General features: G+C 40.5%; 3 protein-coding genes across 13 annotated transcripts in view; 1 reads left to right on the forward strand and 2 right to left on the reverse strand.

The window, feature by feature from the left end:
• Positions 1 to 19,296: 19,296 nt before the first annotated feature.
• LOC132884208 (zinc finger BED domain-containing protein 5-like) lies at positions 19,297 to 20,697 on the forward strand. The gene has a single exon (XM_060918030.1). The coding sequence runs from the start codon at positions 19,297 to 19,299 to the stop codon at positions 20,695 to 20,697; it is 1,401 nt and encodes a 466-aa protein (XP_060774013.1).
• A 2,707-nt stretch (positions 20,698 to 23,404) lies between these two features.
• pecam1b (platelet and endothelial cell adhesion molecule 1b) lies at positions 23,405 to 58,341 on the reverse strand. Of its 9 annotated transcripts, none has more exons than XM_060918598.1 (13): positions 58,223 to 58,341; positions 58,104 to 58,121; positions 50,175 to 50,495; positions 48,080 to 48,361; positions 47,317 to 47,580; positions 46,929 to 47,201; positions 38,994 to 39,275; positions 38,607 to 38,891; positions 38,372 to 38,473; positions 32,246 to 32,302; positions 32,032 to 32,124; positions 29,817 to 29,872; positions 23,405 to 23,782 (listed from the first exon to the last, which is right to left on the reverse strand). In XM_060918598.1, the coding sequence occupies exons 1-12, from the start codon at positions 58,284 to 58,286 to the stop codon at positions 29,817 to 29,819; spliced, it is 2,097 nt and encodes a 698-aa protein (XP_060774581.1). In that variant the 5' UTR covers positions 58,287 to 58,341; the 3' UTR covers positions 23,405 to 23,782. The 9 variants fall into 9 exon arrangements, 8 of the variants coding, with proteins under 8 accessions (XP_060774581.1, XP_060774582.1, XP_060774584.1 ...); XM_060918599.1 differs by having other exon boundaries at positions 50,175 to 50,480; positions 58,223 to 58,340; XM_060918601.1 differs by lacking the exon at positions 32,032 to 32,124.
• A 2,164-nt stretch (positions 58,342 to 60,505) lies between these two features.
• Positions 60,506 to 72,089, reverse strand: part of rptor (regulatory associated protein of MTOR, complex 1) — a 138,825-nt gene continuing 127,241 nt past the window's right edge. For all 3 annotated transcript variants that reach the window (XM_060918608.1, XM_060918607.1, XM_060918606.1), the window contains 6 exons: positions 71,006 to 71,112; positions 70,729 to 70,856; positions 65,990 to 66,076; positions 65,760 to 65,876; positions 64,980 to 65,109; positions 60,506 to 64,375 (listed from right to left, as the gene is read on the reverse strand). In XM_060918608.1, the coding sequence (XP_060774591.1) occupies positions 64,307 to 64,375; positions 64,980 to 65,109; positions 65,760 to 65,876; positions 65,990 to 66,076; positions 70,729 to 70,856; positions 71,006 to 71,112 (638 nt within the window). In that variant the 3' untranslated portion in view covers positions 60,506 to 64,306. The remainder of the gene's footprint in view (positions 64,376 to 64,979; positions 65,110 to 65,759; positions 65,877 to 65,989; positions 66,077 to 70,728; positions 70,857 to 71,005; positions 71,113 to 72,089) is intronic.

Here is a 72,089-nt window from a genome sequence, read left to right on the forward strand (position 1 = left end):
CGGTGAATTTGATCAGTAAAAACATGTCCATGATCTTTCCACCATGTTTACCTGTGATGATAACATCCGGGTTTTCCGAAAAATTGCTGATTGTGCTGAAAAAAATTCCATCTCAGGTAACGAGCTGTGTCATCAGACGACAAGGTGTGTGTGGGGGGGTCTTCCGGTTGATTAATTAACCAATAATAACTGTTGGAACTGAAACTCATCTTTGTAAAATTGTTTTTTATTGGTAAATCTGAAAAGGTGTCGATAATTATGGACTATCGATAATTGTAGCCGCCACTCTATAACAGCTTGATATAATGTGCCAAAAAATAAATGTATTGTGCCAGATGTATTGGAGTCATGTATTGGATCAGTGAAGTAAGATACAGTGCATCTACATACTGTATGTAAATGTGATGTTATTTATATCCACTCCTTCTCTCATAATTTATTATAATCCTGTTCTTTTCAGACTACAATACTGCAACACACACAGTGGACACGGAAATCAACTGGACCTGAATCTCATGATGATAACAATTTCAAATAGATAGATAGATAGATAGATAGATAGATAGATAGATAGATAGATAGATAGATAGATAGATAGATAGATAGATAGATAGATAGATAGATAGAACCAGCGGCCACTTTAAAAGGACCTTCTTGTTGATTGTAAGATCCCTGTTCTTGGCTGCAGGAGTGGAACCCAGTGTGTTCTTCTGTTCTGCTGTTGCATGCTGAGATGCTTTTCTGCTCACCACGGTTGTAAAGAGTGATTATATGAGTTACTATATCCTTCCTGGCAAAAAAGCTTGAACTGCCCAATCTGTCCATTTTCCTCTGACCCTCTCTTATCAAGGCGGATGTACCGGTAGGGGTGTTCCTAATAAAGTGGCTGGCGAGTGTAGATAGATGTTCTTGACTGACATCTTCACGGTTAAAACAGACGAGTTATGAAAAACACTAGAAACTAAACATACGAGCATTTGCGTTGTGTATGAAGTGTGTGCAATTTGTGTTTTCACACATCAGTTGGTTGGAAATTCAGTGAAATACAATCTGGTATTTGGGCGTGGCACGGTCATGCAGTGGTTACCACTGTTGCCTCACAATCAGGGTTTTTCTGTGTGGAGTTCTCATGTTCTCCTTGTGCCTGCGTGGGTTCCTCTGGGTTCTCTGGTTTCCTCCCAGAGTGTGAATTGTTTGCCCTGCTAAGGACCCACCCAGGGTGAACCCTGCCTCTCACCTGAAGTCAGCTGGGATTGGCTCCAGCTCACCTGCGACCTGTGATGGATAAGTGTTATACCGTAGATCATGGATGGATGGATGGATGGATGGATGGATGTGTCAAACCTGAGTGTAAATGTCAGTGTTACTGAGCTGGAGGTGGATCATGAGGCTTTGAGCAAAAAGAGATCACGCTGAACGTTGCATCACACTCTGATCACCACTTGCAGAAATGTACAAAGAAACAAGCCAAGAGCAAACAGTCAGAGAAAAAAGAGTTACAGAAGTGGAACATCATTACAAAACATTGTGCTTTGACATTTTTCTGTTTTTCAGTACGAGTGTATTCCGTTCAGTCACACTGTGTGGAGACACTCTGGGCATTTTATCGTTACTGACTGGAGACCAGACACTCAGCATTTATTTATTTATTTATTAAAATTAAGTTTAAATTGTTTTGGCAGAAAAGAAAAGGAACTGCTCCAACAGCAAAGTTAAAGTATTTACCCTTGCAACACACACACACACACACACACACACACACACACACACACACACACACACACACACACAGTTCACACATTTACAGCTTCAGCAAACATGCAAACACAGACGTTGTGAAAGTGTGTGTGTGTGTGTGTGTGTGTGTGTGTGTGTTGAACAGTTGTTAAATTTGTTACGCCTCTCTTCCTGCTTTTATACGACAATCTGGTGCTTCAGGTTCAGTAAGTGATGATCTGTCAGTGTTTCTTCTCTCACATCATCATCATCATCATCATGACACACTAATACAGCAGGGTCCTCTGTCTGTCTGTCTGTCTGTCTGTCTGTCTGTCTGTCTGTCTAAAAACCAATAAGCCGTTTTCTTGCATAGCTGATGTAGGACTTTTGTCCAAAACATTCTGTTTCTCTGGAAACTGTAATGTTTGCTACAGCCACTAGATAAACAGACAGACAGATGAAAGACAAAGAGACATACTGACAGACAGGCAGAAAGACAGACTGACAGATACACAGGCAGTGAGACAAAAAGATATGAAGACAGACAGACAGATTACTGCTGTACAGGTAGACAGACAGACAATCAGACAGACAGACAGACAGACAGACAGACAGATTACTGCTGTACAGACAGACAGACAGACAGACAGATAGATAGATAGATAGATAGATAGATAGATAGATAGATAGATAGATAGATAGATAACTGCTGTACAGGTAGACAGACAGACAGAGAGACAGACAGACAGACAACTGCTGTACAGACAGACAGACAGACAGACAGATTACTGCTAGACAGACAGACAGACAGACAGACAGACAGACAGATAGATAGATAGATAGATAGATAGATAGATAGATAGATAGATAGATAGATAGATAGATAACTGCTGTACAGACAGACAGACAGACAGACAGACAACTGCTGTACAGACAGACAGACAGACAGACAGACAGACAGATTACTGCTGTACAGGTAGACAGACAGACAGACAGACAGACAGACAGACAGATTACTGCTGTACAGGTAGACAGACAGACAGACAGACAGACAGACAGACAGATTACTGCTGTACAGGTAGACAGTCAGACAGACAGACAGACAGATTACTGCTGTACAGGTAGAGAGACAGACAGACAGACAGACAGACAGACAGATTACTGCTGTACAGGTAGACAGACAGACAATCAGACAGACAGATTACTGCTGTACAGGTAGACAGACAGACAGACAGACAGACAGATTACTGCTGTACAGGTAGACAGACAGACAATCAGACAGACAGACAGATAGACTCCTGCTGTACAGGTAGGCAGACAGACAGATAGATTACTGCGGTACAGGTTGACAGACAGACAGACAGACAGGTTTCACTGTTCTTCAGTAATAAATGTAGTAAATATGATTTCCAGAGAAACAGAACATCCATCCATCCATTATTTGTAAGCACTTACCCTGTGCAGGGCAGCGGGCGGGCTGGATCCTATCCCAGCTGACTACGGGCGAAAGGCGGGGTTCACCCTGGACAAGTCGCCAGGTCATCACAGGGCTGACACATAGACACAGACAACCATTCACACTCACATTCACACCTACGCTCAATTTAGAGTCACCAGTTAACCTAACCTGCATGTCTTTGGACTGTGGGGGAAACCGGAGCACCCGGAGGAAACCCACGCGGACACGGGGAGAACATGCAAACTCCACACAGAAAGGCCCTCGCCGGCCCCGGGGCTCGAACCCGGACCTTCTTGCTGTGAGGCGACAGTGCTAACCACTACACCACCGTGCCGCCCTGAAACAGAACATTTTGGAGAAAACTTTTCTTTCAGTGGAAACTAAACTGCAGTTTTTACTCCACACCGATTTCTTTCTTTCTCCATCACTGTATTTTATGAGGGTTGATGATGAAGGCTGTCTGTGAGGTTTACTGTACAGCAGCGGTGGCTGGTGAAAAAGATTCCTGGTGGTGCTGGGGTGCCAATAGATTTCCCTGCAGAGTCCAGTATAAGCATTCAAATGAACAGTCAGAAAATGACAACAATTCCACAATAATAATTAAATTTCCTTCTCAGAATCAGCAGTTTCACAGATAAAGTAAATTAACAATGCGCAGCTCTATTAGGCTCCATTTATGCTTTGGAAAGGAACCAAATACAATACAATACAATACTCAGGGGTATGATTTCAGCTGGATCTATACAAATCAACAGTGTGTGTGTGTGTGTGTTCTGAGCTCGGTGTATTTCTGTGTAACGAGAGAGCGAGGGAGAGAGGGAGTGAAACAGTGTTGACACTCTTGTGAATACAAACTATGACAAGAAAGATGTGATTATTGTCCAGTATGAACCAAAAGTCTAGTTTTGAACATCACCTCTAATCACAGAGAGAGAGAGAGACAGAGCGAGAGTGTGTGTGTGTGTGTGAAAACAGCCTTAAGCTTTCAGCTCGCAACTTTCAGGCACCTCACCCGAGCAGCAAGGCCGTGTGATATAAACCTCGAACCCTCCGTCTGTCGGCACCTCGCTGTCAGATCACACGCCTCATTTACATCACCAACACTCGCATTTTATTTTAAACATGGTGTTGAAAAACCTCTGGAGAAAAACGACTGAAAATGACACAATCCCCTGATCGCAGAAATACGTAGAGGATGTCATCCTGTTTAGGGGCCCAAGCACCAAAGACCCTGGAACACTATTATTTTTTTTTTCTTAACTTTATTTTATCCTCTTGTTTTATGTTTTTCCCCCTCATGAACTGTACAAACTGTCCGACAAACAGAATTATTTTTACACTGATTTTCAAGTTTTAGAACTATTTATCTCAGCACACTTACAGCACAGCGTAAGCAAGTTTGCGTAACTTTTCCCAATTAATTTATTCAACATTTATTCTTGTATGGAGCGTCATATATTTGTAGATTTCTAGTATATTATTAAATTAATGCACAGATTTACATCATATCCATGTCAAGGACATGACCACATGAACGGTCGACCTCCTAAATGATCTGTTCTTCTCTCTATATAGGATTCCTGTATAGTGTTGTGAGTAAAATAATAATAATAATAATAATAATAATAATTGGACAAATAAATAAATACATAAAAATTGAACTCAAAACTCCAAATGCATTTATAATGAAAGTCGAAGGGCAGATGTAGAATTCTGGGGGACACTAAAATAAAAGTGCAGTCGTTACACTGGAATCGTTTTGTTGTGGTGTCGTGGTCTATGATCAGATGATTACCTCACTGCTCACTTTGACTTTCTCAAAACGCAAATTAAAATTCACTTCTATCTTCTTCTTTTCTTCACAGCTGCTCTCGATTTCCTTGTTTAATAACACTGTGAGAAACACTGACAGCGGGCCTCGTTCATCAGGCTGGATACGGACGGATTTATTCGTGAATCGTTCGTACGAGTGTTTGTAAGAAAAACTAATGAATCTAAACCTCGACTCGATTGACTTCAGATCATATAACGTGCCTGGATTACTGCACTTTTCTATCTGGAATATACTGTGGAGGTTCAATTGCTTATTTTATTAAGTATACAGCATTTATCAGACGTCCTTATCCAGAGCAACTTATAGAAGAGTTTTATAGTCTCGATCAGACGCACATCCTCGTGCGAGTTCACTCAGTCAGGGACTCAGAGCACCACTGAGAACGTTGCGTGAAAACCAGTCGGTTTATATCATTGGCATGAATTAAAAAATATTTTAAAAAATAAATACAGTGAGCTGAGACGTGCATAAATCAGAACAAATAAAAAAAAACAAATAAAATTAATTTTTCAGTTATAACAAAGTTATATAAATGGTGGCGTATAAACGGAAGACGGGCCGGTCTGTCTGCACCATAAAGGAAGCTTTAGCACTGAATTATTATTAATAATCAAATCTATTATATATAAAATATATTTATTGGCAGAGAAGTGAGCCAAAATAACTTCCATTTCTGTTTTTCAGCCTTTACCCTGATCACTCATTTCATGCTCCGAGCTGTCTGTGCACTTTACCTTTTATGGAGTTTTGTAGGCGTCGCTATATGCAAATGAGCTGTGTCAGGAATCAGCTTTTACAAAACGTTTGTAACTCTGACAGAAAGTTTGGTTTATGCAAAAGCTGACACACAATTTTACTGACAAATGTGGCCCGGTTGAAGAAATTTTATTATAACGTCACGTTCAAAAACAAATTTTGGAAAATACTGTTGTGGGAAAAAGAGTTTTTGTACATTTTCTTATAAAGGCTCAAAACACTTCAAGAAGCGCTTGCTCTTTTTTTTTCATGTCGCCCACTAAAACATTAATGAAATCCAGTTTAACCTTGCTCTGGTGTTAGCTTTCTGTTACTATCTCTTGTGTTAACGGGTCGGTTTTGACCCATGTCTTAAATCAGCCATATAATACCCTAAAACAATTATTTATCATCCAATTTGTTTCTTACCTCTTGGTTACCTTGTTAGGCTCCCTTATCCACGAAAAGATTGGTTTTAATATTTTTGTTGTGGCCCCCTGGGCCTTTCTTTTAACAGCATACCCCTCATTTTCAATATAAAAAAGTGGTCAAATGAACCTCAAGAGAATAATGTAAAAAAATAAAAGGTTGTTCTGTTACCTGACTATTACTGAGGGGTATTAGATACAAAAATTAACCATGGTTTTACTATGAAAACTAACCATGGTTTTACTATGAAAACTAACCATGGTTTTACTATGAAAACTAACCATGGTTTTACTATGAAAACTAACCATGGTTTTACCATGGTTTATAGTTATTCATGGTTTTCATGGTTTTTTGGGTAACCATGAAAACCATGGTGCATTTTACCTCAATGTTCACTTAAATTTTTAGGTTCTAAGTAAATGTTAATGTATCTGGGCTGTTAATCGAGATCCTTCTCTACAGCATTGACTGTTGGACAAAAGCATGGTAATACTACAGTTAGTGCATCCTTTTAAAAACCATACTATCCCTTTTTAAACTAATTTCGTAGTTACTATGACCTATTACACATACAACTACAGTATGATGCTACTACAGCTACTGCAGCACTATGGATAAACCACAGTAATGCTATGGTTGGTTCATAGTACTTCGAATCACCATGAAATACCATAGTAGAACCATGGTTACTACCATGGATGAACCATAGTAATACTATGGTTGGTTCATAGTACTTAGAATAACCATGAGATACCATGGTATAATCATGGTTACTACATAAAAACCATGGTAAAACCATAGTAAACCATGGTAGATTTTCGTAAGGGTTAAATGTTCAAAAAAAAAGATTTTAATTTTAATATTATCAACTATAGTAACATCTATGGTGTTTCGGATCAATTTCGACCCATATATATTTACTTCAAGAAAAGGGCAAAAAACAAGTCTTTTTTTTTTCAAAAAATATTCCTGCCTGTCGATGCGTCCCAGAGACTATCAGTGGCTGGATCTGTACACTCCAGCAAGGAGAAGAACACCAATGTAGGCATCCAGGCATTCCTCATCAATGTCATTCCACATGTTGCCATGGACTTTTTTTCCTTCAAGGTTTGTCATAGCAATTATGACTTTTTTTAGTGACAATGGCATAAACAGATCAAAACATGACTTGATGTCACTTACTCTTGTCACAGCGAACCTTGTGATCCCAGGGGTCATTTTGATGACATTTGCAGCAGCTGTCCTGCCATGTACGTCAGGAGGTACTGAGCTCCAACAGATGTTGCCACTTTTGGATCTGAATGTTTCAGCAGGAGCAGCTTCAGCACCGGTGACCTCCTCATCAGACTGATCAGATGCGTCTGTGTCTTCCGGTTGATATGCCACATCATCTTCCTCCTCGGAGACCTGCTCATCTCCATCGCTATACTGCTCTGTGTCCTCTGCCTCATTATCAGCAAAGATATGATCCAGAGCTTGGCTTACATTCAGTCCTCTTCTCATTGTTGCATGCTGTAAATTGGAGATGTGTACTTTGCAAGTCACCAACTCTAAACTCAATTGGCCTTACATGCCTGGACATGTCTGTCTTTGTTCTGTGAAACAGGCAAAGAGAAAAGCCCCTGACTGAACCTCAAGTGGTTGGAGGAAGAGCTGGCTGTTGGCTGATTGTGTGTTTATGATTTCAGTTTTGGCATTTATTATTGTTTTATAATCTTATATTTTAACTGGGTCGAAATTGACCCTAACAACACAAAGGTCACAATTTTCACCAGAGCATTTTATAATTTAGTAAAATTATTTTTTTGGATTTTATTTTGTTTAAATAGAAGTTCCTGACAAAGTCAAAAAGTCTTGATGCAATAAACAAATTTATGTAGTACTTTTATGCATGCTAAACCTAAAAACGGGTCGGTGCCGACGCAAACACTAGAGGAAGGTTAAAATGCGCAATGATTCACACACACACACACACACACACACACACACACACACGGTGGAGAGAGATTACACTGTTTTCCTTTGACTCGCAGTCAGAGACACGAAGCTGTACCTCGTCAGTGTCGGAGCATGTCACAGCCTTGAGAACGTCTCCAATAAGGCAAAGGGAAACATCGGGGTCGAACGAATCGTAAAGCACAAAGACGTCGTTCTTCAGAACAAAAACCTGCCGTCCTTGTGACACTGAACTTCTATGAAGAAAATTGTAAGATTTCTAAACGCTATTTGTACATTTCTAGAAACAAAGTGTGACTTCAGACTTTCAGGATCTCAGATAACCAGGTTCCGTGAGGTTAAAGGTCACCTAGGGCGTCTCTACATGTAGTGGAGAAACACACTCATTTGTGTTACGTCTGAAGTACGGCGTAAACACTCCATATTTCACTGTTATAACCAAATAACAAAATAAACCCCAGATGTGATGAAGCCGAGCTAAGGTTAGCACTGTGTAGCTGATTAATTTCCCATAACAACACTTCCTGAAGTGTTTCATTCAGCAATTTTGCAATCATTTTCAAACAAAATTTAATTAATTAATAAACATGTCTGTCTATTTATAGTTGCATTTAATGTACATTTAATATTTACACCATTACATGTGACTGAGAAACTGTGAAGTGCCCTGAAGATTTTTGGCACTGGAGACTCCTTGTGTAAAAAAAAAAAACAGTACACTTGTCGTTACTATAGAAACGATAACGTATTCGATCAGAGCGAGCGCATTAGTATAAACGTGCACCACTGACAGAGCTGCAGTTCTAGAAAATTAATCAACACCTTCTGACCAATCAGAGTCCAGAATCCATCAGTGCTGTTCGTATCAACCTTAAAACTTGCATGTCCAAAATGAATACCTGTCGTCCATCCGTTTCCCCTTGCACAAAGTATTGGCACCCCATGCCCCGGTGCACCAATGAGCAACTATTATCTGAGTGTTGCTTTATTTTTCAGGGAGCGTCCTTTCTGCTCTCGTACAAATAATTCAGGATGATAAATATTCTCGCCAAATCACAAAAGCCATGTTTCTGCTCGGCTCCTCGCCTTGTCGCTTTCTTCTGATCATTCGATTAGTGTGTAATTGGCCTTTTCCGCGAACATCACTAACTAACAGGTTCGGAGTAATGCAAGATGACACATCTTCTACGACCCCAGGGCTGAGGGCAGTTACCATGACAACCTATTATCAGAATCTCCTATGAAAGGCTGATTAGGAGAAAAGAGAACCGTAGACGAGAGCACTTCTGAGAATGATACAGAAAAACCTACCTCATATTTATCATACTCTTGTTTAAAGAAAAGGTTTGGGAGGGAAATTAGACGTCACAGAATTGTAATTTTGCTAAATATAATCCATCAGCCTGCTTGGATAAAAAAAAAAAAGCCTTTTATTTCAGGAAGGAAACATCAGACGCTGAACAATGTCTTATGGGATTCAATTTATTTGAGGTGTACATTTAATTTTGCACAAATTTACTAAGGAAGCATATCTTAAAGCATATACGCAGAGCCATGGCCTCACTTTTAGTTTATAAATGCCTTGAGACCTCAAGAATGGCACAGGAATAGTTTTAAGCGTTAACAATAAATCTAATATAGTAATTTTTACGATTAAAGTGATTTATATAGGTAGCGGTCTGAGTGAATGACCTTGACGTCCGTAAAGTCAGAGCAGGAAGTCTATTGGTCTCATCGCCATTTCCACTATACTAAAACACAGAGCTGACTGCAACTCCGATCCTCCATTTTGAGCTAATTTATCGCCATGCCACGTAGATGTGTTGCTGGCCGGTGCAGCAACACGACAGAAGGTGGATTTACGTTGCATTCACGGCCCAAGAATGTTCAAACTGCAAAGATTTGGACGCGTTTTGCGAGTAGTTCACGGGCACATTGGGCGCCTACGAAGTGGTCTCTCCTCTGCTCTGCACATTTTACTGAAGACTCATATGAGACCTCTGATCTGTTGAGGAGCGTTGGCTATAAGCCCGTATTGAAAGAGGGTGCAGTACATAAAACTACAAGAGAAGGAAAGTAAGTTCAGTTGCACCAGTTCTCCCGGAGTGTGAGCCGAGGGTTGTTGCTAAAACCTGGGATGGAACTGGATGTGACATATTATCGCTTGGGCAGTGACCTCCCCACGTTGTTGCTAAAACCGGTGACGTCCCGTCCTGTCCCGGGTTTTAGTAATTGCCTGAGCCGAGCAGTAATGGCGGAGTACTCAGTATGGAGAATGAGTGGAGCAGCCATCTGATTTCTCTGCTGGATATGCTCACCTCAGCAGCAATATCTCACCCTTACATGGAAGAAGTGAATGAACGGAGAACTGAACGAACAACTGAAAGTCAGATTGTTTCAAAACAATCGGCCACAAAATTGGCCTTCAAGAAGCGAGAACGCAGACGGGTAAGCTCCGACTCTCATTTGGATACAAAACAACACGTTGTTTCCCTGCATTTAGATTAATACATATAATTTGTACTGTGTGTTTAAGTTAGCGGTATAAGATTATTTAATTTGCTTCAGAATGTGATTGTCTCAGTTCATCTCATTATTTAATGAGCCTTTTACGTTTTATCAGTGAAAATGCATGCATGTACATGTACGTTGCATAAGTTATAACACCCATCCTGTTTTAATGAGAGTCAACCCACAATCAATGAAGTCAAATCAGTCTTAGTTGAGCAAGTCGGTAACGGTATTTCTTACTTTCACCATAAATTTTTATTGATATGACTTTGGTCTATAGCTGTAAAAGGCCTCGGCCTTAAAACCGGTTCCCGCTGTGACGTCACGCACTCAGGGCTGGCTGGCTCAGCGGGGCGGCTCCAATCACAACTTTGCAGTTGATTTTAACTCTCAAAAAATATATATATTTATTCCCATTTATGCAGCATACAAGAGTCAAGGATGGAGATACTATCCACTCAGAAATTTATTTAAAAATAAAGGTTCTGCGTATCTTCTTTAAAGCTCTAGAGCTGAGCGTCCTAATTCTTCAGGATTTGTATCCAACTTGAATCAGATGTGTCTGATCATTGAGGACGGGACTCGTCAAATTGCCTGACTGAACTGAGGCGTGATATTTACAAAAACGAAACTGAAAACAGAGTCATAAATATGGCTGCAAACAACCGTGACAGTGATAATAATAATACTTCACAAAGCTTCTGTGTCCTTATTTGTGTGTGCTGATTGCGGTCAAAGCAGCATCAGGTGTTTCCCATAATGACTGGGTCTCGAGCACATACACAGCGTGCTCTGAAGGATCCTTGAATGTAAATGCACTCAGTGAAGTTTAGGCTCTGCAGAGCTGCTGTGTTGCTCTTGCTCACTTCACTGGATAAGAATGAGCACCACGCTGCAGTTCTGAAATAATTTTTTTTAAATTCTTACCTTAGTGGAAATGAAGTGAGCACACCGTAGGATTTTTGACTTCTCTGTTTGACACTGAGTCCCACTGAATGTTTTTTTTCCCTTCTACAGTATGTTTAGAAATCTCTCTACTTTTTCCCCCGATAATTAATTACTTTTGGTAAATTGAAAAATCTGATGCCTTTGTTTCGTTAAAAACAATTTACATGTCCAAAAACACAGCAAAACCTCCCCATATTGACCAATAACAACTAACTCAAATGAAGTACTACAAGCGTGCCCCCCCGTCATGGCACCGTAGTTACTGTTGCTATGGGGTCACATGATGGTGCAAAGCCTCTATTGTTAGGTAACAAGTGCGTTGGTTCGAGAGTTGAGTTTTCATAGCGTGTAGTTGTTGTAATCAGTTTGATCCACCATGAGCTGATCGGGCCTCAAGGGTTCACCAGAGCTCCTGTTAGCCGACTGGGAATATCGCCCAACATTTCCATGATGTAGGAGTTGGACTTTGAGGAAGAAATGATAATAAAAATAATAATAAACATACAAATGATAAATAGCCCTCTTTAACACCACAGCTGTAGTAATCCATACAGTGTTATATCAAGAACCGAACAACTAAATAAAGAGAAATGACATCCATCATTACTTTAAAAAGACATGAGGTGACTTTTAATTCATAAAAATAAAGAAAAAACACTGAATTAGATAGGAGGAGTGTCCACACTTTTGTTCTTAACTCAAGCCACAGTTCTTGAATGGCGTTCTACAGAAGAAAACACTACATTGCTGGAATTCTCCACTCCACAGGACAGGCTTCATCAATGCGTTAAACAATTTCTTTTCGCTGAAATACAGTAAATGTTCTCTATTGATAGACAGTGAGATCAACTTTATTGATCCTGCAATTGGGAATTTGTACACACAACCCAACCCAACCCCCCCAGTGCAGAAATACAACATTACAACATGGAGTCAAACAGTGGCATTTGAACTGCTGTCGTGGACAAAGTGCAGCTGGCATCAAGAAACGTTGGCATCATGCAGCCCATGAAGTGTCAAAACTGATAACGGTGGAAGCAAAGTCCAGGTCACACCCAGCTCTGGGTCAACAGGAGCTCCAGGTGACTAAACGTTGCAGGAAGGAAGTAGAGGAGCTGAGGCTGATGCCACACCCCCTGGTGGAACATGGTGTACATTACTCCTCACTTTCAGCCAAGTTTTCATATTAAACAGGATTACTGTGTTTCTAATCTTTCTCAGAGGTTAAATTGATCAGAAACTCAAATCTAAACCAAGAATATGTTTACACAGTCAACTGCGTCATTTCAGGGTTTATTTTTCTTATTATTATTTTATTTCCCTCAATTTTCTATTGCGGGCGGCACGGTGGTGTAGTGGTTAGCGCTGTCGCCTCACAGCAAGAAGGTCCGGGTTCGAGCCCCGGGGCCGGCGAGGGCCTTTCTGTGCGGAGTTTGCATGTTCTCCCCGTGTCCGCGTGGGTTTCCTCCGGGTGCTCCGGTTTCCCCCACAGTCCAAAGACATGCAGGTTAGGTTAACTGGTGACTCTAAATTGAGCGTAGGTGTGAATGTGAGTGTGAATGGTTGTCTGTGTCTATGTGTCAGCCCTGTGATGACCTGGCGACTTGTCCAGGGTGAACCCCGCCTTTCACCCGTAGTCAGCTGGGATAGGATCCAGCTTGCCTGTGACCCTGTAGAAGGATAAAGCGGCTACAGATAATGAGATGAGAATTTTCTATTGCTTCTCAGGACAGGAATGACAACACAGTGCCAAGCAACAACCTAAAAACATCACAAAAAGTTCAATCAATAAATATTTATCATGTTTCAGGGTGACGTTTCCATTTTAACTCCATCGTAGTCCAGTTTGAACATGCAGTAAATTGTGGCTACTTTTGAAATGATTAAAATAAAATCAAGTAATTGTTGAATTGTAGCTGTATGGGGTTCACAGTTTGTCATTTACGCCATCGAAGCTATAAAAATGGGTGTCCGGTGATGGACAGGGTAAAGGACTGTATAAGAGGGACACTGGATCAGGTATACAGCGAGCTACACAGGCTGTCCGGTTAGAACAGGAATTAATGGATGTCCACTCATGAGCAACAGTGTAAACCGTGGTTTTACTAGAAAACAGAATAAATACAAATACAACAAGACATGAGCAATAATATACACACAAGCAATAATGTAAATAATAACAATGATATAAATACAAATACACATCGCATTAAATATATATTAACGCAAATGAATAATAATTATATACAATGTAATGCAAATGTAAAACACACAAATGAATACTATATAAGTAAAACAATGTAAAGCCCAATGAATGCTACTTACACCCCATAATAAATAACACAACACACTAGATACTGACTATATACACGATATGTACACAATATGTACAATGTGTACAACGTACACGGAGGATGAGGATAGCTGCCTACAGCAGCTATCATTACCAAGGTGCGTGGTGCAACTGCTTACAGCGAGTCACACCCGCATGAAGACACAGAGTGTGTCGGCTGAATGAAGGGGAGCGTGGCTCCTTTAAGCGCTGCCCCGCGCTGTATTGCGCATAGAAGGTTAGAATATGTGGCGCGGTTATGAACTGTACATACCACCACTACACTCCCAACACGGCAATGGCTAATAATGAAATGTGCTCCCGTAACAAACCGTGGTCGAGAAAACAAGCGCTATCATTACATGGCTACTGAACAGAACAGAACGAACACGTAAGAAAATAGACAGACACAGGATGAGAGACAAAGAGAAGAAATACTCGCTAGCATTACCGCTACATGTAACAGTTACAGATAGCGAGTACACACATAACACAGTAGCTACGCAACAATAAACAACTTACATTCAAGGACGCACGGAATGCTCACACGGCACGAATGATGGACGTTGGATCCTGACACGTCCGCGATAGAAAGATAGAAAGCACGAAAGAAATGAAACCGAGGGAGAAAGAGAGAAACGGATCCAAATGTTCACTGATGAGAAGCAGGTGTTGCATGGAGTCCCCGTCTGATGTGTGCTGTGTTTTCCTCGATGTTTGTGCGCATCTTATATAGTCCACGCAGCACAGTGTGATGGACAGTGGCGCCAGGGTGTCTGAAGTTGGCGTGTGATGGACAGTGGCGCCAGGGTGTCTGAAGTTGGCGTGTTGTAACATGCCCTGACAACTAACGAGTTGGGAGCCACTATGTCTGACAAGGGTGCCTGTTTACTACTTTTAAAGGTCAAAATAATTAAGACCTGGCACCGCAATTCTGAACAGAAGCAGTGCTCAGGAGGGTGTTTAGGTGAAACGTGTTGAATCAGTCTCAGCAGGTTTTGAACCCAAAAGATCTTCTTATAGCAAGAATCGGATCATAGTTAAATGGTTTGTTTAAAGGTGACGTATTGTATCCCTCTTCCACCCTTCCCCGAGGTCTTAATGAAGTGTCTGTGACATGATGTGGTTCAAATCCCACAAGGATAAAGCACCACAGTCTGAACCTTCTCACCCGCTCTAAACAGCAGATTTGAGAACCTGCTCCTTTAAATGATAATGAGCCACTGCTGACTCCACCCTTCTTCTGCTAAGCTAATCAGGTAGCGCTTTCCTCATGAATATTCACAAAAAAGGCAGTTCTCAAGCCATGAGTTCAGCCAGTTTCTCACTGGGCTGCGACAAATTGCGAACGTCATTCGTGAGAGAATTTCAAAAATGTCTTGAAACATTCGCCGGGCTTCTCAATTTCCTCGCATGAGTAGCAAAGTGTCGCTCCTTCATTGCTGAAATTTTGAACATGTTCAAAAAATTTGTGCGACAAAATTTCTCTCAAAATAGCCATAAATGCGTCGCAAAGCCATCAGAAACCCTTCTCAAGTCAGTTTCCGTGAGACAGGAAGTGCGAGTGTATCTCACTGGGCTGCGACAGCCTGCGACTAGTTGGAGACACAACAATTGCGGTAAAATGTGCGAATATCAATACAGTGTGATTCCAAGTGAAAATTGTCGCTAATTCGCATATTTTATCGCAATCGTTGCGTCTCCAACTAGTCGCAGGCTGTCGCAGCCCAGTGAGATACTACCCTTACTCAGGACACACTCAGGTTAGGGGTGGGATTATTCTAATGAGCTCCTAATGTCAGAACATGTCCCCTTTAAGAACAGAGAATCAGATAATTAGAAAGAAAAATGTGGGTTTTTTTGGTAATTGTCTAATTGTGATTCTTGTTATTAAGGTCACCGCTTGTGTAAATGAAACCCCGTGTGTTAACTGATTAAACGCAGCGCTTCAAGACGGCCAGCATCGCACTGACAAGCAAACAAAACAGCCAACAAAAGCCTCGTTGAATTTCAACCTCGTTTACCTCAGCCTGATCACAATGAAGCGCTTTGAGACACTGTGGACACACCGACATCCAAAGCATCGTGTCAGCCGCTGGAAATCAACACTCGTTTGCAAAGCTGAGTGAGAGAACAGGATGGTAGAAGATCTCCTCTGCTCTATACACCTCCATAAGATCAGAAGAACCTACAACGGAATGCTGTTCACTGACTCGAGTGCAGCAAAATGCAAAAATCCTCATTACAAAATGACTTGATATGATTTAATTTGATGTAAAGCGTCTTTATAGAGTAACAAATGCACAAAAATCCCAATGAAATGAGGGCAAGATTTTTAAAAAAAATATTTGCACAGTATTTTAATTAACAGTTATTTATTTATTTTAAAGGAAGTCTGGAATAAATGCAACAACATTAAGGGTTCAGCGTGCACCAGCTCTATATACTCCAGCTAAATTCTTCAATCAAATCAATTTAAGATTCAGAAATAACTCTACTTCATCATGATCATTTATTTATTTTAAACAAACTTAATTCATTTCAACAAATCGGGGAAAACAAAGGACATCATATCAAGCCATCAAAGAATGGAACAATCTAAGTGACGATATTAAACAGAGCTTGAAGATTTCCGTTTAAATCTAAATTCTTTTAAAGCCTTTCAATGCATACAATTCAAAGTTTTACATTCTTAGATTATTAGAAGGGCAGCACAGTGGTGTAGTGGTTAGCGCTGTCGCCTCACAGCAAGAAGGTCCTGGGTTCGAGCCCCGGGGCCGGCGAGGGCCTTTCTGTGCGGAGTTTGCATGTTCTCCCCGTGTCCGCGTGGGTTTCCTCCGGGTGCTCCGGTTTCCCCCACAGTCCAAAGACATGCAGGTTAGGTTAACTGGTGACTCTAAATTGAGCGTAGGTGTGAATGTGAGTGTGAATGGTTGTCTGTGTCTATGTGTCAGCCCTGTGATGACCTGGCGACTTGTCCAGGGTGAACCCCGCCTTTCGCCCGTAGTCAGCTGGGATAGGATCCAGCTCACCTGCGACCCTGTAGAACAGGATAAAGCGGCTAGAGATGATGAGATGAGATTATTAGAATGTTAATTTTTTAAAATCTTTTTTCAATTAGTTAAATATTTTGTTTTAAATCTTTCTCAATCTTATCATAATAATAATGTTACATTTAAATAGTGCCTTTCTCAAACTCAAGGTCGCTTTATATAGGTCAAAGAAAACAGAACACACAAGAAAAAAAAGTTGGTAAAGAGTGGTAAGTTTATTCAGTGGTAGTGGTGGTGGTGGTGAAGTGTTCATGAAACAGAAAGGTTTTGAGATGAGATTTGAAGAAAGAAAAGGAAAAGCAGTCAGGGTGGGGTTGAGGGAGGGACTTCCAGAGCCTGGAGGCCATGGTGCTGAAGGACCTGCCACCAGGGTAGAGGGTCTGGTGCTGGGGGCAGCAAAGAGATGATGGCTAGAAGATCTGAGAGAGCAGGATGGAGCGTAACATGTATTGTGTAACATGTAATTAGTTTTTACAGGACCTTCTTGAAAATTACTTTGGTGAAGAAGCATCCGGTTAAAATATCATTAAATGCAAATGTTCATTTTAACTTTACACTCCAAATCAGACTGAATGTGGTTATTGCGTTATTTTGTGCTTGCTGTACACAGTCACACCACAGACGCCACGGCTGAGCCGAGAGTCTTTGAGGAAATGCGGTATTTCCTCCTGGATCACGCAATATTACAGAAAAAACACTAAGAGATTTTCAGCTCCATTTCTCAGAATGCACTGCAGCCAGGAAGCACGTGATTGTTCTCTTGGAGAATATTGAAATTTTTTTTCTTGCAAATTTATGACTTTATAATCTCAGACAATATCTGAGGGTTTTTTTTCATAAATTTACAACTTTAGTCTTGAAAATTATGAGTTTTATTTTAATCAGAATATTACCCCCATTCTGTGGTTGGTAGAAGAGAGCAACTGGACTTGCTTGAAAAGTCTTGAAGACGTTTCGCCTCTCGTCCGAAAGGCATCATCAGTTCTGTCTGTCTAATAGGGAGTATCAAGTATTTATCCTCTCATGGATCATAATAGAATCCAAATCAGAATGCTGATGGCTGCATTGAAGGCGAAACGTCTTCAAGACTTTTCAAGCAAGTCCAGTTGCTCTCTTCTACCAACCACAGATTACTATGTACCTGGATGACTGAGTATCTTCACAGATATGTTTCTACACACTTTGGGATGAGTTCCCTTCGACTAGTGCGGGAGTATGAGAGGACTTCCAGAAAACTGGCAGACATCTTAGCCAGAGAGGATCGTTCAATTTTGTCAGCCTGGAACGACCATCACTGAACAGAGGTGGGGGTCTATGACATCTATCAGCCACCTTCAATGCAGCCATCAGCATTCTGATTTGGATTCTATTATGATCCATGAGAGGATAAATACTTGATACTCCCTATTAGACAGACAGAACTGATGATGCCTTTCGGACGAGAGGCGAAACGTCTTCAAGACTTTTCAAGCAAGTCCAGTTGCTCTCTTCTACCAACCACAGATTACTATGTACCTGGACGACTGAGTATCTTCACAGATATATTACCCCCATTCCTTTGCTCTGTAAGTTTTTTTTTAACTTACAAGGGCCCTAATACGCTGTCATACTCTCAAAAATAGTTTTTTAAATACTAAAATTAATTATTGAAATATTAATGTAAATGACGCTAATTTATTCAACAACACAGTTGTTCTCATGGCTCAGTTCTTCATACACAAGTGTGAAATGTGAAAGTAATCCTGTTTTTGTCTCGTTTTAAGCTGAATTTCAACAATTTGATTTCGGTACTTTGGGGTATTGTTTGTATAACAGTTTGATGATAGAAGGTGTACAAAGTGGTTTCCTGGATGGATTTTTTTTAAGCTTAATTAATCATTCATTGGGCATTATTATTTCATTTATTAACATGTTAGTCTTTTTAAAATCATACAAATAAGAAAATATATATATAGGCTTGGTAGAGGGTGCCAATACTTAAGTAGTATGGAGCAGCGGATGCTTCACAGTTAGTAAGTCTACACCAGGGGTTCCCAAAGTGGGTGCCGTAGAATTCTTGATTTTTAGTTTGTTTTGCCAGTGATTTGTATTCACAGGGAAAAAATATTTGCATTTATTTTAAATTGGTTCAAACAGAGAAAAATGGTACTTTATGCTCTCCAAAATGACAGACAAAATAACTACGTGATAAAAGTGATATAAACATTAATGCAGTTTTGTGTGTCTGTGTGTGACGAGCGGTGTCGCCAGTAACGCATAGCCAGTTGGTGTCGGCAGATGGCGGAACCTCGTGCTAGTCCGATATAGGCCTAACTGTGAAATGGACAAATTTCTTAAGAGAACAGATAAAACTCCAGTCACACAGCAGGCATCGGAGGCCATGTCCGACCAGTCAGGCGCAGCTAAACGACACAAACTGAGACATTACAATGATTCCTACCTCAGGTACGGTTTCTACTGGAGTGGCGATGCTACGTGCCCCACACCTGTGTGCTTGATCTGCAGGGAAAGGTTGGCTAATGTGGCTATGGTGCCAAACAAGTTGGCAAGACACTTAGAGACAAAGCACCCGGCCTATAAAAATAAAGACACTGAATTTTTTAAGAGACTGAAATTACAAAACGAAACAGAAAGTCAACGCATGCTTTCCACTGTGCGTGTGTCAGACAAAGCTCAAAAGGCCAGCTTCTTAGTTGCCGAGCTGGTGGCCAGATCCAAGAAGCCTCACACCATCGCTGAAACGCTCATATTACCAGCATGCAAAAGAATGGTTGAAGTAATGATAGGACCGGATGCAGCCAAGGAACTTGACAAAATCCCTCTTTCAGACAACGCCATCAAACGTCGCATTGACATGTCAGAAGACACTGAGTCTGTTCTCACTGAAAAACTATGCCAGAACGGAAAATTCGCGCTCCAAATAGATGACTCAACTGATGCAAGTGGCCTTTGCCAACTGATAGCAAATGTGAGCTACTTTGATGATGATGGTGCCACAGAAAACTTTTTATTTTGTAAAGTGCTGGAGAATCATGCCACAGGGGACGAGATATTCAGGGTCACAGACGAATACTTAAGGGAACACGATCTTTGCTGGGATATGTGCGTGAGTCTTTGCACTGACGGCGCTGCTTCAATGACTGGTCGGGTCAAAGGCTTTGTAACGAAAGCTAAGCAGAGAAATCCTTCCATGCGCATTACGCACTGCATGCTGCATCGAGAGGCCCTTATCGCCAAAACTACGCCACCGGATCTTGCGAGTGTTTTGGATCAAGCTGTAAAAATAGTCAAATACATCAAGTCTCGTCCACTTGAGTCACGGTTATTCGGAAAGCTCTGCAGTGAAATGGGAGCGGAGCACCAGGTTCTCCTTCTGCACACAGAGGTCAGATGGTTGTCAAGGGGGAGAGCGCTGGCACGCGTTTATGAATTAAGAGAGGAACTGCAGGCATTCGCTATTGAACACGACGTTCCTTTCAAAGAACAGATGAGTGATGATTTCTGGTGGCGTAAATTTGCCTATTTGGCTGATATTTTTGGGCACATGAATGAACTTAATACGAAAATGCAGGGACGGAATGAAACTCTTCTGACAGCAACAGACAAGATTAATGGATTCAGATCAAAATTAGGGCAGTGGCAGCAAAGAGTAGCTACAAAAACTGTTGACATGTTTCCCTTGACCGCGAGTAATGCAACAGGCAAGACTGACATTTTCTAAGACTCTGTATCTGCGCACTTGGCCACTCTGGAGAAAAGGCTGGAGACCTGTTTTCCATACACAAATGAGGAATTTGACTGGATTCGTGATCCATTCCACTCTCTCGCCAGAGCTTCAGCAGCAAGATGCTTGAGCACAAAGGGTCAGGATGAGCTTGCAGAACTACAAATGGATCGTACACTTAAGTTGCAGCACACTGATCTGCCCTTGGACACATTTTGGCTTCGTGTGGGGTAAGAGTATCCCTCAGTTTCAGACAGTGCTGTCAATGTGTTGATTCAGTTCCCCACCTCCTACCTCTGTGAGCTTGCTTTCTCATCTCTCACCTACATAAAGAATAAGCTGAGACAAAGGCTGGCTGTCGAGCAGGACCTTCGTGTGGCACTGTCCACAATCCCCCCTCGCATTGACAGACCTTGTAGCCAAAGACAGGCACATGTGTCCCATTCAGGGGCGTCACTAGGCCTTTTTTACTGGGGCATGTGCCCCAGTAAGAAAATGTTGAAAGATTTTCGTAACAAACTAGTTTCTTTGGCAGATCATTTATCGACTGTAAGTTGTAGGACAGAGTGTGTTTCAAACTAGCCTGGGCCCGCCCATCCTAAGCGTGACGCAACACGAGGGCCTGTTCCGAGCTTAGTCTGGCCAGGCAGGCTATCTACAGCATTTCCAAGCTCCCGAAAAATCGGGAACCAATCAACTTTGAGCATCTCCAACGGCCCTGGGTAGAGGCGTGTCCAAGGCACTGACGTAGTAGAACTGCGACCGGAAGCCATAGATTGTTTACAGCGGTAGATGCTGTATTGAAAGCATTCAACGGGAAGTTCTCATTGAAAATGGAGCAAAGAGCAGCCCTGGAGGTATTTATTGAAAGGAAGGACGTTTTCGCCTTGCTCCCGACCGGCTTCGGTAAGAGTTTAATCTACCAGTTACTCAAGCAGTTTCCGTCGCGTCACATACGTCAGAGGAAAGAGTGATGTGATTGGTTTAAGCTTCGTCACAGCCTTTTCTGGCTTCAACCAGTAGCAAACTGAGGCATTTCAGGGAGGCGGGTCAACCATGGGCTCTGGGAAACGGTTTGGCTTAATAGCTTGGCCAGACCAAATGCTCGGAGAGCTTTGAAGTCACGTTAGCCAGGCTAGTTTCAAACTTCTATCGCCTCTTCTTTCTAACCAGTTTTCTGATTGGTCTGGGAGATTCTCACTGTAAACATAGCGTGCGTGCGTGCGGCGTGCCACGAGTCCATTTAGCCTACTGGAGAGATGAGTCTACTCTTTGGATGAGTCAGAGAACGGGCTCTGGATGAGTTAAGGTAGCATGAAGTTTTTGCAACAAAACTAAGCAAACCATATTCTAACAAACCCATTAAACTACACCGAATTAAACGATATTAAATTACTTTTCCAGATGGATATCAGACAATTCTTCTCACGAAGCAGAGACAGGGGCAGGGAAACAGTGACAGATGAGGAGGAGGGTGAGAGAGGTTAGATTAAGGTTGTAGGCTATGTGCTAGTCAGTCATAACTAACCAGCTAAGTTCGTGAATCGTGAGAGTTGAGGTGACACGTTTAGCATCAGCATGCATTAAAAGCCCAAATGCCAACAATAAATTTTTTAGGGACTGGGATGTGTTTTCCATCTCGTTGACTTATTCCTCGCATAACTTCATCCACGAGAGCATGAGAATGATCCACTTTGCATAGGTTGGGACAGGAACATTAAGGCGCATTGTGCGGAGGGGCAGGGTGGGCATTTTGTGTGTGTGTGTCGGGGGGGGCAGCGCCCCAGTAAAGCTTCATTCCTAGTGACGCCCCTGGTCCCATTAGGCTTAAAGCTGGCTGATGCCAGATGCTTTTTGACATTTACTCCTCCGTTCAAGTTTTAACGTTGTAAACTGGCTGTTTCAGGAGATATGCCTGTTCATGAAAATGTTTGAGAAATGAATAAGTAGAGATAAAATGAATAACAGGCCTACTGATTTACGAAAAAAATAATTCTAAATACTGTGGCCACAATGACTTCTTGTAGTTTTAAAGTTGTAGGCTAAAAAGGCTGCTTAAGAATAAGATGTTCCTCTGTTTGGGACAATATGAAAATGTTTGAGAGGTGAATGCAAGTCAGTAGAGATAAACTGAATAATGGGCTACTGATGTACTGAATTAAAAAATGTTTCTAAATACTATTGTGATCACAGTTTTTGTAATGATAATATGGCAACAAAATGATCATTATAGTAATAGAAGTTGTGAATATGGCATAATATACTAAATGTCAAAACATAGTGCAGAAGTATTCAGATTGAAAAGTAAGTATTATATTTTAGGGGTGCTGCAGATGGAAAGAGACACGCCCTAAAAGGGTGCCCTGAGCCAGAACAGTTTGAAAACCACTGGTCTACACCTATATGCAGCTGGATGGTGGAGACGGTATGGGAACGAGCTAATTGTGTGTGTCCTCCAGATAGCGGAATTGTTTTTGCGCATGCTCAGTTGCCCACTAAGAAAGTTAAAATAAGATTTTGCAATTAAATACTGCCCTCTGCTGGACAGCACCGGAACTACAGGCAGCAACATCACGACTTGTGCTGTTCTTGTGTTTTTGTTTTGTTCGAATCAGAACCATCATCCTGGAAGAATGCAGCTGTGTTCAGTTACATAATCTTACACACATTGGATGGATTCAACTAAAAAAAGATTTACAGCAACTCTGAAGATTTTTTTTTATTCAAACAGATAAAAAAACATGCGGAATTGTTGACATGGTGAAGTTTTCTGTCAGGAGATGTTTATTTAACATTTATGGAAGGAGTCTCCAGTGTCAGAGCTCTGTAACAGTCAGGGGTAAAGCTGCACATTTAAGTTTTAACAGATGACAAAAGAGGTTTCCACTGCAAATAAACCATCACCACCACAGTGTGAACACAATTCTAGTACCTGCACATTTAAACAAAGAAATAAGAGTGAAAGATCCAGGCATGTCTGCAGCACGAGGTTTTGAAGCGCAGAGAGAAATGGGAGGAATAAAGGATGGAGAGATAAATCTCTCATTCTCTCCAGTGACTTGGTTCAGCATTCCTCACAGGACTGTGGAAAACACGACAATTATTAACACAAACACGAGACATATCATATATTACACATTAATTATCTCATATCACACAGACTATTAATCCATTTGTAAAGATTTACACTAAAGTCAATTTATTCTGTAAAAAAAAAAATAACCAGAACCTCTCGAAGGAAAAGTGTTTGAAAACAAATTCATGCAAAATAGCATGAACCAATATTGTTTTTGGTCTAATTAGAAAATTGGAGTTCAAATGACTGGGAAAGGAGTCAGAGCACTAAATACTGGACTAATGTAGAGTCAGAACACTAAAGATTGGACTAACAGAGTCAGAACTCGAAAGACTGGACGAATGTAGAGTCAGACCTCTAAAGATTGGACTAACCGAGTCAAAACTTGAAAGATTAGACTAATGTAGAGTCAGAACTCAAAATACTGTACTAATGTAGAGTCAGAACTCAAAATACTAGATGAAAGTAGAGTCAGAACTCTAAAGTTTGGACTAACAGAGTCAGAACTCTAAAGACAAGACAAACAGAGTCAAAACCTGAAAGATTAGACTAATGTAGAGTCAGAACTCAAAATATTATACTAATGTAGAGTCAGAACTCTAAAGATTGGGCTAATGTAGAGTCAGAACTTTACATACTGGACTAACAGAGTCAAAACTGAAAAGATTAAAGTAATGTAGAGTCAGAACTCGAAATACTGGACGAATGTAGAGTCAGAACTTTAAAGATTGGACTAACAGAGTCAAAACTTGAAAGAATAGACTAACGTAGAGTCAGAACTCAAAATACTGTACTAATGTAGAGTCAGAACTTGAAATACTAGATGAACGTAGAGTCAGAACTCTAAAGATTGGACTAACAGAGTCAGAACTTGAAAGATTGGACGAACGTAGAGTCAGAACACTAAAGACTGGACTAATGTAGAGTCAGAACTCTAAGGATTGGACTAACCGAGTCAAAACTTGAAAGATTAGACTAATGTAGAGTCATAACTCTAAAGTTTGGACTAACAGAGTCAGAACTCTAAAGACAGGACAAACAGAGTCAAAACCTGAAAGATTAGACTAATGTAGAGTCAGAATTCAAAATACTGTACTAATGTAGAGTCAGAACTCTAAAGATTGGGCTAATGTAGAGTCAGAACTCTACATACTGGACCAACAGAGTCAAAACTGAAAAGATTAAAGTAATGTAGAGTCAGAACTCGAAATACTGGACGAACGTAGAGTCAGAATTCTAAAGATTGGACTAACGTAGAGTCAGTACTCTAAATATTGGACTAACCAAGAGTCAGAACACTGAAGATTGGACTAATGTAGAGTCAGAACTGTAAATGCCATGTTCTGAGATGATGAGGCTCTGAGCTGTATGGGCAGGACAGCACCAGCTAGCGGACTGTAGATGTTATTACACAGCGTTGCTTCTTTGTTATCTTTTATTCTCCATAACATTTTCACTTCTGCACTTCTGTAAAACTTTGAATGGCTCACGTCATCATCCCAGTTTGTTAAACGCTGACCATCTTTCCTCTGATAAATGTTTCAGTATTTTCCTCTACAGTAGTTCTGAGGTCATGTGCGTATTTGGATTGAAAGGAAAGGAAAGGAAACCACAGCCCTGTTTCTTTGTTCCTGGTCTGGAAACTTTGACCATTTTCCTCCCTCATGGGTGCGCGTGCACACACACACACACACACACACACACACACACGCATATTTTCATCATTATCCCACAGAGTCTCTGTATCAGTGTGTGACATTTGAGTCACTCTGTATTTAATGAGTCGTTTCCGTGAAATGCACATCAGTGAAATCCACCCTTCCTATTACACTCATCTGAGATATTCTATCGTTCTATCACTCCTTTATTCTCTCTCTGCTGAAGTTTGTGAGACAGAGGGTCAGAATGAGACCTACAGCACTCCTGATGGAGCGAGAGTTTATTTATAGCTGCTTTAATGCAAGATGTTCGACGACATTAAACATAACTGTAAACAGATGAAACATACAACATCTCATCTCATTATGTCATTCTTTAATTCTTTAAATAAGAAAACTAACAGCAGTCCGAGAACCGAGCCCTGAGGTATGCCTTACATTTAAACTGAGTACATCTGCTGTTACCAAGGATTCTGATAACTGAATAAACTACAAGTTTTATATAGACATTTAATTAATCAATCACTTGGATTATTATTTTTGTGAAAAAAAATTATTGATACAATTTTCTTTCCAGCAATCCAATTTTTCTTGGGATTGATTTCCCATATAGCTATTCAATGAGACCTTGATATGTAATATATTTAAGAATGTGTGTACATGAAGAAAATTAAATAAATTAGTGTTAATTGTATTGAAATGATGTATTGGAAACTACTATGCAAATTCATACAAATAGTGTCGTGTTGCCATTTTAAAATATAATTTCATTGATTAGTGTAACTGGTGTGTGTGTGTGTGTGTGTGTGTGTGTGTGTGTGTGTGTGTGTGTGTAAAACACAGTCCTGTGCAAAAGTCTTAGGCACATGTAAAGAAATGCTGTCGACCAAAAATGGCTTAAAAATAATGAAATTATTTAATGTAAAAAAAAAAATACTATAAACAGTAATCAGTGAGCCATAATAAATTAAACAAAGTCAGTATTTGGTGTGAGACGACCCTTTGGTTTAAAAAAAAAATAGCAGTCTCAGATCCAGTGAGGTCAGTTTTATGTGGAAATGATCTGTAGGTTTTCCTGAGCATCTTCCAGAACCAGCCGCAGTTCTTCTGGACACTTTGACTGTCACACTCACTTCTTCATTTTACACCAAAACCCAGCAGCCTTCATTATGCTTTCTTTTTTCACCTGAAAAGTGCTCTCTTATGGAACATGCTGCTCAGATACAAACTTTTTCTGTAATGTTCAATTTTGTGCTGAAAAAAAACCCCCAAAAGGTTGGAACTCTAAAATGTTTTTGTACTGACTCGATAATGTACACTGTCAGAAATCGGGGTACATACAGGAGGAGTCCATTTCTGTCCCCCAAGTGAGTGTACAATCTACACTAATGTACCCTCTAGGGTTCGTTATTGGACTTCAGGGTAACTACATGAACCTTTTAAAGTGCATATCACGGGTAAATTCAGAAGCAAGATCAATGTAATTCTCCTATTTTATATTAAACTTTGGTCAAATATCTGTCACATTTTGCATTTTGTGCAATTTTTTTTTTACCTTGCGCAATACCAGAAAAATTCAGTTGAAATCAAGCCATTTGAGGCGAATTGGTCCGCCTCTGAAAAAACTTGCCATTTGGATTTCCTGGCAAACATTGATTTTCATGACGTCGCGTGCGGGACGCCTCCTTCTGAATCCTATTCAGCGCTGGTTTGTTTGAGAAAACGACCTGGTGGTTTTCTGCAAATTTCTTCAACGTTATCGCGTAATTATTAAAATGGTTAACAGATGTATCGTAGGAGGGTGTAGCAACACCAATCATGATGGGATTAGTACTCATCATTTCCCAAAAGACCGGACAATGAGAGAGAAATGGGAGCGCTTGGTCTACACAGGCTGTGCACTGAAACCGTGCAAAGCTCGCACAGCCTGCTGGCGCTTCCGCAGGTAACGTCACGAATCTGGCCCCAGACTCCATTGGGATTTTTCCAGACGCGTTTTGTTATTTTATTTTTATCTGCTATAGACAGATGGCCTTGTGCAAAATTACCCTTCTGGATGAGTGTGTAAAGGGACATACTCATCTCATTCTCATTATCTCTAGCCGCTTTATCTTGTTCTACAGGGTCGCAGGCAAGCTGGCGCCTATCCCAGCTGACTACGGGTGAAAGAAGGACTATCAGGCACAGCACTTCTCTGGTTTCACTCATACCTATCCAACCGGCAACAATTCATCACACTCAAAGACTCCCGTTCCACCACAGCAACCATCAGCCACGGCGTTCCGCAAGGTTCGGTGCTTGGCCCTCTTCTCTTCACCATATACATGCTCCCTCTTGGACGCATTATTCGCTCCCATGGTCTCAGCTTCCATTGCTACGCCGACGACATACAACTATACATCAGCACCAAACCCTCTGCTCAGCTCCCCCCCACACCTCTCATTCTATGTCTGCAAGACATCAAAACATGGATGACCAACAATCTTCTCAAGCTGAACAGCAATAAAACTGAGCTCATGGTGGTGGCACCAGCACCACTGCTCAGGAAGGTTGGAGATTTCCATCTGGACATTGATGGCTGCTCCATCACCCCATCCCATGAAGTCCGTAACCTGGGTGTCATCTTGGATTCATCACTATCATTCCAGTCTCATATCAAAAAAGTCACTAAATCTGCTTTCTTCCATCTCCGAAACATCTCCAGACTCAGGCCCTTACTTTCAAACACAGTTACAGAGACTCTCACTCATGCCTTTATCTCCTCCCGTTTAGACTATTGCAATGCTATTCTGCTTGGTCTACCCAGCAGGGCCATAGACAGACTGCAATATGTCCAGAACTCTGCTGCCAGGATCCTTACAGGCACTAGGCCCTGGCAGCACATCACCCCCATTCTCAAACAGCTTCACTGGCTCCCCATCAAATCTCGCATCATCTACAAAGTCCTCCTCCTCACTTTCAAGTCCCTTCATGGCCTGGCCCCCCATTACCTCTCTGAGCTCCTCCACCCCTATACTCCCTCAAGATCCCAGCGGTCCTCATCCAAGGGCCAGCTGGTCATTCCTCGTTCCAGACTTAAGGCCACCAGTGACAAAGCATTTCATGTAGCTGCTCCATTTCTGTGGAACAAACTACCCAACACCATTCAGCATGCCCCTTCACTGGCAGTGTTTAAGCAACATCTCAAAACACATCTTTTCTTGGAGGCCTTTGGCTGCTAGTTTTCACAAGCACATACACCTACATACACACCTACACACACCTACACAGATACCTTGTTAAGCGACCTTGGGTGTTTTGAAAGGCTCTATATAAAACGAAAGTATTATTATTATTATTATTATTATTAAAGGCGGGGTACACCCTGGACAAGTCGCCAGGTCATCACAGGGCTGACACATAGACACAGACAACCATTCACACTCACATTCACACCTACGCTCAATTTAGAGTCACCAGTTAACCTAACCTGCATGTCTTTGGACTGTGGGGGAAACCGGAGCACCCGGAGGAAACCCATGCGGACACGGGGAGAACATGCAAACTCCACACAGAAAGGCCCTCGCCGGCCACGGGGCTCGAACCCAGGACCTTCTTGCTGTGAGGCGACAGCGCTAACCACTACACCACCGTGCCGCCCCAAGCAGTATATAAACGGTACAAATAAGTACCTAATGGAAGTGATCCAGTGACGAGCTGTTGTACTCCTAAAGGTGCCCTGATGTACTTTGTTTTCTAAGAGTGTAGAAGTCATAAAATAGAAATCTATAACAAAGTTTGTGTGAAAAAATAAATAGGGGGCCTAAGACTTTTGTACAGTACTGTGTGTGTGTGTGTGTGTGTGTGTGTGTGTGTGTGTGTGTGTGCGCGCGCGTGTGTAACAAAAAAAAATTACAATGAACTTTAAAAATAGTTTTAAGTGTTTTATAACTTTTGTCATAACATTCTTTGTTGACTTTGGTCTGCTTAATTTAAAAAAAGAAAGAAAAAAGGCATAACATGTTGAAATATGTCCGAAGTTCAGCAAACAGGACGTTCCAGAGAACAGAGACAGGAAGTGGACACCTGACACAGAGGCATGAGCTGGATTATTTCAATCCAGTCCTGCAGAACTTCAGGGTTTCAGTGAATTCTTGGCTTAAACATGTCAAATCCAAAAGATGATCCATTGTCTTTTTTAAAATTATTATTATTATTTTCCCCTTCTTTCTAAATTATTACTAAAATCTGAGCTTAGGTACCTCTACTGTACTGAAGAATAGCTTTGGTTTTTTTTTTTTTCCCTCTAGAGAAACATTCAAGAAAGCTAAACCTATTACAGTCTTACTGTTTTGTTTTTTAATGATTATTAATTAATTTTATTTATTTATTTATTTACCTACCTACAAAGGGTTCCGAACCTCACTGTATACTGTATCTGTGCCTTTCCTCAATGGAACTGAAAAAAGAGAGATGGAAGAGAGAGAAATACATCTCATCTCAAGTAAAGATGTGAAATATAATAGAATAATTAGTGTGAGATTAATTACAGGATGAACAAATATTTTAAAGTGTTTCAATTATTTCTTTTAGACTTGAGGAATATTTTTTGTTGAAAATTTTCAACAAAATTTCTATTATACAGTATAAACAGCTAAAATATTAACAACAACAACAACAACAACAACAACAACAACAACAACAAACAAATCACCGCCAACTGGAAAAGGTGCCAGAGTTTCATGCTGCTTTTATAAAATTGTTAAAACGGTGTTAGCATGCTTGTGTGTAAAAATAAAATAAATAGATAATGAGAATGAGATTACAGAAGCTGTGTGTTGTTCTACTCTATAAATACATTTTACCTGAAGTAAAGAAACAAACAGTGTTACAACAATTATTATATGTAAATACTCTGCATAGTTATAGATTTTTATCTGTTTAATGTGTTTTCTTATCTTCAGTATTTAATCTCCAATATATAAACGGCTAACACATAACAGGAAAATTTTTTTAAAATGATATCTGGAAAAAATTCTGCTACTTTTATAAAACACTGCTGAAACCTGAAGAGGTTTTAGATTTTTGGAGCATAAAAATAAAATTATCCCTGAGCAATCAATCAATAAATAAATGAATAAAAGCATCACTGGGTGACAAATGAGAGAAATATTCGGAAAACAATTGCCCTGTTATCTCAGAACGTCTAAACATCACCGGTCAAAGCCGGGCAGATGTCCCAGATGAAAGCTGCTGTGATAAAACGCTCCCTGTGTAACATACAAAGCTAACAAGAGGCACTTAGGGAACGAGGAATCTCCTGAGGTAATTAGCTCAGCCCTTCCTGTTTATACAACAAAAGATGGCACTGTTATTAACAAAAAAAAAAAACCCCAAACCCTTTTTAAAATGAGCGTACAAGCATCCGAGATCTCACAGGAAGTGGACTTCGTCTTATCAGGGATGGAGAGTATGATGACTAAATGTTCAGAAAGAGAAGGAGGCAAAGAGCTGAAAGATTTCATCTGAAATACATCAGAACAAGACAGAAAGGAAGGACGGTGGGGAGAAATGAAGAACAGAGAAGAGGAATAAAATGTGAGTGAGTGAGTTGGTGGGAACACCACGCGAGATGATTTTGGATTTGGGAGTTCCATTCAGAAGCAAAATGTTTCAGGACATGAACCAAAGAACCAATGACACCAAGATCTGGATCAAGAATTCATTTCATCACCACCACAGTGAATTAATTTCATCATCCCTACTCAACGGACCGCAATAAATCAAACTGCAGGAACTCAAATGAGCGACACGCTGCTGTAGCGATGCTCGGAGAACATCCTGTGAGCAGCTATACGTTTATCTTCATGAATTCATCTTTAAGTTTAGACAAAACAAATTAAAAATTTCTCAGAATTAAAAAATTTTTTTTACAATTTATTTTTTACAAATTAAAAAAAAAAATTACAAAAAATTTCACTAATTTCCTTCATACTCACACATGTATTTTAACAAAAGCCAAATGAGTTTTCTAGACACAGCCGATTTACATTTAGCCACACCCACACAATTCCATAAAAGGTAAAGGCAAAGCTCTCAGAGAGCTGAAAATGACAACTAAAAGGTGAAAGTGCATCTCAGAAAGGCCAACTCTTCCTCCTTTCACAGAGTGCCATTACTTTTACTCAAATTAACCTGCTATTTTTATTTGTCTTAACTTAGAGATTTCATTTGAATCGCTCTCTTTCACGTCATTTGCAACTCAAAAGCGAAATGTAGGACATGAACGTCCAAGTTTTCCAAATTAACCAGATTTTTATGAAAGTCTTGTGTAAATTCTCCTGTGTAAGATTTCCAAGTCACTCTGTTCATATCCCATTGGATAAATCAGACACAAAGAGGATAATAATTCCGACAGAGACTTTCCAAAGTTCTTTCACATTGAAGTCGAGTGTTTGACTTTCTGTTCGTCTGTTAGTGTGAGATTTGGACGACAAAAAACACAGACGCAGGAATTTCTGTATTTTTTGTAGCTAGTGGTTTCATAGTTGGCGCGCATGTCAAATAGCTTGGACCATCCTCGGCGGGATTCTTAATGCTTAAAAAAAATTGGTTTACCTTGTGTGGGATCAGCGGTTTGCGGATGCAGCACTTCCGTATACTCCACATTCAGCTCCTCATGTTCGTCTAAATCCACTACCTCACTGCTGTCTGTCAGAGAGTCATCACACACCTCCGTGTTTTTACTAACACACTGCAGCCCAGTCACAGGCAGCTTGGGTCGGAAATCTCAAACATACAGATCCAGAGCTGTAGCGGAAATTTTACTTACCTACAGCCGGTGGTCTCTTGCTCCAGATTCCTACTCCATCGCTGACGGATACTTTACCTACAAAACACACAGCAACAGCAAAATAAATCAGCATCCTATAACCTACATCACATCAACACTTACATGCATCAAGAACTTTTCAGAAGAACATAAAAAAAACCCCCAGGGATCTACTCCAGAATTACTGGACAAGCAACAGTTTTTTCGGAAAGATTTTTAGTTAAATTTATCATCAAACTGGATTCTAGAGTCTGAGTAAAATTCTGACTCTATTCAAACAAGAGTTCGAGACAGTTTATTTTAATAAAAAAAACCCTGGGTTGTAGATTTTCACACAAATTGCGATGCCAGTCTTGCAGTTCTAGACAATCAGGAACAACTTAAATGGAATCTTCTTCTTCTTCTTCTTCTGGCTGCTCCCGATTAGGGGTTGCCACAGCGGATCTTTGGTCTCCATTGCTCCCTGTCTTCCACATCCTTCTCTACCACACCTGCCACTTTCATGTCCTCTCTCACCACATCCATGTATCTCCTCTTTGGCCTTCCTCATTTTCATGTGCCTGGCAGCTCCGTCCTCAACATTCTCCTTCCAACATGCTCTGCATCTCTTCTCAGGATGTGCCCATACCATCTCAGTCTCATCTCTCTTAGCTTCATTCCCAAGCTCTCCACATGTGCTGTCCCTCTGATGTGCTCGTTCCTTATCCTGTCCAACCTTGTCACTCCCATCGCAAACCTTAACATCCTCAACTCTGCCAACAACTTAAATGGAATAACAATTTAAAATTTTATTCTAGATTCTCAGTAAAATTTTGAGTCTAATAAATCTTTAGAGTTCTCAACTCCCAGCTAAGATTCTGAGTTCAATCAATTAAGAGTGCTAGATTTTCTAATCACACTGAGATATAGACTCTCAGTAACCAAACTAGCTCTAGACTAGTTCTCCTGTTTATTTCAGTTTTTAAAAAATGGGTTCTAGAGTCACACTTACTCTATGACTCCAGTTGTACACAGCTCTAGATTCTCAATCAATGTTTTAGTTTTTAATTTTTTTTTTAGAATTCTAGATTGTTGGTATTTCAGGCTCCAGTAAAAACTAGAGTTCTAGATTCTGAGTAAAATTCTGACTCCAACCATAACAAATCAAAACCATATTCTGGAATAGCACCTCAAACTGTGGATGCCTAGAACAACAATACAGAGTTCCAGAGTGACAAATCAAATTATGTTTGAGTTTCTAGAATAACACAGGGAGCTAGAAAGGCAATTCAAACCACAGACTTTGAGGAAACACAAAACAGAATTGGAGAATAACAGTAAAGAATTTTATAATAATCTAGATCATGGAAATTTAAAATTACCACACTAACTTTCAGAGCAAGCACAAACGTTCTGGAATCATGGAATCACAAATGTGAGTTTTGGAATAGCAATTCGAGAACAATGCAGATTTCTAGAATATTTTAATTGACTGATTTCCAGAACAACAGTGAAGAGTGTTATAATAATTTAAATAATGAAAATCGAGATTATCAACACAGTTCTAGAGTAAGGACTGGAATTACAGAGATCTAGCATATAGAGCAAATAGAGATATTTGGAAGGACACTCAATTCTAATAACCAAAATTCATTGGCTGACAACAAACAATACAGAGTTCCAGATAACGAGTTAAGTTATAGAAAGACAAATGATGTAATTCTTGAATAACAGAGTATGTATAATAACCCAAATTTTAAACTTGTTTGGTAAATTGTCAAATCATGGACACTCAAATTATGGACATTAATTATAATTTAAATATCTGTAATCTAGAACAACACAGTTCTAGAATAAACACACAAAGCATGAAATTTTTGGATAAAGAATAAAGATGAGGTTTAGAATTACAAGAATCAATTGTAGAAAAATGCAGAATTTCCGAAAAACAATACCGACGAATAACAAAAACCATGAAATTCTTGAATGACAACTGAGAATTCTAGAATAATATCCATTGTTGAAGATTTCTCAACTCAAAACCAGACTAGATGAAAAACACAAAGGTTCTAGAGTAACAAGTTAAATAATGGAGTTTTAAAATGACAAACTGTAAAATTCTTGAATAACCCTAACCGTAGGCTTCTTAATGTAATTATGAACCCCGAGACAAACACTGTAGAGTTCTAGAATAAAGAGTTAAAATCATGTGGTTCTAGAATAACAGCTCAGATTTTGAGAGTAATAACTGGAATGTTGCATTAGATGTGGAGTCTGGAGATTAGCAGGAGCCTAAACAGGAAGTGTCCATTTGCTCTGCGCCGCCTCCACTTAGCAACAATCAGTGCATTTCCTCCACCTGCAGAATTCATTCACTGACATTAGGACAGAAATGAGATCTGCCCGAGTTACACGGAGTCACAAGGAAATTTATTGGCACCCTAACCACTTTCACTACATCTGGAATATACATTTTAACTTCCAGACTTTCACTGGTTTCGGTGTGGAGCTTGTAAAAGCACAACAACTCATTTTTATACTTTATATTTTTGTGAAAATTATATCACAGAAGAACATTTACCAAAACTGATTCAATCAACAGCATGCCAGATTTTCAATTATTCAATTATTAATTGAGGAAAAAAAGTAGCATTAAAAGTCAAAAACTAGTAAATAAAAATATGAAATATTCATAAATAATTATTAAAATGTTTTCAGAGTTTACACTTAAGGAAAAACAACAATAATGTAGCTGCATATGAAGTAATCCAGACAGGAAGGACCAAATTTCCAAAATAAGGCATTATTTATTTATTATATTATTATTAATGTGATATTCTTATGGTACATTTATGGTATTTTATACACGTGTGTGTTGATGACTAACCTACAAACCACAAAAAAAACTTCAGTTCACCTACTTTACAAGAAAGATGAACAAATATGTAAACAAGAAGACAAGTGCAATATAAAAGAATGATGTGCCTGTAAATGAAGACAGAACATTAATTAGCATAAATTAGCTATGAATTTCTGTTTGAATGCGTGCCATACTGGATTTCAAATGACTTCTTAAGTTATTATTTCCATATTTGGAAGCTGTACAAAGAAGTAAGTGGTGAAAAGCTGGAAAAACATCATAAAACAATAAGGGAAAAATTCTTCTTTAAAACACGTCGTTGAGAGAAAACCAAAAGGTTTCAGTCGCTTTAGAAATGTAGTGGAGATCGTATTCATCTTCCTTTCTTACGTAATTTCCATCTTTATTTTCTGTTAAATGCTGATCATGGAAAAAAAAATCAGATGCGTTTTGCATTTTCCCCTCTTTGTGGTCCATGTTTACAAGCTCCTGCAGGTGATCCTGTTATTTGTGCCAACAGGAAGTGATGTGAGATCATCTTGACTTCCCTCAGTCGATCTCGTCCATTTGGTGTGAAAGTGGGGTGCTCCGTCTGGAATAAGATTTTGGGAGTTGAAAAGCTCAGTGAAAGAGAGATAGCTCATGCTAGCAGCCACATAGCAAAGCTCAGCCATGCTCTATCTCTGGTCCAGAACGTAGTGATGGGTGGGTTAATGATGGACATGTGGAGGTGAACGTAGAAGAAAAATGGGCTACCTTTAGGACTTTGGGAGCGCTAAAAAGCTTGGTGTCATGGGCCTGAGATTACTGAGGCATCATTGTATTGAGGGATCACAGGCTTTCTGAGAAACGGGTGAAGGAAAAAAAAGGATGAGCATTCAGTATTTGACATAATAAAGAACAGTTGCTTTTTTCCCACAAATTTTTACGAAGTTAAAACTGAATCCCAAAATATATCGCTGAGACAATAACGGAAAAACTGCAAATATGAGCATATTCATGAAATGTTTACTGAAAATTTTCACTAAAATGATTTTCAAGGTCAACTGCCTTCCAGATTTTTCAACTGTAGGTCATCTCATCTCATCTCATCTCATTATCTGTAGCCGCTTTATCCTGTTCTACAGGGTCACAGGCGAGCTGGAGCCAATCCCAGCTGACTACGGGTGAAAGGCGGGGTTCACCCTGGACAAGTCGCCAGGTCATCACAGGGCTGACACATAGACACAGACAACCATTCACACTCACATTCACACCTACGCTCAATTTAGAGTCACCAGTTAACCTAACCTGCATGTCTTTGGACTGTGGGGGAAACTGGAGCACCCGGAGGAAACCCACGCGGACACGGGGAGAACATACAAACTCCGCACAGAAAGGCCCTCGCCGGCCATGGGGCCTGAACCCAGAACCTTCTTGCTGTGAGGCGACAACGCTAACCACTACACCACCGTGCCGCCCCACTGTAGGTCATAAAAAAAATTTTCCCCGACATCCAATTATTTTTGTTTAGTGACCGAAAGCTACTGAATTCAAATCACAGACTTCCAATTCTTAGTTTTTTTTTAAATAGAACAATTAATGAATTTATCTCCACGTGGCCCTAAATTCTCCGCTATTTTTTCCTGCTTCACCATGACCCAATATAAGACACTACGTCATGCATCACATCCCGTGGTGGGCTTTCACCGTTCACGCAAGGCATTGTGGGATACAAATTTGAAACAGGATTGAAAAATGGAGGACGTGAGTGTGCGAATGAAACATGAAAGACCGACTACAGTAACGGAAAGAAAGCGAGAAGAAAAGACGTTATGTTCTATACGAAGGAAAGGAAACGCAGGACCAAACTAATAAATATGGGCGCTCAGCGAGCACCTCGGTGTGATCAGCTGTTCGTTTAGCGACAGAATGATGGAACTGTCAGTGCACGCTCAGAGGGAAACCTGTAGATGGCAGTAATGCAACACTGTGGATGCCAGCTGCCGTAAAACCCAAAAGAAGAAGAAGAAGGTAAACCTGCGCATGCGCACACAGACTTCCTCTGTCTGCTTGACTGCGCCAAGCGAGCGATTTCATTTCATGCACATTATTTGCTTTAATCCCCTCAAATTAAATAACTTCCCAGCCACAGAATGGCCTGATATTTTGTGAGATATTACAGAAATAAACAGATATCACAATCACCACATTTCAGAGGGAACTACAGTAAATTTCACCGATTTTATGAAATCGAAAGGCCGTCTAGCTTTAAAATGCATCTTATTTGCTTTCGATGACGTATGTCGCAAAATTGACGCCTCTAATGAATATTTAAAATAACTTGTCTTTAATCAAGTCCTTTCCCCCCCGTGGTATGAATATGACATTGCAGATGTGTAAAATCTCTCCCATCCATCACCATGGGGGGAAAATGAAACAGCTTTTACACAAAACACAAAAGCACTGTAAACCTGCTTTGACGCTGGATTGTCCCTTGGTGTGACGTGCATCTGGAGAGAAAGTCACGTTTCACTGAACAGCTAGGCTAGCTAGTTTGCCGTTTGCGTAGCACCAACTTGTTAGCTTCTTAAACAGAATATTATTTGCACGTTCCTTTGGCTAGCTTGTGATCACTTGTTAGCACCTGCAAACAGCTAAAATATGTACAATAGGATATTTTGTTTTGTAACAGTAATAAACATCAGCGCGTCCATACTGAATTTACTAGAAAGACGTCACCCTAATCCAGCAGTCTGATTTCCTGTTGGCGGATTTGCAGGGTTAAAGTTTATCTAAATGAATTTGGCTCGTCAGTCATTACAGGAAGAGCCTCAATGCTGTTATTATGTTCACATTTGGGCAAGCGAGTAAATTTGAAAGGAGTTGTGTGTCGAAATGAAATCATACATGTTTAAGTTTGACGTATCATATATATTCAGTGACTGGATATGCTCATTTTCAAGAATTATGGAGTCGATGCTATGTAATGCATTCTAATTAATGTAGCGTACCGTACTGATCAAACACAGGACTAACCATAACCATATCCTGTCTTGTAATGATGTACCGTTAGCCGTATTAGCGCTCCATTCAACGTCGCTAAGAATAACTGAATGGTTTGTTCCTACAGAAGAAGAAAGAAGAGAGAAGCGAAGAAGAAGCAAGCGAACTCACACTGAGAGCTCGACCGTGGCCTCTCGTTTACCTGTGACAGAAAGAGAGGATGAAAGAGGGGGTATTTTGTTTTGAGAAAGGTCAGGCATGGGGGGCTATAGACACGCTAGGCGGGCTGTAGCTGTGACTACCTCGCTTAGCCCTGTGGCGTAACAGGAAGGCGAGGACGAGTCCAGTCACGACCAGCAGACACACGCCGATGATCAGGCCTTTCTTCCAATTGGCCATCCTCACTGCACGGGGAAAAAAACCCAGACTGTTGGTTATGTATTGTATGTAATTAATATTCAAGATGTTAAAAAAAGATTTGAGATGAACCTTGTTGTTGAGCTAGGGAAATTTTGTGTGGTATTTTTATGGTATAACCTGTGACTACGATGTGGTTGCTCTTTTCCACTTTTTCCACTCCCTGGTTTAAAGCTTCGCAGTAATACGTGCCACTGTGCATGCTGCTCGCCGAGGGAAGGCTGTACGTGGCGTGGTCTTTTTTCTCCGTAACAGTGTGAACAGGACGGTGGTTATCATCATGGTACCATTTAAAGGTGATGGGTAGAGATCCTTTCCTAACACTGCACACGAACTTGACCTCTTCAGCTTCAACGACGTTGTCAGCCTCAGGGATCGTCATCAGGTTCGGCTTCTCTACAGGAACTAAAAGGTACAAAAGGTACAGGAACATGGTGGAGTTTGAAAGCAGGTTTGAAGGAAGTCATTTGGTGGTATTTTCTGGATCGATGGTTCCTCTAAGCTCACCTATAACCTGAGCGGAAAGAGCGCCACTCATCTGAACTGAATCGTTGCCGTTGTTCTGGGCTTCACATGTGAACTCATTGATTTCTTTTTCGAACCGTATGCTGATGTTAAAGATGGCTTTCTGAGATGGCCTTGATACTGTGATAATGCTCAGCCTACTGTGGTTCCGCTTCAGCGTGTAAGTGATGGGGAAACTCCCGCTGTCCGAGTAGCACTCGATCTGAAATAATTGACCCAGGATCACGTCATGGAGCACAGTGATGTTGGGTCTGGAGACGAGAACTAGAGGAAGAGGTAATCAAACAGATTAAAGCAGATACACAGAACCATGGCCTCACTTTTTGTTTATAAATGCCTTGAGACCTCAAGAACAGCACAGGAATAGTTTTAAGCGTTAACAATAAATCTAATATAGTAATTTTTACGATTAAAATGATTCATATAGGTAGCGGTCTGAGTGAATGACCTTGACATCTGTGATGTCACAGTGGTAAGGCTATCGGTCTCATCGCCATTTCCGCTATACTAAAACACAGAGCTGACTGCAACTCCGATCTTTAGATATATTTATTTCTTTATTTCATACTAAACACATAAATTTACAAATAACAAAAACATAAAACAGACAAATAGTACGGTATGATGCTGCCTAGAAATAACTGAAAAGCTAATCGAGCTAGGCAGCAAATCTTTTTATGATTAATTGAAAAAGTCAGACGAGACACAAATACAATCAAACATTGACAAAAAAGGGAAAAAAAAACAATGAGAAATGAAAATGAAGATGCAAAAACATAAAAACCTAAAAAAAACAGTTAAACAAATTTGGAAGAGACTAATATGAATTTAAAAAAATTGGCTTTGATAGAAGACTTGAATTTACCAAGATTGAAAGATTTAAATGATTCATTAATACTATTCCAGATTACTGCTCCTTTAAATCGAATGTTAAATTTACCAAAATTAGTACGAGCTGGAGGCAGAGAATAACCTGACCTTGAGGCCAGCCTGGTGGTGTATTTGTGCCTTGTTCTGACACTTAAGAAAAAAATTATCAAAAAAAGAAGGCAAAACATTTGTGTTGAATTTATACATAAATATAGAATTACAATATAAGACTATATCACAAAATTTGAGAATGTTCAGCCTTTTAAAAATATGAGAAGCGTGTTCAGTAAATGAAGAAAAAGTTATAATTCTGACAGCTTTCTTTTGTAATATTACTAAGGGCTTTAAAGTTGTTGTGTAGGCGTTTCCCCACTAAAATACCATAAATTAAAAATGGGTAAATAAGAGAATAATAAAGCTGCACAAGAATGTTCTGAGGAACATAATAGCGAAGTTTAGACAAGATTCCAACACCCCTAGATATTTTCTTTGACAATTGATTAATATGCTCTTTCCAAGTAAGATGAGAATCTATTATTACTCCAAGATATTTAATACTAGATTTTTGTTTAATTGGCTTCTGATTCAATGTAATTATAAAAGGGCTTAACAATTTCTTTTGAAATGGATGAAAAATCACAAAATTAGTTTTGTCTATATTAAGGAATAATTTGTTTGCACACAGCCAGAGACTGACTCTCTCAAGTTCTGAATTAATTTTGACTTGTAGAGAGTCTAAGGAGGAATCCGTAAGAAGTAAATTGATCCTCCGTTTTGAGCTAATTTATCGCCATGCCACATAGATGTGTTGCTGGCGGGTGCAGCAACATGACAGAAGCTGGGTTTATGTTGCATTCATGGCCCAAGAATGTTCAAACTGCAAAGTTTTGGACGCGTTTTGCGAGAAATTCATGGGCACATTTTACTGAAGACTCGTACGAAACCTCTGATCTGTTGAGGAGCGTTGGCTACAAGCCCATATTGAAAGAGGGTGCAATACCAACAATTAAAGGAAAAGAAAACTACAACCCCGATTCCAAAAAAGTTGGGACACAGTACAAATTGAAAATAAAAACGGAATGCAATGATGTGGAAGTTTCAAAATTCCATATTTTATTCAGAATAGAACATAGATGACATATCAAATGTTTAAACTGAGAAAATGTATCATTTAAAGAGAAAAATTAGGTGATTTTAAATTTCATGACAACAACACATCTCAAAAAAGTTGGGACAAGGCCATGTTTCCCACTGTGAGACATCCCCTTTTCTCTTTACAACAGTCTGTAAACGTCTGGGGACTGAGGAGACAAGTCGCTCAAGTTTAGGGATAGGAATGTTAACCCATTCTTGTCTAATGTAGGATTCTAGTTGCTCAACTGTCTTAGGTCTTTTTTGTCGTATCTTCCGTTTTATGATGCGCCAAATGTTTTCTATGGGTGAAAGATCTGGACTGCAGGCTGGCCAGTTCAGTACCCGGACCCTTCTTCTACGCAGCCATGATGCTGTAATTGATGCAGTATGTGGTTTGGCATTGTCATGTTGGAAAAATAATGCAAGGTCTTCCCTGAAAGAGACGTCGTCTGGATGGGAGCATATGTTGCTCTAGAACCTGGATATACCTTTCAGCATTGATGGGGTCTTTCCAGATGTGTAAGCTGCCCATGCCACATGCACTAATGCAACCCCATACCATCAGAGATGCAGGCTTCTGAACTGAGCGCTGATAACAACTCGGGTCGTCCTTCTCCTCTTTAGTCCGAATGACACGGCGTCCCTGATTTCCATAAAGAACTTCAAATTTTGATTCGTCTGACCACAGAACAGTTTTCCACTTTGCCACAGTCCATTTTAAATGAGCCTTGGCCCAGAGAAGACGTCTGCGCTTCTGGATCGTGTTTAGATACGGCTTCTTCTTTGAACTATAGAGTTTTAGCTGGCAACGGCGGATGGCACGGTGAATTGTGTTCACAGATAATGTTCTCTGGAAATATTCCTGAGCCCATTTTGTGATTTCCGATACAGAAGCATGCCTGTATGTGATGCAGTGCCGTCTAAGGGCCCGAAGATCACGGGCACCCAGTATGGTTTTCTGGCCTTGACCCTTACGCACAGAGATTCTTCCAGATTCTCTGAATCTTTTGATGATGATATGCACTGTAGATGATGATATGTTCAAACTCTGAAATTTTGCACTGTCGAACTCCTTTCTGATATTGCTCCACTATTTGTCGGCGCAGAATTAGGGGGATTGGTGATCCTCTTCCCATCTTTACTTCTGAGAGCCGCTGCCACTCCAAGATGCTCTTTTTATACCCAGTCATGTTAATGACCTATTGCCAATTGACCTAATGAGTTGCAATTTGGTCCTCCAGCTGTTCCTTTTTTGTCCCTTTAACTTTTCCAGCCTCTTATTGCCCCTGTCCCAACTTTTTTGAGATGTGTTGCTGTCATGAAATTTCAAATGAGCCAATATTTGGCATGAAATTTCAAAATGTCTCACTTTCGACATTTGATATGTTGTCTATGTTCTATTGTGAATACAATATCAGTTTTTGAGATTTGTAAATTACTGCATTCTGTTTTTATTTACAATTTGTACTTTGTCCCAACTTTTTTGGAATCGGGGTTGTACAAGAAAAGGAAAGTGAGTTCAGTTGCACCAGTTCTCCCAGAGTGTGAGCCGAGCAGTAATGGCGGAGTACTCAGTATGGAGAAAATGGAGAATGAGTGGAGCAGCCGTCTGATTTCTCCGCTGGATACGCTCTCCTCAGCAGCAATATCTCACCCTTACGTGGAAGAAGCGAATGAACAAAGAACTGAAAGTCAGATTGTTTCAAAACAATCAGCCACAAGCATGGGCGCTGCCAGGGGGGGAAAGGTTAGAACAATTCTAGGGGCCCAGCGCTGCCATGGGGCCCTTTAAGGGGCTGATAATATGCTTTTAATGATTTTAATAAGACTTTTGAAATAACAACAATGCAATATTCCATCTGGTAAAATGAGCTAATTGAACAAGGTTGTCTATTTCTTGAGTTCTTCAACATATTGTCATTTAACCCTCCCCCTTTTGCGAAATGGTATGGTCCAGTTCTGGTAGAAGTGCGATGCGTTAAATCTGTGCTGATCAGTGCAACGCTACTTGCTGCTGTGTCGCGGTGCAGCAGCCAGCCAGCCAGCAGTGGAGTGCGTACAGTCTATGATCGCTAAATATGAAGAGTGGCTGTCAAAAACGTAAAGAAAGGCAGCTGAAAGCTGAGAGGGACCGGAGAGGCAGGCAACTGGTCACTCAGTTTTTCCCAAAGAAAGGTAGCTATCGCTCACATGTGTGTTCAAAATATTAGCGAATGGTAAATGAACAGTATGAACGTGGTTGGATTAGCCTATCAAGAGAGCACTTTTACAGTTTGTACAGTGACATTTTTTCCATTTTAATAACTGAACTGACTTGTGTGATAAACAAGATGAAATATTACGTTATGCTGGTGCCAATAACCAGTTTCATAACTAATGGGGTGCCCTAAATATGCACAGATTCAGCCTCAGGGGGACCTCCGCCCTACCAAACCACTGAACCCCCCTTTGGAGAAGGAGGTAAGCAGCAATACAACCCATAAATGCTTTAGGATTGAAGTTTTTAATGAGCGAGCGCCATATACAGTTTGCTAGATTAAAGTGTTGCTAATAACGGACACCAGTCAAGTGTTTGACGTGTGTGGAATGTTCACACGTTCTAAACCATTGGTTTCAAATTGAGGAGCTGGAGAAAGCGCAGCACACATAAAAGAGGCATGTGGCAATTTCACTACCAATTGTCCTAGCACAAGAAGGCATGTGGCAAAATCTTGAATTTTCATTTGTGATTGTAAATACACCAGAATTAGTCACTGACCAGTTTTCATCTAGTCCCTGGTAGGTTAATACATAAAATGTAATAACAAAGTCACAAACTCAAGGTCCATGGGCTATCAAAAGTCAAATAATGACAATAGTGCAATTGTGACGAGGGTGGGCAAAGTTGGGGGGCCCAAAATTCTAATCTTTCATGGGGCCCAAAATTTCTGGCGGCGCCCCTGGCCACAAGATCGGCCTTCAAGAAGCGAGAACACAGACGGGTAAGAAGCGACTCTCATTTGGTTACATCACAACAACAACACACGTCGTTTCCCTGCATTTAGATTAATCCATGTAACTTGTATTGTGTGTTTAAGTTAGCGGTATAAGATTATTTAATTTGCTTCAGAATGTGATTGTCTCAGTTCATCTGATTATTTAATTAGCCTTTTACATTTTATCAGTGAAAATGCATGCATGTACATGTATGTTGCATAAGTTATAACACCCATCCTGTTTTAATGAGTGTCACATGAGACTGTCAGTTAAATTCCATCCAATTCTCTAGACGGCTTTGTTCTCTGGCTTTATTTCATAAGGCGGGGGCCTCCGTGGCCGACGTGTTACTATCAGATTCACTTTCCGATGGTTCGAACTGATACAGTTCTATGTGTATAGCAGTAGCATGTACACACACTCCAATTTCAGGACTATCACAGACAGACGTATTACTATCTGAGGAATCCAAAGAATCTCCAATAAATCCGAATGAAGAGGCCATTGCAACCGCTCTCGCCTGCCGAGTCTGGCTTTGGTCTATAGCTGTCAAAGGCCTCGGCCTTAAAACCGGTTACCGCTGTGACGTCACTCACTCAGGGTTGGCTGGCTCAGCGGGACAGCTCAAATGCCAACTTTGCGGTCGATTTTAACTCTCAAAAATATATATATTTTTATTCTCAATTATGCAGCATACAAGAGTCAAGGATTGAGATACTATCCACTCAGAAATGTGTTTAAAAATAAAGGTTCTGCGTATCTCCTTTAAGCATATTCACCATGAAAACAGAAAATAACCAAGAATACGAGTGTTGCTAATCTAATGCTAGCATGTTCGCTTGCACGTAGGTCTTTCAAATCTAATACATCGCTTTAAATTCAAAATGAGATGCTACTAGGTGTGCTGTACAGTAGAAGCACATCACCTTTATGTGGATGCTAATCTAGATTTGAGCTTTCAAAGAAACCTGGTTCTTGGTTGGAGTTTTTCGGGAGACCCTTCTCTGGGGTTGACCTTTAAGAACGAAACAAGTCCAAAATTTGATAATTTAAAGGGACAACTGTCTAGATTTAAGCTCTTGGAGAACCATTGCTAGATCTAGATTTGAACCTTGAGAAAGACACGGCTTTAAAGTTGAGATACTCCAGAGTCAAACTTCTACAGATTTAAGATTGCAAAGGGACAAAAAAGCTTGAGATATGAGTTTGTGATGCGATACTGTGGACCTGAGTTTTCAGCAGAACATTTGTCTGATTTAGAGATTTCAGATTGAGCATTTTAAGAAAGACATTGTTACAGATTTGAGCTTTTGATGGTACAGTGCTTTAGATTTGAGCTTCTCACAATATGTTAACCTACATCTGAGCTTTTAAGTGAACATTGCTCTAGACTTGAGATTTTATTGAGACATTGCTCTGGATTTGAGCTTTTAGTGAGACATTGTTCTAGATTTGAGGTTCTACTGGGATTATAGGTCTAGATTTGAGTTTCTAATGAGACATTGTTCTCGATTTAAGCTTCTAACGAGACATTGTTCTAGATTTGAGCTTCTAATGAGATATTGTTCTTGGTTTGAGCTTCTAATGAGACATTGTTCTAGATTTGAGCTTCTAATGAGACATTGTTCTTGATTTGAGCTTCTAACGAGACATTGTTCTAGATTTGAGCTTCTAATGAGACATTGTTCTAGATTTGAGCTTCTAATGAGTCATTGTTCTAAATTCGAGCTTCTAATGAGACATTGTTCTATATTTGAGCTTCTAATGAGACATTGTTCTAGATTTGAGCTTCTAACGAGACATTGTTCTAGATTTGAGCTTCTAATGAGATATCGTTCTTGGTTTGAGCTTCTAATGAGACATTGTTCTAGATTTGAGCTTCTAACAAGATATTGTTCTTGATTTGAGCTTCTAATGAGTCATTGTTCTAGATTTGAGCTTCTAATGAGACATTGTTCTTGATTTGAACTTCTAACGAGACATTGTTCTAGATTTGAGCTTCTAATGAGACATTGTTCTAGATTTGAGCTTCTAATGAGTCATTGTTCTAAATTCGAGCTTCTAATGAGACATTGTTCTAGATTTGAGCTTCTAATGAGTCATTGTTCTAAATTCGAGCTTCTAATGAGACATTGTTCTAGATTTGAGCTTCTAATGAGACATTGTTCTAGATTTGAGCTACTAATGAGACATTGTTCTTGATTTGACCTTCTAACGAGACATAGTTCTAGATTTGAGCTTCTAATGAGACATTGCTCTTGATTTGAGCTTTTAACGAGACATTGTTCTAGATTTGAGCTTCTAATGAGACATTGTTCTAGATTTGAGCTTCTAATGAGACATTGTTCTTGATTTGACCTTCTAACGAGACATTGTTCTAGATTTGAGCTTCTAATGAGACATTGTTCTAGATTTGAGCTTCTAATGAGACATTGTTCTAGATTTGAGCTTCTAATGAGACATTGTTCTTGATTTGAGCTTCTAACGAGACATTGTTCTAGGTTTGAGCTTCTAATGATACATTGTTCTAGATTTGAGCTTCTAATGAGACATTGTTCTTGATTTGACCTTCTAACGAGACGTTGTTCTAGATTTGAGCTTCTAATGAGACATTATTCTCTATTTGAGCTTTTAGATACATTTAAACAAACTGTTCTAGAGATAGAATTTTTAAAAGACCTCACTACTGCTGAGAGTTTTGACGGATGAGTTTAGCTTTTAAAAGAATCAGTGCACCGGGTTTTATCTTTAAGAAGGATACTTTCTTAAATTTGAATTAGATTTTTTTTAACAGGGATGCTAATCTATCTTTCATAGAAACATTGGTCTGGATTTTAGCGTTTGGAAGGATGATGCTCTGGAGTTTAGCCTTAATAAAGATGTTGCTAGATCTGAGAAGTTGCTTTGCATTGAACTTTTAGAAGGATGCAATTCTACCTTTTGCTGTGAAGATCATGAGATGGCTCCATTTGATGGTATCGTTCACTTGAGCGGTACACGTGTAATTTCCATTGGTTTCAGTGCTCGCCGTGTCCCTGTACGTGCCATCGGTTGAGCTAAGCGCCTGGTTGTACCTGTAGATAGTGTACTTCACATCATGAGATCCAATTCTCTCTGATGCAAAATCAGAGCTTGTGCAGGTAACGGTAAACTGCTGCCTCTCGAACACCTCGGACGGGGTCAGGGTCAGCACCGGTTTGGAAAAGAGCTCTGTAAAATGGTACGAAATACACTCTTATTGTGCTTTAGGTTCACATGGCTAAAGATTAGTGCCAACAAGGACATATAAAGTTTATATCAATTTGCTCCTCAAGTGGTTTCTCACCTTTGACAGTAAGATTTGCGTTAGCAGTTTTTTCTACATTGTTCACCATGACACTGCACTCGTATCTCCCAGAATCGGCTGCCGTGACGACAGCCTTGTACTCCTTTTTTCTATCAGAGATCTGGAAGAGACGCGATCCTTTGGATAGTGTGAGACGAGGTGAGCTTTGGTAGTTCCCTTCCACATCACATATGATGTTCACGGTGTCTCCCTCGATGACTTCTGTTGAGGGGAGGACTGTGATAGTTGGCGTTAAGTCCAGTTCTGGGTTGGAAAGTAAAATGGCAATAAATATTCCCATTGCTAAGCTCGAGGTAAACAAAGGCAATTTAATCAGTTATTTACAACAGCACAAAAAAAAGTCAATGTTTTATTCTTCTTATTCCACAGCAATTTGATAACAGCTGCCATTTTTCATTTATTTAAAAGACGACATGTTTTTCTCTGCTTATTCTTACATTTAATAGCTTATCTGTGAAATGTTACTTCCTGCAACTTCCTTCTTTACTGCAAAGCGTAAACTCCTCTGTCCGAAAACGTAAAGCGAAATCTCTGACTGTTACAAAGTGCTGACACTGGAGACTCCTTCCATAAATGTTAAACACTTAAATAAAGAAAACTTCATCATGATACATATTTTCTTTTACCCAAGCTGTTGCTATAGAAACGATAATGTATTATAATGAATTACAGCTGAACATGAATCAACACCACCCTGTCCAATCATAATGAACTAATAATAATGAACAAATCATCTGCTTACCGTTCACAACCACACTGACCACGTTGCTGACGTTTGAATAAAGTATATCACTTCCTAGATTAATAAAATATGAGCAGGACAGCTTGGACAAGCCGGGAGACTTGAGGGAGTGATTCTTCTGCATCTTAGCAGTGTAGCTTGCTTCTTGGTAGATGATATTCGAGCCGTCTCGAATGACGAAAGTCAGCACACCGGATTCTTCTTTCGCACTACAGGTGATACTCACTTCATCACCTTGAGTCACAGCATGCTTATCCACAATCAGCTCTGGAGTTTGGATCCCTGCATGTCCGAAAACAAATTACGTATCTCTCTGTCTCTGCTAAACTCAAAATGAACATACACTAATTAGCATCATTTAACATAAATTTTAAATTCAAAATCCCCAAAGAGCTTCAAAGATGTGATGTAAAGTTATCCTTACTTTTATTTATTTATTTTAATAGACAGAGTGCCCCCTAGTGGCCGATGCAACACAATCTCTTTTTTTTTCTCTCCATAACATCTCATATCAAGTTTCATAAAAGTAACCCATAGATGTTCACTCTGCAGTCATGTGTAAATCTTGTGTGATTTTAGTAATTTCTTAACAATTTACCCTCACAGAGAGAAAACGTTAACATTCTGCCGGGTTTTTTTAATCGTCTAGTCTCAGGAGTCAGCTAATGTTACGTTACCGTCTGTGGTTCCCAGTTGCCCAGCAGTAAGTGTCTGCCATATGGAAAGCAACTCAACTTTTAAGAGCTGTACAATGTGATAGAATTATAACAACTCTAATAATTCTTATATAGAGTGGTATAGACATTTTACTAATTGCACCTTTAATGATGGTTCCTCCCTCTCTCTCTCTCTGCATGCATCCAATAAAACAGTATAAATATAATTCTTATGGCAGCTTTAATAAAGATTTCATTCACCCGCCAACAGTCAACAGAGCAGCATAGTTATACAGCTCGACTGGCTGCTGGTAGGATTACTTATTGCAGCTTTAATGAGGTTTATTTTTCTCTGACCACAGCCAAAAAATCAGTATAAACAAATTACTTATGGCACTTTTAAATATGACTCGGTTCACTTTGCCAATAGGCAATGGAGCAGTTAAAAATATATATATTTTCTCACCTTTAATAGCAGCTCATTTCTGTCCTCCTCCAGCCAACAGAGCAGTATAGATATATTACTGATTGCAGCTTCAATGACAGCTGCATTCTCTACTCTCAAAGCCTATAGAGTGGTATAACTATTTTACTTATCACACCTTTAAAGACAACTCCCTTCTCTATCCACAGCCTTTAGAGCAGTATAAATATTTTATCACACCTTTAAAGACAACTCCCTTCTCCATCCACAGCCTTTAAAGCAGTATAAATATTTTCCTTATCGCACCTTTAAAGACAACTCCTTTCTCCATCCACAGCCTTTAAAGCAGTATAAATATTTTCCTTATTGCACCTTTAAAGACAACTCATTTCTCTATCCACAGCCTTTAGAGCAGTATAAATATTTTATTTATTGCACCTTTAAAGACAACTCATTTCTCCATCCACAGCCTTTAAAGCAGTATAAATATTTTCCTTATTGCACCTTTAGACAACTCTCTTCTCCATCCACAGCCTTTAGAGCAGTATAAATATTTTACTGATTGCACCTTTAAAGACAACTCATTTCTCTATCCACAGCCTTTAGAGCAGTTTAAATATTTTACTTATCGCACCTTTAAAGACAACTCCTTTCTCCATCCACAGCCTTTAGAGCAGTATAAATATTTTCCTTGTCGCACCTTTAAAGACAACTCATTTCTCTATCCACAGCCTTTAGAGCAGTATAAATATTTTACTGATTGCACCTTTAAAGACAACTCATTTCTCTATCCACAGCCTTTAGAGCAGTATAAATATTTTCCTTATCGCACCTTTAAAGACAACTCCCTTCTCCATCCACACATAAATCATAAAGAACAATTTAATTAAGGCCTTTACATAATGAACATGCTCATCATGTAGTTAATTCATGGCCACTTATCAGTTAACGGAGTTAATTACAGTATACTCCATGCTCAGAGAAAAATGCTTAAGCAGAGCTCAGATGACCGTACCTTTAACTGTAATCATCTGAGGGGAACTGTCCCGATATTGGTCTTTCGCTGTGACATCACACTGGTACCTGCCCGTGTGGGAGGCCCGGGCTTTGGTGACGTTGTACTCGACTTGGTTACTGGTGTTGGTCTGTAATATGTACACACTGTTGAGCTTGTTGAACTCTTTAAAGAAGCTGAATCGGAGGAGGGGTGAATTGCTGCCAAAGTAGCTGACGTTGGCGGTACAGATGAGTTTCAGCTCCGATCCCCTCTCCAGCTCGTTCGCAGGTTTGACGGAAAGTGTGACACCTCTGAGAATGAACTCTGGGGAAAGATGTTCTGATGATGGGATTATTAGCTTTTAAGTAATCTTAGTTGTGACTAAAATGTTAGCAAGTGCCATGAGCCAGATGCTAGCCATGCTAAGCCAAACAACTAACATTAACATAGCATTTAATCTGCTCATCATCATGTTCTGGTTTCACTAAACATAAACCAGACCAGGATGAAGATCAAACTTCCTCAAGCATGACAAGCAACTGACTAGGATTATAATTAATCATTCATTATTACTGTTATTACTACACGATACTGAATGATTAAATTCGGCTGCATTCTTAAAGAATCGACGCTCACAATGCAGCTGTTATGCTAAGTGTTAGTGGTAAGATCCAGTTCATTCTCTTCTTCTTCCTCTTATTATTCTCATCTCATCTCATTATCTGTAGCCGCTTTATCCTGTTCTACAGGGTCGCGGGCGGGCTGGAGCCTATCCCAGCTGACTACGGGCGAAAGGCGGGGTACACCCTGGACAAGTCGCCAGGTCATCACAGGGCTGACACATAGACACAGACAACCATTCACACTCACATTCACACCTACGGTCAATTTAGAGTCACCAGTTAACCTAACCTGCATGTCTTTGGACTGTGGGGGAAACCGGAGCACCCGGAGGAAACCCACGCGGACACGGGGAGAACATGCAAACTCCGCACAGAAAGGCCCTCGCCGGCCACGGGGCTCGAACCCGGACCTTCTTGCTGTGAGGCGACAGCGCTAACCACTACACCAACGTGCCGCCCCCTCTTATTATTATTATGAGGTCCTTGATATTAGAAGGTCTCACTGCAGAGCAGTGCTAATTAGTTGCGATTAGCAACCCTAACGCTAGGTTCAATGCTAGCATGATTACATAGCTAACTGTTTTTGCTATTACTATTATGAAAGTATTTCAGAGTTTACCCATACAGCATCTCAAAAAATGAAGGGTGAGATGTTAGCAAAGTAGAAGGTGTCATGCTGAGTGCAGCAGCAACCGAAATTAAGAGCTCGCCAGTCGCTAATAAGCAGGTAAGCAGAAGTAAGTGGCTAACATTATTGTAAAGTCGGGTATTGGTAGTTCTTGGCTATGAGGAGGTCTGAAATGAAGAAATGCTGATTCAAGAGCTACGTTCATATGAGAAGATAGAGAGCGAGATTGAGAGATAAGGAGAGACAGATGGAGAAATAACTGTCTCTCTATCTGTCCATCTCGCTCCATGAGAGCGGTGCCTGCAAACATGAGCATCACGATAGGAAGGAAAATCACTCTGTTAAACAAATACACACAGGAGGTCTCAGGGGACAGGCGTTATTTTAGACCTCAAGGCACCACCCAGTCCCCCCCCCCCCCCCCCCACACACACACACACACACACAACACTGAACCATGAGGTTGTGGAAGTTGAGCTGTGAGTTTACTGAAACAGCACGAGGTCACATGTTCATATTGAGCCTTTTACAGATTTCACGAAACATCCCAAATCTGTGATCCTGATAAACGGTAAGCGTCACTCAGGGTGACAACGATGGCGTCTCGATTTTGAGGAAGGACAGAAAGCACAATCCCCTGTTCCTGACTCCTCACTCGTGATATTGATTCTCTTGAGCTTCTTACAGTGGTGCTTGAAAGTTTGTGAACCCTTTAGAATTTTCTATATTTCTGCATAAATATGACCAAAAACATCATCAGATTTCCACACAAGTCCTAAAAGTAGATAAAGAGAACCCAGTTAAACAAATGAGACAAAAATATTATACTTGGTCATTTATTTATCGAGGAAAATGATCCAATATTACATATCTGTGAGTGGCAAAAGTATGTGAACCTCTAGGATTAGCAGTTAATTTGAAGGTGAAATTAGAGTCAGGTGTTTTCAATCAATGGGATGACAATCAGGTGTGAGTGGGCACCCTGTTTTATTTAAAGAACAGGGATCTATCAAAGTCTGATCTTCACAACACGTTTGTGGAAGTGTATCATGGCACGAACAAAGGAGATTTCTGAGGACTGCAGAAAAAGCGTTGTTGATGCTGATCAGGCTGGAAAAGGTTACAAAACCATCTCTCAAGAGTTTGGACTCCACCAATCCACAGTCAGACAGATTGTGTGCAAATGGAGGAAATTCAAGACCATTGTTACCCTCCCCAGGAGTGGTCGACCAACAAAGATCACTCCAAGAGCAAGGTGTGTAATAGTCAGCGAGGTCACAAAGGACCCCAGGGTAACTTCTAAGCAACTGAAGGCCTCTCTCACATTGGCTAATGTTAAATGTTCATGAGTCCACCATCAGGAGAACACTGAACAACAATGGTGTGCATGGCAGGGTTGCAAGGAGAAAGCCACTGCTCTCCAAAAAGAACATTGATGCTCATCTGCAGTTTGCTAAAGATCACGTGGACAAGCCAGAAGGCTATTGGAAAAATGTTTTGTGGATGGATGAGACCAAAATAGAACGTTTTGGTTTAAATGAGAAGCGGTATGTTTGGAGAAAGGAAAATGCTGCATTCCAGCATAAGAACCTTATCCCATCTGTGAAACATGGTGGTGGTAGTATCATGGTTCGGGCCTGTTTTGCTGCATCTGGGCCAGGACGGCTTGCCATCATTGATGGAACAATGAATTCTGAATTATACCAGTGAATTCTAAAGGAAAATGTCAGGACATCTGTCCATGAACTGAATCTCAAGAGAAGGTGGGTCATGCAGCAAGACGATGACCCTAAACACACAAGTCGTTCTACCAAAGAATGGTTAAAGAAGAATAAAGTTAATGTTTTGGAATGGCCAAGTCAACGTCCTGACCTTAATCCAATGGAAATGTTGTGGAAGGACCTGAAGCGAGCAGTTCATGTGAGGAAACCCACCAACATCCCAGAGTTGAAGCTGTTCTGTATGGAGGAACGGGCTAAAATTCCTCCAAGCCGGTGTGCAGGACTGATCAACAGTTACCGCAAACGTTTAGTTGCAGTTATTGCTGCACAAGGGGGTCACACCAGATACTGAAAGCAAAGGTTCACATACTTTTGCCACTCACAGATATGTAATATTGGATCATTTTCCTCAATAAATAAATGACCAAGTATAATATTTTTGTCTCATTTGTTTAACTGGGTTCTCTTTATCTACTTTTAGGACTTGTGTGAAAATCTGATGATGTTTTTGGTCATATTTATGCAGAAATATAGAAAATTCTAAAGGGTTCACAAACTTTCAAGCACCACTGTATATTTTGTACCACAACACAGTCAAGCTCTCGAATGACCAAGTGTCGAGTTATTTTCTAGAACAGCAGCTCTGACTGGTTTATATTAAAATGGAAGGAGTCTCCAGTGTCAGCGCATTGTAGCACTCAGACGCAATGCTGTAACTTTACACCTTCTGATATCTTCAGGACGGTCTTTAAAGGAGAACTGAAGGCAAATTTTTATTATCAAAACTCTATTTATCTCATGTTATTAAATATAGGAATGCATGTTTGATCGCTATTTTGTCGCTGCTATAGGAAGTTCTGAGTGTTTGAAATATGCTCTGTAATATATCAGTCCATATGTCAAAGCGATGGCCGTAAACGAGATTCGTTGAGACCTGTGCGAGACATCGTAGGACGGAAGTGAAACGTACAGCGAAAATCAAAGTGACCGACATCTGCCAATGTTGTCAAAAGACGCGCGCGCCCTCTTTCAAACGCTGACGTAATCAAGCCGGAAGTTTTGGGTTTTTTTGATAGCGATCAGGAAAGTTTGAAAAAAGTAGGCAGTAATCGTCATTTAAACTCGTTTTTGTGCAATATTTCGTTTGGAAAACAGTTTTCAAAATGGCGGCACTGACACCTGGCTGACACGTCACGTTTCGAAGTCTCGCACAAGTCTGGTGAAGATTGCGCGGATAAGCGTCGCCTGCCGTGGACCAAACGAACTAAATTCAACACGGCTAAAAACCGAACAGGCCGATAAGTATAATATTTAATTGCGATTAGTTGCCAATACGAGTCACGATATAAGGTTACTAAAACCGAAAACGTAATTGAATAACACGTTAATTAAGAAATAAAGGAAGTTAAAAATGACTTCGGTTCCCCTTTAATTAATAAAGTATTGGAATTCTTGCTGAAGAGGAATGAAACATTTGGGCACATGCTTTAATTAGAAATGAATAATTAACTTTAGATTGGTAACAGACGCTGCTTCATCACACAACCTCATCGTTGATGAATTCCCTAAAACAGCATGCTCTGTTATACAGTATAATTCCTACTGATGGTCATTAAGGTTTTACTTTAGTTGACTGTAGCTTGGCGAGTTAGCTATCCGGTTTTTATGGCTTTTGTTGTTTAGTTTTATTTTGTATGTGTGTTTTTTTAATGTCCAATTCAAGGTTTATTTTAGAGTTCATCTCCTTGTCAAATTAATTTTAAAACTAAACAAGTTTGGAATAAAACACTCCAGACCATGTAATTAATTAAATAATATTGGCTGGAATTGAGTGGTATATCAGATATATCCGATATCATGCTAGCTGAATGGAATACATCTGATATACCATGAAAAAAGCCAGCTAATATAATAATAAATTATTATTATTATTATTATTATTATTATTATTCATACACATTTGTGTCTTTCTCTTTCAAAATTCTCTCAAAATCTTCTGTATTTAACAAACCAAACCTGGCGGCCATGTTTGTTTACAAATTGTCGCAGTCGCTCGCTCACTCAGAAGTTTTACGTCTCCGACATGTGACATCATGTTGCCTTGATAACCGTGCAATATCATAAACCATATTCAACACTCTCATTCTCCATTGGGTAGAGTGATGTAATGCACGTAGGATAAGCGATATGCTAACAATATTGCATGCTATCAAACCAAATGAATGAAACCCGCTAGAAGGGAATAGAACACGTTTTTATTCCATCAGTAAAGTGTCCTGTAGGGATAATAATCAGAAAGAGTCCACAGCGTGGAGGTTCATCAGTGATTTTTTTTCCAACTCTGTAACACTTCATTTGATTCAAACACAAGCTCTAATCCTTTCGTTCAAACAACAACCCTACAAAATACAGTTCTGTCATGTAACTAGCTTTTATTAGACAGTGTGTGCGCTTCGTTGTGTTGTGGTCAAGACCAGTGCGTGTGACGGGGGAGGGGCGGAAGCCGTTAACAGTAACAAAAATTTCCAGTTACCAGTCAGTCACGTTACTGGTTGCATTTCATTCAGAAAGTTTTATGTCCAAATCACAGTGGTGCATACATGTCAACCTTTGGTCAATCAAACCTGTATAACCAACCTCCAAAATCCGTATTTCCCTTATAAAATCCGTATAAGATGCAAATTAAAATAATTTACCTAAAATTTGAATGATAATTAACAATGATATATCCCAGTTACTTTTTATTCAATATTAGTAACAATAAACCTTCAGAATGAATACAAAGCTCCAATGTTTGACAAAAACACAAAGTGTCACTCTAATGTTCTGAATTGTACTCCATGACAGCTTTTTTAGCGCTCTGCACCAATACCTCACGAGGCTGCACGTCACAGCAAGTGTCTGTGTTGATCTTGCCGGAGTGCCCATTCAGAATCTTTTCAGTCGCTAGTGAAAGTTGCTCAGGTGGAAATATGCTTTTCAAACAAAATGTTACTTCCCGGTTGACAGGATTCTCGCAATGCGGTGTGCGCATGATCAGAAGTGGAACGAAGTCTCGCTACCACAAGATAACGCGCGATTTCATAAGACTCTTTACTGGCTGTCTGTGGTGTACAGTACGTTTGTAAATGTTATGCGCTCTTTTATCATCGTGGGAATTGATTATAGCTCTAAATAAATATTGAAGTTTTTTTAAAGAATCCGTATAACTTTATTTGTACGCCCGTATACTACGTTTATTGAATCAAATCCATATAAAATATGGACATTCCGTATAGGTTGACATGTATGGTGGTGTTCTCATCTCATCTCATCATCTGTAGCCGCTTTATCTTGTTCTACAGGATCGCAGGCGAGCTGGAGCCTATCCCAGCTGACTACGGGCGAAAGGCGGGGTACACCCTGGACAAGTCGCCAGGTCATCACAGGGCTGACACATAGACACAGACAACCATTCACACTCACATTCACACCTACGCTCAATTTAGAGTCACCAGTTAACCTAACCTGCATGTCTTTGGACTGTGGGGGAAACCGGAGCACCCGGAGGAAACCCACGCGGACACGGGGAGAACATGCAAACTCCGCACAGAAAGGCCCTCGCCGGCCACGGGGCTCGAACCCAGGACCTTCTTGCTGTGAGGCGACAGCGCTAACCACTACACCACCGTGCCGCCCCAGTGATGATGTTAAACAGGAAATTTTGTGATATCCCACAGTCATGGTCTTGACTCAAAGTCCTGAGTCCTTTACATCTGAGACCGAGATGAGAACGAGTAAAAATGTGTTCGATTCTGAGATGAGACGAAATCTGATCTCAAGCACACCACCACTACTGCTTAGTGCATATATTTATATATTTTAGTTTCTCCTCATTAAAACATTTGCTATCTTATTTTTTTTTTTAAACTCTGAAAGATAGGGGCACTGATACAAGCCACTTCTGCTTTTATCGCTTATATTATAGCAACATTCTCTCTCTCTCTCTCTCTCTCTTTAAAAAAAAGCCCCTTCCCATTTTAAGTATAATCGTCTTCATCCTGAAGAATTACCTGAGCTGGGAAACATGATAAAATTCCAAAGCTCTGACACTGGAGACTCCTTCCATAAACATCTCCAAACCAAACACCTTCACCACGTTAACAATTAAACATTTTACTTTGTGAAACAACACGTCTAAATTTATTTATATCAGTTTTCGATGATGTGATTAGATTATGAGCTGTTACTATAGCAACGGTTACATTTTAAAACTGTTGTTTACAGAAATACTGCACACCTTCTGACCAATCGGATTTGAGAACTCAACTATGCTGTCATTTTAAATTAGCTATTTATTTTTATAACAGCATGTCCATAAGTGTTTAATTCTTGTTCTTCCACAGCAACAGGACAAGTCAATTTTTTAAGCATTTATTTTTAAATTAAGCAATGAGGCTGTGTTGATTATTTTCTTATCACAGCATATCTATGTTTTATTCTTCTTATGACATCACAGCAAAGTGATAACACTATGACGTTTGATTCGTTTAAAAAAATCATAAAAGCTCATCAGTTTAGTGACATGTTACTGTTGTGCAATGTTCATGAAACAATTAGTTCCTGTTCTCACTCACATTATAGCAGCTATAAAGAGTCCTTCTATCACCAGCTTCTCTTTTTCTTTCTTGAAGTTAATAAGACAAAACCCCAAATGTTCCAGCTTTACCTCTGACTGGAGCACAGCACTGACCGACACTGGAGACTCCTTCCATAAAAATAAAATAAACATCTCCATCACCATTTAAACGATTTTTAAATCATCAGCGGAGCATGTGCTGTACGAGTCTCTGTGAATGAGCCGTTACTATAGAAACGGTAACGTATCGGAATCAGTGCGTTAATATTATAAACCTGTGATTTGCAGCTGGAGCGCGTGATGGTGTCATTCTGCAGTTAGCATGAGGAGTAAACGATGGCATGGCCATGTACTGACCTGATTGTGCTCGCGTACCTGTGGAAGGTCATCGGAGAAAAAGAGACAGAGAGATGAGTTTACAGTCAGAGAAAGTTGAATCACATTCCAGTGTGTTCGAGCTACAGGTGAGTCCTTACAGGTGGTGATGAAGTTCAGGATGAAGAGGCGGAGGAGGAAACGGGGACATCGTATCGTCCGCATGGCTGACCGCTACACTGACCAGCGAGTGTGAGAATCGGTGCAAGTGTGTGGAGGAGCGGGACGCAGGGGAGGAGTCGCGCTGGCTATCACGCTGCACAGCCTTCGCTTGGGTAATTGGACAGGAAGTGCAGGCTGCTTCCTGAGGAAGTGTGGAGCGCAGCTTAGGGCACGGAGTGGAATGTTCACACACTGAGAACACTACTACACACCGATACAGTAATATCTCAGTGCAGGTACACACTCCAGCATCGTAACACACACACACGAGATTATTAGCATCTGAACTTGGACTGATTTATCACATTTTTATGAATAATTGTAAACTTTTAACGATGGGTAATTTGTTTATTTGGTCATTTTGGCACCTTTACATGAGTTATTGTATAAATCCAGTTTTTAAAGGGGACCTGTTTACTGATTCTGAATCAGAGCAAAATTGATTCTTCTGATTTGTTTAGTTTGATTTGATTGAAACAAAAAGCAAAACAAACGAACAAACAAACGAGTTGTCTGAGAGGTGTTTAGGACTGAAAACGTGCCCATAAAACTTTTACCAAGTATCTGCAGAAATCACAAAAATTACCTGAACACAGAAAACATGGAGGAGGAGCTAAATAAATGATTTGATAATTATATTAATAATGAGTCTAAAACATTTCATACATCACATCCAGTGTTTATTTCTGCAGCTCTACAGCTCTGTCTTTTGGCTCGGTTTAACTTTAGGCGTATCAGACGCTCGCTGTTAAAATTGTCCATGCAGACGCTCATCTAAGTTTCAAAACCTGTTATTGATTAACTCTTGAATATTTTCTATCGTCAATCCTCTCATTAAAAAGCTTATAATCTCTGCTTTCCACAGAAATGTATCTGGTTAAGATCTGTTCAGTGCTTTGGGAGTAACGGCAGGTTGAAGTCAGTACAACAGAGTAAAAACTCTGCTCGCGGGACGTCGGGAAACTGGTCAGGCTCGCTCTCTCTCTCTCTCTCTCTCTCTCTCTCTCTCCTGATCGGTTTCCCACTGGATTACTCGTCAATATCAATCAGATCACTTTTATAGGGATGTTCTCTTGCTCTCACTGTTTCTGATGAAGGATTCAGCAACATTTTCCCTCTGCTAGTTTTGATGTTCTGATTCACGGGAAACTTTGAAGTGAGTTTTCAGAGCTTTACCTACTTATTTTTTCAAATCAGACTGATTCCTGTAAATAAATAACTATTTTAGAATAGAACTGGAGTTGTTTTAGATGAAAAATATTGAGATCTTAGTGGTCAGAGTGAGATTTTACAAAAACAGAAGTCAGAAACGCAAGCACCAATTTCAGTTCAGTTAATGTAAATTGTTTATTGGATGTGGATCAGACAGTTTTTTCGAGGTTCGCCTTGAACGCTGTGAATATTAATCGAAATAATCATTTATATTCTTTCATCTAAACACTAGTCGGCCCTACTGAGAAATACAAAGGCCTACAGAGCACAAAGAGGGGATTAATAATCTTTTATTACTTTTTTATTGAGTATACAGATATAACATTTTATCTAATTAGCATAATTAATACTAATTAAATGCTAATTTGCATAATTTGTTTTTACTAATTTTTCAAACTTTGTATTCAGTATACAACCATCTATGAGCTGCCAATTATCTTGAAAAATAGAAAAGTTATGGAGAAAAATCATTTGATGTCATTGGTTAATGAGGCTCATTTTGGACCATGTGACCCTCATACAGAATATTACGGCTGTTTTCTAAAAGTTAAGATTTTTTTTCAATCTTTGATTTGTAATATCTCAAGAACGGATAAACATTTTAATTGTTGTTCTGCATTCAGTTCTGAATTCAAGATTGGAGAGCAGTTCCAAGCAATTTGGATTGAATTTTCACCTGATATACCGATTAACAGCTCGAAAAAAAGCTACAACAAAAAACAGCAACTTGAAACACATCATGTTTGATTCCCTTCCTGCAGTGAGTCGAATTCACCTGGAAGTCAAATTCATCGAGCTCATCATGATAGCTCTGTGTTAACACCTAAACTGGAATTTGTGATGTCACTACCTGAGCCAACGTTAGCCCCGCCCCATATCAGTTTTGTACAGAAATTGGGAGAAAAGTCAGAATCAGCATGCAGGAGTTCATTAACAGAAGATGAATAAACAGCAGCTCCGAGCTCGGATCAAAGTGCAGATTTTAAAAATGCAAGAAAATGAGACAGCGGTTCATTCATGTATTTGGTTTTATTTGAACGATTTCTTCTCCTGTCGTAAAAACCACAGCCAGCAAAAGCAGTCTACAGTCACAGAGAGAACACCTGATTGCATCAGTTCATTCTACTATCTTCTCTCTCTTTTGTTTTATACTTTAAATCTAAAACATTAAAACTCAAAGTGAGATAGTCGTATTGGTGTGCATCGGGGAGTCCTTTACTCCTCTAGAGGGCGCTGCAGCGGGCGTGCAGGTGGGTCAAGCGCCGAAGTCCTTCGTTTTAAGCTCCTGAAATCAGTTGGATGGGCTGTGGGCTGCTGTCTTTTTATTGGTGTTTGACAGCAAACGTGAGAGGTGAGGAGAGCGAGATGTGCAGAGAGATTTTTGGCTGAAACGTCGACAACAAGCTCGAGGCAGGAAGTCATCATAAACAAGAAAAACATGCAACATACCAAAGAAAAAAAAAACAAGAAACAAATGCACAAGTATTATTTTAACACGCCCTCTTCAAGTCTTTCATTGGTTGAAACCTCTTTGCCATTTTAAAGGAGCAGTGTGCGATATTTAGCGCCCCCTGCTGCCTGTGAGGTAAAGAGACAAGATTGAAAACAATTACATCTTTTCCATTTCCCCCTAATAAACAACACCACCTTTTAAGATGTGTTGAAAGAAAACTGAACTGCTCTGTTCTGGCCAGGGGGCGGAGCTAACAGAATTGGAACACGAGTCCGAGACAAAAACTAGCCGAGTTGACTGTATGGCAATTTGCACAATACGGTTTTTTTTAAGGAATCTTGAAAATTTCTTGATTGTTATGAGTCTAAAAATAAATTTAAACATGACATACCGCACCTTTAATGGTCATTTCTACATTTGGTGAAATGACTTTGTTCCATTTATTAGACTTTGTAAAGCAAACTGCATTGCCATTAACTAGCTAGCAAGCTGTTCCACACTTGTTCCATTGTACCGTAAGTGGTCCCTCATGTGACAGGAAGTGAGGGGAAGTGTGAGAGTTAAAGCCGAGGACGTGTTAAAGATGGTACAGAAACACAAGGTGAAAAATAATCAGAAAACACACGTATAATGTAAACAGCAAAAATGAAACATTACATACAAATTTAAAGCAAAAGAAAAAGGTCGGAACCCTGTATTACAGGTAAACACCAGGTCATGGGGTTCTACAGGTTCCCCAGATACATCTTTCCCCCAAGAACATTCAAAAGGGAGTCCTGTTTCTTTAGAGGAAGTCAGTGTATAAAAATAATCCATCGTGTGTATTAGAGCAAAGTATAACGTATATGTAGGATGAGGCATGTGCCCATGATGTCACGATAATCGTCCAACTTTTTATCACGGTTCACGATATTATAATTTAACGTCGTACCCAGATCTCGCAAGGTTCCCTCCATCGTGTAATAAAGCCACAAAACACTAAGTGCATAAACAGTCGGAGGCTTTGTAAATATTTCTCAATGATATAAAAATAACACACAACTGGTTTCAAACTATCGCTATCGTTACATTTCGTATGGGTGTGGGTTTTTTTTTTTGCGTTCTCAAAACACTTGTCTTCAGTAGAAACTTTCTACAAAAGACACAGAAGAGAAAACAGTGCATTTAAATGTAAAAGTGTTCGCTTTGGTACTTCGCTGTAGGCCTGTGATGATTTTTTTTCTCGTTTTTTGGATGATCGTGTCATTTTTGTCCATTTTTCATCTGAAAATTTTCAATGTTAGAAAAGTGAAGCACACACTGACAGATTTTATTTCACAATAACGAACTCTAAACACTGTTTATCGTGACAGAAAATTGAGACGAGGAAAAGGAGCGATGACTAATCGGAGACAGAGGGAAGGGGCGGGGCTTCCGGGGATCACTTCATATCAGAGCATTCACACTTGTGCAGCGGTCACTTTGTCCAGATTGGTTCAGCTGGCTTTTCTTTTTTTAACCCATTTCTGATCAATAACTCACAGCAGCGTACTGCGAGGTTAAAAGGCGGAGCTCCTGCGCAAAAAAACATTTACCTGTACCCACCAGCCAATCAGGAAGGAGTATTTTCCCCAGAGTGTAACATAATACATCTCATAACAGATTATCAGGACAATGTTCCAGGAAGTATGTGAAGTGTCGTACACATCATTCTTGAAGATGAAACTGATACTGTTCAGCAGATCAAAGTGTGAAATAAAACGATGCACCAAAAACAAAAATATCCAGATGAAGTTTTTTTTTTTGGCACATGGATGCATTTTAGCGAAGGGCTAAGCCATGAGGAAACTATGTGAGGGAACATGCTAATCAAAGAGGGATCAGAGAGAACGATGAATTACGTAGCTTTACATCACTGATCCCAAAGAGCAAACGCTCCTTATAACATTACAGAGGCATGGGGCAATAATCAGTCGAACGATATACCTCGATATTAAAGTTCTAACACGATAAATGGTTCTCTAGATGACAAGAGACATGTTTGTGCTCCTTCAGTTCTTTTTTTTTTTTAATATAATATCATGAACCATGATAATCGTGACACTGGCACATGTATAAACAATGTGTTTGGCTCATAGTGTGTGTACACACACACACACACACACACACACACACACACACACGTGTTAGGTAGGTGTGGTGCTCACCACTTGACATCACCCCTACAAAACTTTATGAACTCATCCAGGGCCAGGTACCACCCACTTCTGCGCTACACATCATCACGCTCCACTCACATAATCCATTCATGTTGAGACCTGACATCAAGACTCCGCCCCTTTTCATCTCCTTATCTCATCTAATGCTATAACAGGGAGACTCCTAGAAACTCCAAGACTCCACCCCTTTTTATCTCCTTATCTCATGTAATGCAATAACAGGGAGACTCCCAGAAACTCCAAGACTCCGCCCCTTTTTTGGAAACATAATCTGATAATGCATTAATAGCACGACGCCATTGGTAGCCACCTTCAGGCTACCAATCTCAGACTCCACCCCTTGTTTAGACTCCTGATCTCATAAAACACATTGGCAAAAAAATGACCCTCAGACTCCGCCCTTTTGTTGACAATCTCATTGTATAAATAATGCAACTCCACCCACCTGCAGGTCTCTGCTTTCAGACTCTGCCCCTCTTTCATGGTCATAACCAATGCATTATGTCTGAATCCCACCCCCTTTTAAGGCCTCTGGTCTCACATAAGGCATTTGTTATAAGACTCCGCCTACTTTTAGACCCAGACTCCACCCAATCTTTCAACTCCCAATGCCAAATAATGCATTTGTTATAAGACTCCGCCCACTTCTAGGCGCACACACTACACTCTTTTCAATTCACAAGATCACATGATGCATTTATTATAAGACTCCACCCCCATTTCAAACTTCAAATCTCACATAATGTATTAAGAGCAAGTCTCCACCCACTTATTACACTCCCTATCTCAATATAATGCATTTAGTAAAGAGTACCCTGGGCACTTCCTGCCCCCCACCCCCCAGGCCCCACCCCTTTTTAGACTCCAAAGAGAAGCAACTACCTGCTTCCTTCACTAATCTGTAAAATATACGCATCTGTTTTTGATAATTGCAGTTTAAATATACACACTGCTCAGCACAGCCAAGTCTACAATCAAGAACTCCAAAATAATAATAATAATAATAATAACTCTATTATTACTGTTGTTATTCCAATAGTGACTGTGAGAGTTCAGCAGCCTTCACTAAACATTCATGGTGGTAGTTGCATATGTACAAGAAGTCATTTACATCCCGCCCACATGGGGCATGTAAGGTCAAAAGGTCAGAGGTCACGCTGTTATCTCAGTCTCTTGTCCGCTGAGTAGATGGACATGTAGTAGTCATTACTGCCCACGGCCAAGTGCGGCTAGAGGGAGAGACAGACAGACAGAGAGTGATGGGGGGAGAGATGGGAGATTGAGAGAAGACGACAGAGAGACAGACAGAAAAAGTAGGAGACAAAAACAGAGAGACAGATGGACAAAGATGGGGCAAGAGAGAGACAGACAGAGAGGAAGTGGGAGACAGTGAGAGAGAGAGAGAGAGATGGACAGACATGAGGTCAGTGATGAAGAGACAGAGAGATGAAGTGGAACAGATGGACAATGAGAGATGGTGTGAGTGAGCGAGAGAGATAGAGAGAGATAAAGATATAAGAGTCAGAAAGAGAAAGACAGGAAGAGAGACTGTTATTTTTCTCATATTATCATTCAATGTACTAATAAAACACCCACATTAAGGAATAACCGATTAAACTCAGGAAACTGCAGCAAAGTGACTTTTCATTTAAATCACAATCATTAATTAATTAATTAACCAAAAAAATCAGATCTGGATCACAAACATGGAAAACATGCGTCTGTGTGCAAAACAATGGAACTGCGTAATAAAGCTGGTATTGTAACATGAACATCGTTATGTGTCATTAAAAGGTGTGTGTGTGTGTGTGTGTGTGTGTGTGTGTGTGTTACCCAGTATGGGTGGAAAGCTAAGCAGCTGATTGCGCCGATTCTCTGCCCCATGAAGCCGTCATAGTATTTAATATTACTGATGACATCACCACTGGAGTTATATACGGCGATGAACTGATTCATAGAACCACTGCAGAGAGAGAGACAGAGAGAGAGAGACAGAGAGAGAGAGAGAGAGAGAGAGAGATTATTTTGCGAAATGACACGAAGTATTCCAGGACCATGATTCTACCCCACGATCACACAAGTGTGAGACGAAGCAACAGTCTGAAGAGTTTTCATCTGAATCAATATTTTCTCGTTTCTATGCAAATTAGCTACAACAGCATAAAGTGTCCAAACGACAGTTTTGACTGATTCCCCGAACTATAAATGCCCACCAGAGACGGGGCACGCAGAACATCCTTTTAAATTCATATCAGTCAGATTATGGAACCAAACTGCTGTAGTTTTTGGTGGAGGACCTGCACAGACACTGATTTTATGATTAGGAACATGTCCCAAACCCCACCGTCTTCCCTACGTAGCATCCCAAACCCCACCCTGTTCCCTATGTAGCATCCCAAACCCCACCCTGCTCCCTATGTAGCGTCCCAAACCCCACCCTGCTCCCTATGTAGCATCCCAAACCTCACCCTCTTCCCTACGTAGCGTCCCAAACCCCACCCTGCTCCCCTACGTAGCATCCCAAACCCCACCCTGCTCCCTATGTAGCGTCCCAAACCCCACCCTCTTCCCTATGTAGTGCACTAATTTTGGGAGTGTTTTATTTTTACCTACCAGGCAAACAGGTTGGCCTGTGGGTGGATGTCGAGTGCTGTCAGTCCCTTCACAGTCTGCAACACGTTGATGGAGTCGGGCATCCGGGGGTCAAAGAAACGCACATCTCCATTTACACTGCATGCGCGCACGCATACACACACACACACACATTAAATACCACACCTGCAGCTGTTTTGAAGTCTGAACATCTATCTGTGCGTGTGTGTGTGTGTGTGTGTGTGTGTTACCTAACACTGATGATGTGACCATCTGTCTCTCTCTGCAGGTGAGCCTTCACCACCCACGCACCGTGCTCCCTATACGTCATCACACGACTATACACACACACACACACACACACACACACACACACACACACACACAACGTTTACTTGCACATTTCTTTTACTGGTTATTAAAATCAGCCATAATATAGAACATATAGAGAACGCAATAACAAACATGAGCCACCAGGGGGAGCTGCAGGACCACTGTACAGAAATCCTGCCCATAATGCCACAGTTGGTGTTCAGTAACGTGTTAGTTTAAATAAACACAGAGAGAGATACTGCAGGGGTGTGTGTGTGTGTGTGTGAGTTTATCAGTCTGTGTGAAGAGCCATGATCTTCCAAACCTGAAAAGGATGGAGAAAAAGCGAATGTGAGGGCAGAAAAGAGTGATAGACACACAGAGAGAGACAGATAAGTGATGTGAAGTACAGAGTAAAGTGATGTGGACACAGAGGAAAAGAGAACAAGAAAGAAAATGATAATTGGAAGACAGAGAGAGAGAGAGAGAGAGAGAGAGAGAGAGAGACAGAGAGAGAACTCTTTCATGTCACAGATATCTCATATCTCGCGCACACACGGTGTCTGGATCTCACACACTCTTTGCTGCATCGTCTCTGCGTCTGACCTAAACGAGGCTTTCTCTGCACTGGCTTTAGTTCGTATCCCATATGATGAGAACATGAAAATGTATTTTGATTCGTTTGTGCACGGCAAAGCAAAAAAATGTGTGTTGAGAAAATTTTAGAGAAGCCAACCATTTAAATGTTTTAACGACGTGATGTCACGGAGCGCCTTGTTAACATTAATAACTGAAGAAATAATGAAGCTCATATGTTTATTTTAATTAATTAATGCCATTTTTTAGCAGATGCTCTTATCCAGAGTGACGTACTACAGCAGCCTGGGGAGCCGGTGGGAGTTCGGTGCCTTGCTTGAGGGCACTTCAGCCATTCCTGCTCATCCAGGGAATTGACCTGGCAACCTTCTGGTCCCAAAGCTGCTTCTCTAACCATTAGGCCATGACTTCCACTTTTATGCACAAACAAACTGAAAGACTTTTATTTATGGTCCCAGGTTTAGTTCACTACTCGTGTGTGTTTCATAAACATGGCGAGTGTGGGGAGAAACAGATCACGGCGGCTCAGTGTGTGGAGAGTCGAACCCTCTAATCATAAATCATGGCGGTGTGTGAGAACAGGTGCACGCTTTATTTCACCTGCAGCGTTTTCGTTTTCACTCAGAACTCATGCACACACTGAGCAACTTCAATGGTTTGCAAGTTTACACTGTGTGTGTGTGTGTGTGTGTGTGTGTGTGTGTGTGCACGCGCGCATGAGGAAAGGAAGTGGATTCATTAGTCCCGCCCTGGCTGGTATAACCCGGGTTGAGAGAGAGAGAGAGAGAGAGAAAGAAGGAGAAGTGAAACAGACAAAGAGGGAAGACAGAGAAAACACTTAGATGCAGAGAGGCAAGAGTGACAGATAAGAGGCAAGACAGGTAGGGAGAGGTGAGACAGGTAGGGAGAGGCGAGACAGGTAGGGAGCGATAGAGAGAGGAGCTGTGTAACTGTGGAGCCTGAGGGAGCTTCAGTGCCTAATTAACAATCATTCATTATTCATGAACTGCTTTACAGCTTCATCACCCTGTTTTCTCAAGGTGTGTGTGTGACTAATTGTAGTGCTCCAAACACACACACACACACACACACACACACACACACACACACACACACACACACACACACAACACCCTGAAATAAATAGGTGTAGGTTCAGATTTAGGAAGTAGCACTATTTAAAAAATAGAGAGAGAGAGAGAGAGAGAGAGAGAGAGAGAGAGAGAGAGAGAGTGAGCGTGCGCTATAGATGGTACACACACCACCTTTGTGCTCGATTCTTTTCTGATCCATTTAGTCACCTAAGCTCACAGTTGCCCCTTTTCCACCAAAGCAGTTCCAGGGCTGGTTCGGGGCCAGTGCTTAGTTTGGAACCGGGTTTTCTGTTTCCACTGACAAAGAACTGGCTCTGGGGCCAGAAAAAACGGTTCCAGGCTAGCACCAACTCTCTGCTGGGCCAGAGGAAAGAACCGCTTACGTCAGCGGGGGGGCGGAGTTGTTAAAGGTCCCATGGCATGAAATTTTCACTTTCTGAGGTTTTTTAACGTTAAAATGAGTTCCTCTGACCTTCTTAAGTCACCCCAGTGGCTAGAAATTTCATAATGTGTAAACCAAACTATGCCCAACATTTGAGAATGGCGCGTCAAAACGGCGCGTTGATAAACTCTTCCCTTTACTACGTCAGCAAGGGAGATGATCCCCACGCCCCCCCTCTGGATTCCCACCCACTGTATGGATTGCCCCACCCAGTTGTAGTGAGGAGACCATAGAGGACACAACAACATGGCACCACCTAAGCGAGCAAAACATGGAAATTGCGCTGTACATGGATGTGACAACACAGAAAGGAGTCTGTTTTTACTGCCGACGGGAGAGCCCCTGAAGACGCAGTGGCTTAATTTTATTTACTCCAATAATACGCCGTCGAGTCTACCTAAGACGGTGTATGTTTGTCGGAAGCATTTTCCTGAGGAATGTTTCCACAACTTGGGACAGTACAGGGCAGGTTTTGCACATCAACTGTCACTGAAGCCTGGGTCCGTACCAAGCATCCCTGCCGCATCAGCCACAAACACCGAACAAGTAAGTGTAGAACTGTTAAGTCGTTTTGCTGTGTTTTAAAATCGGTGCCACGTTAGCCTTGCAATGGCTACATGGGCTGTGCAGCTAACCGCTTCCTGCAGTTAGCTAGGTACTCTGCGCTACAAAACCAAAAAGCATGCAGCATGCTCTGTTATAACAGCCAATCAAAACAGTTTTTACAAAGACACCCACATTCTTTTTTTTAAGTCACTCGTTCATTTTATTTGTTTGTTTGTTCAGCAAAAACCCAAACATTTGTTGAATTTATTTTATTTCCTCGCGTCGCACCTTAATGACGTCAGCGCGCGGTATTTTTCCCTTCGCGGTTTGTTCCTTCTCTCTCGCCATAGTAAGACACCCACATCCGCTTGTTCTGACCCACTGGAGGTAGTGTCACAGTGCTGTTAGCCGATCAGAGGTAACACGTTTACATGTCATGAATATTAATGATAAGACCCGCCCCCACCCTCTACCCTTCCCCGCCTCCTGCTTCTCATTAGCAAAACGACGCACTGGGAAAAGGGCTGAAATGGGGCTTTCTCCCAGGAGGCTATATCTACGTGCCGAGGGTTCATTTCAAGAAAGGCTGCGGATATAACATCCGGAAACCTCCACGAGCCTGTTTAAAGCATCAACAAACCACCATGCCATGGGTCCTTTAAGACCGACAACAATAGCAAGACCACCAAAGCCAACATAACACCAGCTAACGTTAGCTCATAACAAAGGCTAACATAACCATTTCACATTCAGTGTAAGTAACACTACGTTCAGACTGCAACCTGAAACGACCCATATCCGATTTGTTGTGAAATCCGATTTTTTTGTTAGGCCGTTCACATTACCAATTATATGAGACTTGTATGCGATCTCCGATATGAACAGAAAACGACCCAAAAGTGTCCCACATGCGCAAATTAACACGTAATAAGCACATCTACATAATACGTAAACAAAAAAAAAAGCGCACTCTTCCAAAGAGGCGGGATTAGCCAACGCAGAATAGTGATGTTTGTCTCTTGTTGATGACGTGTAGGTTGCATGAATGCGACCGGTCCGGTCAGACTGCAGTCGCATGTGAAAATAACGGATATGCATCGGAATTAGGACCACATATCCAAGCGGCCTGGGTCGCATGTGAAAAAAAATCGGATCTGTGTCGTTCAGATTGTCAATAACAAATCGGATACAGGTCGCATATGGGCAAAAAAATCAGATATGGGTCGTTTCAGGGTGCAGTCTGAACGGAGTCTAAGAGTCAAAACATTATTAGGTAAAGAACGTAATCGCCGTCCACTCAAAATCTGTCGATCAACACAAACATATTGGATCTGCTGTTTTCTGATCCCAGTGAAGCACCGTAAAGCCAGAAGCAGCAGCTGTACAAACACAAAGTCATCCATTATTGTTGTTGCTGTTGCTGCTGCTGCTTCTTCATCTCCATGTTGTTGTTGCTTCGATGTTCGCGCCAAGGTTTATGCAAACGCAGCGACGTAACTGACGTATACAGCACCCCGAGCTATGGAAAAGCAAACTGGTTCTCAGCTGGAGTTGTGAACCAGCACCAGCACTGGAACTGATTTGGTGGAAAAGGGGTATGAGGGAATCACTGTCAGGAGTGAATCATATCTGACTCAATCAAATCTTTTTACTGATTCAAATAACTGCATACAAGGGAAATCAAATTTGGTGGTGAATGGCAACTGACTCAATCAAAGCTTTTTATTTATTTGTTTAAATACAAAAAAAAGTGAATAAAAGAATCTCACTAATCGAAGCTTTCATTAAAAAAAAAAAAAAAGGCATGAATCAAATTCAACACTGAGTGTGACTCAATAGAATCTTTCTTCATTTCTGCGAAATAAATAAACCAAAAATGAGAATCAAATAATAACTGACTTTAGTAAAGCTTTATATGAATTCATTTAATCAGAAAATCAAAGTAAATTAAAGTGTGTGTGTGTGTGAGTGAGAGAGAGAGAGAGAGAGAGAGACTCACCACTCATTGGGAGCCATTCTGCGGTCATACACACGCACTGATCCATCTCCAAGGCCAGCTACCACTAGGGAGCGCTGCGGGTCACATGACACACTCGTCACGCAGCTGTCTGCTCCTGTAGGGATGTCCTGCATGTGTGCACACACACACACACACAAACTTAACAGAATGTTTAGTGTGTATGTATATTTCTACAGTTGGCTTAGTTTGTGTATTGCAGAGGTTTTTTTTTTTGTGTGTGTGTGTGTGTGTGTGTGTGTGTGTGTACACTAATTACCTGGACCTTCATCTCTCTCTCCGTGTCCCAGATCCTGATGACTCGAACATCTCCAGAGGTCATAAGGAGCCCGTTCTCTTGTTCCCAGTCCACCACCATTCCTGCACCTTACACACACACACACACACACACTCCGTTCTGTATTGAACTTCAAATCCAACAGTTACGACGTACACACACTCACGGCACAGTCACAAACCTACCTTTTCTGTTCACTGACTCAAATGACTCATTGATTCACTGACTCAATCAGTGAGTCTGTATCAGTGATTCTCCAATTCACTGAATCACTCAATCACTGAATCAGGGAATGCCATAGAATAGAAATGCTGACATAGAATCAGACCTAAATGATTCATGAATCACTGAATAACTGATTCATTGACCCAGATGATGGAGATTGGGTTTTGTAGTTTGCCAATCCACTGCACTCAGGCTCATGATCTTCATTCCTCTGTGCACTTCGATGGCTGAGCATCAGTTACAGTAGGGCACGTATACACACACACACCCACACACACACACACACACACACACACCCCAAACCCCACATGGATCATGACCCAGTTTCCAGGCTGGACTTGGAGGCTGGCTGCCCTAGTTTCAAAACTTTTGCTGTCAGTCAAAAAACTGAAAATGAAATCCATGGAAAGCTGCGTGAACACACACACACACACACACGAACATGGGGTTTCCCCTCACAAACATCAAAACTAACACAGATCATCTATCCTGTAAGACGGAGTCATTAATAAAATCAGCTTAATTAATATATTAACAGAGCATCACATACAAATACATGAAAAGTGCAAACTAGCCTTCTCTCTCACACACACACATACACACACACACACAGAAGGATGGATGACTCCTTCTTTCAATCCCACTGGTAGTCATGACATCACGTTGCTTCCCATTAGCTTAAAAATGTCATCACTTGCCCCGCCCACTTCCCCTTGCTCCTGATGCCATTATAGAAAAAAATGAACATTGTTCCTCCTCTTTGTCGTGTTGCTTTGCTCGCTCTTACTCGCTGATTCACCTGATTCAGATCTGTGATTCCAGTCAGCGGCTCTTTATTAAT

Source organism: Neoarius graeffei, chromosome 4, assembly GCF_027579695.1.
Source record: "Neoarius graeffei isolate fNeoGra1 chromosome 4, fNeoGra1.pri, whole genome shotgun sequence".
Classification (NCBI taxonomy): Eukaryota; Metazoa; Chordata; class Actinopteri; order Siluriformes; family Ariidae; genus Neoarius; species Neoarius graeffei.

Excerpts from the sequence above, each read along its gene's own strand:
- LOC132884208 (XM_060918030.1), top strand. The coding sequence starts at position 19,297 with ATGGACAAATTTCTTAAGAGAACAGATAAAACTCCAGTCACACAGCAG.
- pecam1b (XM_060918598.1), bottom strand. The coding sequence starts at position 58,286 with ATGCGGACGATACGATGTCCCCGTTTCCTCCTCCGCCTCTTCATCCTG. Across the intron at positions 47,202-47,316 it reads CGCAAATCTTACTGTCAAAG|AGCTCTTTTCCAAACCGGTG; the intron begins GTGAGAAACCAC and ends ACCATTTTACAG. Across the intron at positions 38,892-38,993 it reads TCTTTCCGCTCAGGTTATAG|TTCCTGTAGAGAAGCCGAAC; the intron begins GTGAGCTTAGAG and ends TGTACCTTTTAG.